This window comes from Aegilops tauschii, chromosome 2, assembly GCF_002575655.3.
Source record: "Aegilops tauschii subsp. strangulata cultivar AL8/78 chromosome 2, Aet v6.0, whole genome shotgun sequence".
Taxonomy (NCBI): domain Eukaryota; kingdom Viridiplantae; phylum Streptophyta; class Magnoliopsida; order Poales; family Poaceae; genus Aegilops; species Aegilops tauschii.
Window position 1 is genome coordinate 199,351,203 of NC_053036.3, and position 72,089 is coordinate 199,423,291.

At 46.7% G+C, this 72,089-nt stretch overlaps 2 protein-coding genes and 1 long non-coding RNA gene across 6 annotated transcripts; 1 reads left to right on the forward strand and 2 right to left on the reverse strand.

Annotated features, from left to right (window-relative positions):
• Window positions 1-17,490: 17,490 nt before the first annotated feature.
• Window positions 17,491-17,811, forward strand: LOC141040882 (uncharacterized). Its single transcript, XM_073506998.1, has one exon. It carries the CDS (start codon window positions 17,491-17,493, stop codon window positions 17,809-17,811), a length of 321 nt encoding a protein of 106 aa, XP_073363099.1.
• A 575-nt stretch (window positions 17,812-18,386) lies between these two features.
• LOC109759961 (uncharacterized) lies at window positions 18,387-21,253 on the reverse strand. Of its 4 annotated transcripts, none has more exons than XM_020318789.4 (2): window positions 20,977-21,253; window positions 18,387-19,182 (listed from the first exon to the last, which is right to left on the reverse strand). In XM_020318789.4, the coding sequence occupies exon 2, from the start codon at window positions 19,177-19,179 to the stop codon at window positions 18,700-18,702; it is 480 nt and encodes a 159-aa protein (XP_020174378.1). In that variant the 5' UTR covers window positions 19,180-19,182; window positions 20,977-21,253; the 3' UTR covers window positions 18,387-18,699. The 4 variants fall into 4 exon arrangements, with proteins under 4 accessions (XP_020174378.1, XP_020174377.1, XP_020174380.1 ...); XM_020318788.4 differs by having other exon boundaries at window positions 20,973-21,224; XM_020318791.4 differs by having other exon boundaries at window positions 18,387-19,199; window positions 20,977-21,173.
• A 3,499-nt stretch (window positions 21,254-24,752) lies between these two features.
• On the reverse strand, window positions 24,753-26,869 carry LOC120974514 (uncharacterized). The gene is made up of 3 exons (XR_005769894.3): window positions 26,724-26,869; window positions 26,181-26,655; window positions 24,753-26,084 (listed from the first exon to the last, which is right to left on the reverse strand). It is a non-coding gene; the product is annotated as an uncharacterized lncRNA (long non-coding RNA).
• Window positions 26,870-72,089: the final 45,220 nt, after the last annotated feature.

The following is a 72,089-nucleotide window of genomic DNA, read 5'->3' on the forward strand; positions in this document are numbered from 1 at the left end:
TCGAAAGAAAAGGTATTTTTATTCCCCATATGCGTTGCCTCACCAGAGTCAACCAACAAAGGGGTGTGGTATGAGATTCCGCGCAATAACGCTTGGACTGTTACTAGAGGAAATTTCTGCTCCCAGTCGACGCTCGCGAGGACTCGATCGAGCTTCTCAAATGTCGGGTTTGGCAAAGTATTAGCCCAGGTGAATTTTCTACCCGAAAGCTCTATCTCTCTCAGATCCAAGCTTTCAATAATGGTATTAAACATAAACAACCACCTGCTGTCAAAGTTATCATTGTTCTTTTCCTCTCTCCTTCTAATAATGTTAAAGTCACCCCAACCAATATTGGAAGCTGCTCAGATCCGCAAATACGGAAAAGATCCGCCAAAAAGTCTGGTTTGAGTTCTGCCTGTGCGGCACCATATACCGCCACCAGTGCCCAATTAAACCCATCGACCTTCGATCTAACCCGAAACTTGACGGCAAAATCTCCCATGACCACGCTTCGGACTTCCAACGTGTCGCATCTAACCCCAAGTAAGATCCCACCTGATCTTCCTCTTGAGGGAAGGCAATGCCAATGTCACCAAATCACATAACTCATATAATACAAAATCGTCATCGAACATTAAGCATGCGGACCCTACGGGTTCGAGAACTATGTAGACATGACCGAGACACCTCTCCGGTCAATAAACAATAGCGGAACCTGGATGCTCACATTTGCTCCTACATATTCTATGAAGATCTTTATCGGTCGAACTGTTATGACAACATACGTTATTCCCTTTGTCGTCGGTATGTTACTTGCCCGAGATTCGATCGTTGGTATCTTCATACCTAGTTCAATCTTGTTACTGGAAAGTCTCTTTACTCGTTCCGTAATACATCATCCCGCAACTAACTCATTAGTCACATTGCTTGTAGGGCTTCTTATAATGTGCATTACCGAGAGGGCCCAGAGATACCTCTCCGATACTCGGAGTGACAAATCCTAATCTCGATCTATGCCAACCCAACAAACACCTTTGGAGATACCTGTAGAGCATCTTTATAATCACCCAGTTATGTTGTGACGTTTGATAGCACACAAGGTATTCCTCCGGTGTCCGGGAGTTGCATAATCTCATAGTCAAAGGAATATGTATATGACATGAAGAAAGCAATAGCAATAAAACTGAACGATCAATATGCTAAGCTAACGGGTGGGTCTTGTCCATCACATCGTTCTCCTAATGATGTGATCCCGTTCATCAAATAACAACACATGTCTATGGTTAGGAAACTTAACCATCTTTGATTAACGAGCTAGTCTAGTAGAGGCTTACTAGGGATAGGTGTTTTGTCTATGTATCCACACATGTATCAAGTTTCCGGTTAATACAATTCTAGCATGAATAATAAACATTTATCATGATATAAGGAAATATAAAATAACAACTTTATTATTGCCTCCAGGGCATATTTCCTCCAGTTTTCCACTTGCACTAGAGTCAGTAATCTAGATTACATTGTATTGATTCTAACACCCATGGAGTCTTGGTGCTGATCATGTTTTGCTCATGGAAGAGGCTTAGTCAACGGGTCTGCCATATTCAGATCCGTATGTATTTTGCAAATCTCTATGTCTCCCTCCTCGACTTGATCACGGATGGAGTTGAAGTGTCTTTTGATGTGTTTGATTCTTTTGTGAAATCTGGATTCCTTCGCCAAGGCAATTGCTCCAGTATTGTCACAAAAGATTTTCATTGGACCCAATGCACTAGGTATTACACCTAGATCGGATATGAACTCCCTCATCCAGACTCCTTCATTAGCTGCTTCCTAAGCAGCTATGTACTCCGCTTCACATGTAGATCCCGCCACGACGCTCTGCTTGGAACTGCACCAACTGACAGCTCCACCATTCAATATAAATACGTATCTGGTTTGTGACTTAGAGTCATCCGGATCAGTGTCAAAGCTAGCATTGACGTAACCATTTATCTTTGTCACCTCCATAAACGAGAAACATATCCTTAGTCCTTTTCAGGTACTTCTGGATGTTCTTGACCGCTGTCCAGTGATCCACTCCAGGATTACTTTGGTACCTCCCTGCTAGACTTATAGCAAGGCACACATCAGATCTGGTACACAACATAGCATACATGATAGAACCTATGGCTGAGGTATAGGGAATGACTTTCATTTTCACTCTATCTTCTGCAGTGGTCGGGCATTGAGTCTGACTGAACTTCACACCTTGTAACACAGGCAATAACCCTTTCTTTGACTCATCCATTTTGAACTTCTTCAAAACTTTATCAAGGTATGTGCTTTGTGAAAGTCCAATTAAGCGTCTTGATCTATCTCTATAGATCTTGATGCCCAATATATAAGCAGCTTCACTGAGGTCTTTCACTGAAAAACTTTTATTCAAGTATCCTTTTATGCTATCCAGAAATTCTATATCATTTCCAATCAACAATATGTCATCCACATATAATATTAGAAATGCTATAGAGCTCCCACTCACTTTTTTGTAAATACAGGCTTCACCGTAAGTCTGTATAAAACCATATGCTTTGATCACACTATCAAAGCGTATATTCCAACTTCGAGATGCTTGCACCAGTCCATAAATGGATCGCTGGAGCTTGCACACTTTGTTAGCACCTTTAGGATCGACAAAACCTTCTGGTTGCATCATATACAACTCTTCTTTAAGATATCCATTAAGGAATGCAGTTTTGACATCCATTTGCCAAATTTCATAATCATAAAATGTGGCAATTGCTAACATGATTCGGACAGACTTAAGCATCGCTATGGGTGAGAAGGTCTCATCGTAGTCAACTCCTTGAACTTGTCGGAAACACTTTTGTGACAAGTCGAGCTTTGTAGATAGTGACATTACCATCAGTGTCAGTCTTCTTCTTGAAGATCCACTTATTCTCAATGGCTTACCGATCATCGGGCAAGTCCACCAAAGTCCATACTTTGTTCTCATACATGGATCCTATCTTAGATTTCATGGCCTTAAGCCATCTGTCGAAATCTAGGCTCATCATAGTTTCTTTCATAGTTCGTAGGTTTGTCATGGTCTAGTAACATGACTTCCAGAATAGGATTACCGTACCACTCTTATGCAGAACGTGCTCTGTTCGACCTACGATGTCCAGTAGTAACTTGATCTGAAGTTTCATGATCATCATCATTAGCTTCCTCTCTAGTTATTGTAGGCATCACGGGAACAGATTTCTCTAATGTGCTACTTTACAATTCGAGAGAAGGTATAATTACCTCATCAAGTTCTACTTTCCTCCCACTCACTTCTTTCGAGAAAAACTCCTTCTCTAGAAATGTTTCATTCTTGGCAACAAAGATCTTGCCTTCGGATCTGTGGTAGAAGGTGTACCCAATTGTTTCCTTAGGGTATCCTATGAAGACGCACTTCTCCGATTTGGGTTCGAGCTTATCGGGCTGAAGCCTTTTGACATAAGTGTTGCAACCCCAAACTTCAAGAAACGACGGCTTAGGTTTCTTGCCAAACCATAGTTCATACGGTGTCATCTCAACGGATTTAGACGGTGCCCTATTTAACGTGAATGCAGCTGTCTCTAATGCATAACCCCAAAACGATAGTGGTAAATCGGTAAGAGACATCATAGATCGCACCATATCTAATAAAGTACGGTTACGACGTTCAGACACACCATTACGTTGTGGTGTTCCAGGTGGCGTGAGTTGTGAAACTATTCCACATTGTTTTAAATGAAGGCAAAACTCGTAACTCAAATATTCGCCTCCGCGATCAGATCATAGAAACTTTATTTTCTTGTTACGATGATTCTCCACTTCACTCTGAAATTCTTTAAACTTTTCAAATGTTTCAGACTTGTGTTTCATCAAGTAGATATACCCATACCTGCTCAAATCATCTGTGAAGGTTAGAAAATAACGATACCCGCCGCGAGCCTCAACACTCATCGGACGGCATACATCGGTATGTATTATTTCTAATAAGTCATTAGCTCGCTCCATTGTTCTGAAGAACAGAGTTTTAGTCATCTTGCCCACGAGGCATGGTTCGCAAGTATTTAATGATTCATAATCAAGTGATTCCAAAAGTCCATCTGTATGGAGTTTCTTCATGCGCTTTACATCAATATGACCTAAACGGTAGTGCCACAAATATGTTGCACTATCATTATCAACTTCGCAGTAGAAGCACTCAGTCTCAGGCTTAGGTCCAGACTGGGGCTTCTTCACTTGAGCAGCAACTTGCTTGTCGTTCTTCTTGAAGTTCCCCTTTTTCCCTTTGCCCTTATTCTTGAAACTAGTGGTCTTGTTGACCATCAACACTTGATGCTCCTTCTTGATTTCTACCTCCACGGCTTTGAGCATTGCGAAGAGCTCGGGAATTGTATTATCCATCCCTTGCATATTATAGTTCATCACAAAGCCTTTGTAGCTTGGTGGCGGTGATTGGAGAACTCTGTCAATAACACTATCATCTGGAAGATTAACTCCAAGCTGAGTCAAGTGATTATGATACCCAGACATTTTGAGTATGTGTTCACTGACAGAACTGTTCTCCTCCATCTTGCAGCTATAGAACTTGTTGGAGACTTCATATCTCTCAACTCGGGCATTTGCTTGAAATATTAACTTCAACTCCTGGAACATCTCATATGGTCCATGACGTTCAAAATGTCTTTGAAGTCCCGATTCTAAGCCGTAAAGCATGGCACACTGAACTATCGAGTAGTCATCAGATCGAGCTTGCCAGACGTTCATAACATCAGCATCTGCTCCTGCAGTAGGCCTTTCACCTAGCGGTGCATCAAGGACATAATTCTTCTGTGCAGCAACGAGGATAATCCTCAAGTTACGGACCCAGTCCGTGTAGTTGCTACCATTATCTTTCAACTTAGCTTTCTCTAGGAACGCATTAAAATTCAAGGGAATGGTAGCACGGGCCATTGATCTACAACATAGATATGCAAAAACTATCAGGACTAAGTTCATGATAAATTAAGTTCAATTAATCATATTACTTAAGAACTCCCACTTAGATAGACATCCCTCAAGTCATATAAATGATACGTGATCCAAATCAACTAAACCATGTCTAATCATCACGTGAGATGGAGTAGTCATCAATGGTGAACATCTCTATGTTGATCATATCTACTATATGATTCACATTCGACCTTTCGGTCTCCAGTGTTCCGAGGCCATGTCTATACATGCTAGGCTCGTCAAGTTTAACCCGAGTATTCCGCATGTGTAAAACTGTCTTGCACCCATTTTATGTGAACGTAGAGCTTATCACACCCGATCATCACGTGGTGTCTCAGCACGACGAACTGTCGCAACGGTGCATACTCAGGGAGAACGCTTATACCTTGAAATTTTAGTTAAGGGATCATCTTATATTGCTACCGCCGTACTAAGCAAAAGAAGATGCATAAAAGATAAACATCACATGCAATCAAAATATGTGACATGATATGGCCATCATCATCTTGTGCTTTTGATCTCCATCTCCAAAGCATCGTCATGATCTCCATCATCACTGGCTTGACACCTTGATCTCCATCGTAGCGTCGTGGTTGTCTCGCCAACTATTGCTTCTACAACTATCGCTAACGCATAGTGATAAAGTAAATCAATTACATGGCGTTTGCATTTCATACAATAAAGAGACAACCATAAGGCTCCTGCCGGTTGCTAGTAACTTTTACAAAACATGAGCATCTCATACAATAACGTATATCACATCATGTCTTGACCATATCACATCACAACATGCCCTACAAAAACAAGTTAGACGTCCTCTACTTTGTTGTTGCAAGTTTTACGTGGCTGCTACGGGCTTCTAGCAAGAACCGTTCTTACCTACGCATCAAAGCCACGACGGTGATTTATCAAGTTTGTTCTTTTAACCTTCAACAAGGACCGGCCACAGTCAAATCCGATTCAACTAAAGTTGGAGAAACAGACAGCCGCCAGCCACCTTTATGCAAAACTAGTTGCATGTCTGTCGGTGGAACTGGTCTCATGAACGTGGTCATGTAATGTTAGTCCGGACCTCTTCTTCCAACAATACCGCCGAATCAAAATAAGACATTGGTGGTAAGCAGTATGACGATCACCGCCCGCAACTCTTTGTGTTCTACTCGTGCATATCACCTACGCATAAACCTGGCTCTGATACCACTATTGGGAAACGTAGCATGCAATTTCAAAAAAATTCCTACGCTCACGCAAGATCTATCTAGGAGATGCATAGCAATGAGAGGGGGAGAGTGTGTCTACGTACCCTCGTAGACTGAAAGCGGAAGCGTTTGACAACGCGGTTGATGTAGTCGAACTTCTTCTTGTTCCAACCGATCAAGCACCGAACGTACGGCACCTACGAGTTCTGCACACGTTTAGCTCGATGACGTCCCTCGTCCTCTTGATCCAGCAAAGGTGTCGAGGAAGAAGATGAGTTCTGTCAGCACAACGGTGTGGTGACGGTGATGGTGAAGTGATCCATGCAGGGATCCGCCTAAGCACTACGAAGATATGACCGGAGGCGTAAACTGTGGAGGGGGGCGCCGCTCACGGCTAACAATTGTTGGTGTGTGTTCTAGGTGCCCCATCCCCACGTATATATAGGTGGGAGGGGAGGGGGCAGCTTTGGGGCGCCCCAAGTAGGAGGAATCCTACTTGGGGCCCTAGTCCAATTCGCCCCCTTACCATGTTTACCGGAGGGGAAAGGAAGGAGGAGGGAGGAAGGAAGGAAGGGGGGGGGGGCGAATCCCTCCCCTTCCTTCTCTCTTCCCCTCTTTCCTTCCCCTCAGGTGCGGCCCATATGGGGGGTGCGGTAGCCCCTGCTGGCTGCTGCGTTTTCCCCTCTTGGCCCATTAGGCCCATATATTTGCCGCGTGAGCCCGGAACCCCTTCCGGTGACCCGATATGTACTCGGTACTCTCCAGAACACTTCCGGTGTCCGAATACTATCGTCCTATATATCAATCTTTACCTCTCGACCATTTCGAGAATCCTCGTCATGTCCGTAATCTTATCCAGGACTCCGAACAACATTCAGTCACCAAATTACATAACTCATATAATACAAAATCGTCATCGAATGTTAAGCGTGCGGACCCTACGGGTTTGAGAACTACGTAGACATATTGGCTCCTACATATTCTACAAAATCGTCATCGAATGTTAAGCGTGCGGACCCTCCGGTCAATAACCAATAACGAAACCTGGATGCTCGTATTGGCTCCTACATATTCTACGAAGATCTTTATCGGTCGAACCGTTATGACAACATACGTTATTCCCTTTGTCGTCGGTATGTTACTTGCCCGAGATTAGATCGTCGGTATCTTCATACCTAGTTCAATCTCGTTAACGGCAAGTCTCTTTACTCGTTCCGTAATACATCATCCTGCAACTAACTCATTAGTCACATTGCTTACAAGGCTTCTTATGATGTGCATTACCAAGAGGGCCCAGAGATACCTCTCCGATACTCGGAGTGACAAATCCTAATCTCGATCTATGCCAACCCAACAAACACCTTCGGAGATAATACGTTGTGACGTTTGATAGCACACAAGGTATTCCTCCGGTGTCCGGGAGTTGCATAATCTCATAGTCAAAGGAATATGTATATGACATGAAGAAAGCAATAGCAATAAAACTGAACGACCAATATGCTAAGCTAACGGCTGGGTCTTGTCCATCACATCATTCTCCTAATGATGTGATCCTGTTCATCAAATGACAACACATGTCTATGGTTAGGAAACTTAACCATCTTTGATTAACGAGCTAGTCTAGTAGAGGCTTACTAGGGACACGGTGTTTTGTCTATGTATCCACACATGTATCAAGTTTCCGGTTAATAAAATTCTAGCATGAATAATAAACATTTATCATGACATAAGGAAATATAAAGTAACAACTTCATTATTGTCTCTAGGGCATATTTCTTTCAAAAGCATGCAAGTGCAAGAATGTAAACGGGATGGAGTTTGGGAAGAGCAAACACAATGGAGACATGGAGATTTTTGGCGTGGTTCCAATAGGTGGTTCTATCATACGTCCACTTTGATGGAGACTTCAACCCATAGAGGGTAACAGTTGCGCGAGTCCACGGAGGGCTCCACCCATGAAAGTTCCACGAAGAAGCAACCTTGTCCATTCCACCATGGCTTCCGTCCACGAAGGACTAGCCGCACTCGAGTAGATCTTCACGAAGTAGGCGATCTCCTTACCCTTACAAACTCCTTGGTTCAACTCCACATGATCTTGGAGGCTCCCAAGTGACACCTAACCAATCTACAAGACACCACTCTCCAAAAGCTAATAGATGTTGTGTTGGTGATAAACCCCTTGCTCTTGTGCTTCAAATGAGTCTCCTCAATACTCAGTCTCTCTCACAAAGATATGGATTTGGTAGGAGGAGGATTGGAGTGGAAAGAAACTTGAAGAGGCTAGAAATCAAGGTTCAAATGGTAGGAATGAAATCTCTTGATCTCAATACATGACTAGGTGGTTCGCTCTCAGAAAATGAATGATGGAAGTTGTATTTTGTTCTGATGGCTCTCTTGGAGAGTAAGTGGTGGTGGAGGGGTATAAATAGGCAGCACCAAAAATCCAACCATTACAAGCTTTTGACCCAACTCGGTGGCACCGATATGGTAATATAATCTCGATGAGACCGACTGGTGCAAAATACTTGACCATTAGGCTTTTTGGTGAGACTGGTTATACCTACTCGGTGGGACCGAAGTGCAATGGCTTAGGCAAGACTCTTTTTGGTAATTCCGATTGGTTCATCTCGGTGATTCCGAAATGAAGCAACTTCATTACAGAAAGTCGGCAAGGCCGTCTTGGTGGGACCGAGAACCATTTCGGTCAGACTAAATTGCTAGGGTTTGGGTTGTGGCAACGGAATGATCATCTTGGTGGGTCCGGAGTAGGTGATATTGGTGGGACCGAAATGAAGTTTTTAGGGTTTTTGACAGATGTGTTAGAGAAAGTGATTGAGGGTTTTTGGAGCAATACCACTAAGCACTTGAGCAACAACCTCATCAACATTACCTCATCCCCTTTTAATAACATTGGGTTTCCTAAGGAACTCAGTGTGATCTTGGATCAGTGAACCACTAGAGTACTCTTGGGGTAGCCAATTCTTGTCCTTGACATTTTAAAGGGGTCCACATCCTCATGTCCTTGCCATGACGCTGTTGAACATGTCTTAAATATTCTAAGTAAAATAGTCCAACAATATGTATGTTGACATTAATTACCAAAACCACAAAGGGCAAATGTGCTTTCAATCTCCCCATTTTTGGTACTCCCTCCGTCCCGGTGTATAAGTCATTCGCGTAGTTCTAGGCCATCGATTTGAGGAATTAAATATGTGTTATATGTCATGAAAAGTATATCACTAGATTTCTACACAGATGTAGTTTCTAAATATATATTTTTGTCACATATAATACATATTTAAATAGTTAAATTGCCGACCTAGAACTACGTGAATGACTTATACACCGAGACGGAGGTAGTAATTGATGACAACATACATCAAAGTTTCAAATAAGAATAGAGTAGGTAGTACATTAAAGCTTTGAAAGAACATGTAACATGCATAAGCCCCCCCTACAAGTGTGCAATCATGCTTATGATGGAAGCTAAAGATATGTGAATGCATAACAGGAAGGAATGAGTAATGAGTTACATGTATCTTGGCTATATGCATCAAAGCCACATGATGAGAGAAATAACATTCATTTCCATGATTATTTCTTGCAAACAATATGTGCAAAAAGCAAGAGATCATCATGCACATGAGTTAGATTCATATACTTACCTTGAGGTTCTTAAACTAGTTCTTGAAGAAATAAGCTTAAGAAAACAAGGTTAGATAACACAAGAAATTTTGAACCAAAAACAATAGTCACAATATCCACAAGGGTACCAAGACTGGGATGGCATGTATTTGATGAGTATCACCGGGTCAATACTTCTTTAGATATAGACACGTCCCCAATGGATTTAATAGGATTTGAAATATACTTTCAAGGATTTTGCTCCGATAAACTTAAACTTCCTCTCCCCTGAACCTATTATTGGGTAATGGGAGTAGGTAGGGTGAGACAAAATTAGAGAAAAAACTACTCATCAAGTTGAGAAGCAAAGACTCAACTTGAAATAACAACATGTCTCTCCCCTCTTAGAAACATGTAGAATCTCTCCTCTGTTAGAAATGCATCTGTCTTCCTTAGGAGGTGCCTTTTGATATGGAAGAGACTTGAAGATAAGCTTTGATGGTGCATCTCTCCCCCCTTTGACATCAATTTTCAAGAAGGGCTGGCTTCAAGTTATGAGTCAAGTGAGTGTGGTCTTGGAGAAGCACAACTAGACAATATGCAGTTTGTGGTGTAGATAGAGGGAAAGAATCATTGAGTGGAGCTGGAAAGAAAGAATAAATAGGTTTGGCAAGACATTCTTTCAGTAGTGAAGCGGTGACTCCGATTGATTCAATTGGTGACTCCAGGATGGAGAAATCACAGATAGAGCACACCGGGGGATCCGAATTAGTCCTTTTCGGTGGCACCGATGAACTATGTGCAAGGTTTATTTGCACTTAGTGTGACCTATGGGCTTCAGATTGGAGATACGATTTCAACACAGAGAGAAAATTTTGTCAACTCAACTCACTTGCAATAGAGATCTCACAAATATTTTCAAGGAATTCAAATAATATTTGCAATGAATTGATCAAAAACTAACGAAAGGAGAAAGAACACAGAAAAGAAAGAAATCTAGATGAAGTTTTTTTTAAAGAAGTAAACACTCTAGCGAAAGAAAGGCAAAAGAAGTGCAAGAACACTGGAGAACTTCATCTAGAGGTGGTTGGCGACTAAGTCACCTATGTTAAAGTATATTGAATTAGGAGTCAAGTGAGTTCACTTGATCATAGGTCATACTCATCGTTAATCTCAAAATGGGGTTGCCATTTCTCATTTAACCATTTTAATGTATTCACGTCTTATTGAGTGGCTTTGACTCATGTCTTTGAGTAAAGCTTCTCTAACATGTGAGAACTTACATTGGGTTTGATGTGGATGTACTTCATGTAGTTGAACTTGAGGTGGATGCTCATAGAGTGGAAGTTGGAGCAATCCTCTCATTTGTAGCTCATCTTCCTACATGGGTTAATTTTGCAAGGAACAACATATGTATCCGTTTTGACAAGAGTGAAACATAGAGTCATATGGTGTCGAATGATGTATTTGAGTTGTCTCATTCCTTGAACACATCAAAGGTATAGATACTTGGTTCAATCTCCTTTGCTCTAGTTATGGATGTTGAGAGCAAGCTTTATGAATTAGTACATATCCAAGTACCTAAAAGGGTTAGATGCAACACAAGGGAGCAAAATGTCCAAGATATGAAATGATCATCATAAGAGAGATATGAAGGACTAGTCATCATAGCTCTTGCCCTTGCATGCATCTAAGTGAGTGTCTAGTTCACATTGGAAGCATCAATGATATTCAACTCACTTCTAAAGTGACAAAATATTTTTTTCATCAAGAGGCTTAGTGAAGATATCCGCCAATTGTTTGTTGGTACGAACATGCTTAATATCAATGTCACCTTTAGCAACATGATCATGAATGAAATGGTGATGAACCTCAATATGCTTAGTTCGAGAATGTTGCACGATTGTGTGCAATCTTAACAGCACTCTCATTGTCACATAGTAATGTCACATGTTTCACATGTATCCCATAATCTTTGAGAGTTTGTGTCATCCATAGTAATTGAGCACAACATGATCCTGCGGCAATGTATTCCACTTTGGCGGTGGATCGAGATACCGAATTTTATTTCTTGGAAGACCAAGACACGAGAGATCTACCAAGGAATTGACATGTATCCGAAGTAGATTTTCTGTCAACCTTGTCTCCGGCATAATCCAAATCGGAATAGCCAACAAGTTTGAAAGGAATACCAAATGCCAAAGTTTGGTGTATGTATAAGGTATCTCGCAATCCTCTTCACGGCCTTAAGATGACACTCTTTGGGTGCCGCTTGATAGCATGCACACATGCACACACTTAGCATAATGTCAGGACGGGACATAGATATAGCAATGAACCAATCACGGATCGATAAACCTTTTGATCAACTGGTTCACCATCCTTTTTCAAGTCAATATGTCTGGTGGTAGGCATGGGTGTTTTCATACCTTTGCTTTCTTGCATGTTGAACTTTTTGAATAGATCATTGGTATACTTTTTTTGAGAGACAAAGGTACCATCCCGAGTTTGCTTGATTTGTAGACCAAGGAAGAATTTTAGTTCACACATCATAGACATCTCGTACTTTTCCGACATCAACCTTCCAAACTTTTCACCGAAGAGAGGGTTAGTAGGAGCGGAAGATAATATCATCAACATATATTTGGCACACAAATAATTCATCATTCACTCTCTTAGTAAACAAAGTTGAATCAATTTTACCAATTTCAAAGTATGTTTCTATAAGAAATTTTGTCAAGCATTTGTACCAAGCTCTTGGGGCTTGTTTAAGACCATAGAGAGCTTTGTGAAGTTTGTAAACATGGTTTGGTTTCTTTTGATTAACAAAACCAGGAGGTTGTTTTACATAAACTTCTTCCTCTTTCACCATTTAAAAAAGTTGTTTTAATATCCATTTGATATAGAGTTATATCATGGTGACTTGCATAAGTAAGTAAAATGTGAATGGACTCAAGTCTAGAAACAGGGGCATAGGTCTCACCATAGTCCATAACTTCGACTTGAGTGTAGCTTGGGAAATGAGACAAGCCTTGTTGTGTATGACTTGTCCATCCTCATTTTGCTTGTTTCAGAACACCCATTTGGTTCCGATGACATTTTGTTCATCCTTGGGCTTTTCAACCAATGTCCACACTTGATTCCTCTCAAAGTAATGTAGTTCTTCGTGCATAGCATTCACCCAATCGGGGTCTTCGAGGGCTTCATCAACCTTCATAGACTCAATACTAGAGAGAATGGGTAATGTTCACAAAAGTTAGCCAAACGAGATTTAGAGCGAGTAATTCTCCCGGAGTTGATGTCGTCGAGAATTTGTTCGACGGGATGATGCTTGTCAATTCTTTATGATGTGTTTCTCCCTGCCCATGTGTGTCCTCAAGGAGATAGACAAGCGTAGGAGGATTTTTTTCTGGCCTAACGATGACTCCTTCTCTGGGGCTAAGTGTCTGGCCGTGTGGAACCGAGTCTGTATGCCCAAACTTGCTGGTGGTCTTGGGATCAAAAACTTGCGAGCACAAAACTTTTGCCTTATGTTGAAATTTGCATTCAAATTCTTGCATTCCCCTCTTTTTCCTTGGAAGGATTGGCTCCTCAACCATTCTCCGATGCATATAGGGCTAGGCAAAAATGTCTCCTTCCTTGGCTGTGCTATTTTCAGACACCTTAATTCTCTTCGTGAGATATCATGTGTGACCATTGGGGCCGGCTTATCCACCTTCTTCTGGTTATATCGTTGGGTTCTCCCTGAACCCCTGTGCATTGCTTTCCCATCACTGTTTACACACCATACAAAGCCTAATGCATTTGTAGCCACTATAATGATGGATGGGATTGATCTAGGCTTGCGTAGCCGGCTAACCTTAACTGCTTCCAATGAACTTGCTTCCTTGAGATTACTATTGCAGGATGTTAGTCTGTCGGGTGCCCCCGATGTCAGGTCCCTACTTAATAGCGTCACCTTCACCACCAAGAGTGCCTATGACGCGATGGCTTCTCAGCTGGCCGACCCTACTCTTGCTCATATATGGGACTCGTGTGTCCCTAGCCGGGTGAGGGTGTTCGGCTGGCTCTTCTACCTTGACCGGCTCAACACCCGGGCAAACCTGCACCGCAAGTCCATCATCGACTCTGCCGCCTGCCCTTGATGCGTGGCCACGTCCGAAGACCGGGCACACCTTTTCTTCCACTGTTCGACAGCTCGTGCCATTTGGGATGCCATTGATCTACACCCTTGCTCGGCCCCCTTTGCAGATCTTTGGGTCTCCCATGGGCACCCAGGTCTCCCTGAGTCAGTGTGGCCTTTCATTCTTCTTCTTATCATTTGGAAAATTTGGACACTCGTAATGCTAAAACCTTTAGGGATTTAGATGTCTCACCCCATGATGTCACCAGGGGTATTATTGCGGATCTCACATTGTGGTCTCATCGCCTTAAGAAGGTGGAGGACAAAGTTCACACCGGCCTGTGGCGGGACTATTTTACTTCTCGCCTTGTCTAGTTTGTAGCAAAATACTTTTGTAACAAAAAAACATGCTTGTGAAGGTTACAACCTTATAAATCTATTGTAAACCTTATGGAGGGTCTTTCCCCCCTTTTTTTCATAATATATGAGATGCACACTCATGCATATTCTAGAAAAAAAGTACCTCATGGCGACAGTCGGGGCAAGGCACGAGGGGAAGCGATTTGGGGAACGCACAAAGAAGAGCTGGTAGCAGACATGGCGAGAGGAGATGACAGAAGCAAAGGCCAGCATACACGACACGGGATGACGAGGGGGATTTGGAGATTTCGGGAAGTGACGAGAAAAAAATGTGTGCGCATTGTGTTCCCGCTTGCACAAGGTCCTAAACAGATAGGGAGCGACGAGTAAGAGGACAAGATCGCAAAATGAAAACGAGGGGGGCTAAGTAGCGCGAGTTCATTTTGGTAGACGGGTTGATGAGAGCGCAAGCGACGTGGCCTTTTCGTATGTCCAAGTTTGAGACCTTAGCACAACATTTTTGAAGTTCTTGTATGTCCATGTTCGTGACCTGCACGGCTATATAACTGTTAATCAAATTCCATCGGGTCTCTCTCTCCTCCGTGGGACTCACCTCTCCGCTGGCGCACAAAACACGACACTGACCACCAATCATGCTTGTTCAGTAAGGGCGTGTTTGGTTGCAGTAGTGAACGGTAGCTACATTGTATACACATTTTAACCCAGCCTGGCTCTGAAAAAACAGTCTCATATGCGATATCTGCAAGTTGTTTGGTTGCCTGCATATGTACTTCCTGCATTAGGGGATCAACTTTGGCACATTGTTTGATTGCCTGCATTGTCTCGGCGCATACAACTAGACGCTATTTGGTTGCCCGCATGGGGTATGATTAAGAGCTAGCACTTGCACTTAGCACACAGGGTTAAGAGCTAGCAAAGGAAGGGGGAGAAGAAATGCAGTGTGCGCCGGACAATGGCGACTGCGGTGGACAGTGACCGTGGCGCCGTGTCCGACATGACGGGCACGAAGTCATGGGCGAGCGACCCCGTTGGCGAACTAGATGGAGTGCTCGCGCAAAGATAGTGGACAGAGGAGGAGAAATGCAGTGCTCACGCCATGGCATCTGTCAGTGTAGTAGGACGAGAGAGAGGAGCTGAGATGATTGACGCCGAAAATGACTCTAGTGTAGTAGGACGAGAAAGAGGAGGCCGGGAGGAGGCCAAGATGATCGACCCCATCGGTGGCAGAGAACAGAGGAGAAGAACCCCGTGAGTCTGCGCGCCATGGCGGCTTAACTATAGTAGGATCATGGAGAGAAGGCCGAGATGAACGACGACGACGATGATGCTATCACAGCAAGACGCGAGAGAGGAGATCGAGAGAAACCCCGCCGGCCAGAGGAATAATTAAGCAGTGTCTTAAATCACAACACACATATCCATATGTACAACCATGAGAAATATATAGATCTTCTCGTCTACGATCGTCAAAACAGGAAACTTGCAACACGAATGTTGTGCAGAACTGCGAGATTAGGCTGTTGATCAAAGGAAATTTCAAACAATCGATTGTGCGCGACGAATCTGACAAAATTCGTCCAAAACAGCTCCGAACGGGAATAAGAAATTGAGCATGTACGGTCGACGAAACTACAAACCGATCGCCTGAATGGAACCGTAGCATCGATGTGCATCTTTTTCGTGTAGAGCTTATCTCGAATCAAAGCACCGTTGTGTAGATTAGAAGGATATGGAAGAGAGGAGATTAGAGAGGAGCTTAGTGGAGGTTGAAGACATCATGTAAACACCTCGCATCCCTCCCATCTCCACTAGTGCAAGGGCCCGCTCGCTTGCGCTCGCCTCGGCCTGGCTCGCAAGAAACTGCCGATCTGAGCGTTTTCAGCAAGCCAGGCCCAGAGATGCTTTAAGTTTCATGCTATGCAGGCCCAACAATATATGCGGGCTACTCAACAGGCTGAATCGTTCCCGCGCGGGCCTGGTCGAGGTGTATGCAGGCAACCAAATACGTCCTAAAGTAGAGCTGCTATTTAGGCAGAGTACTTGCAAGTTCTTCCACTGCGAGTTGCAGCAGTAAAGGGTATATTCGTTCTAGTCTCCATCACATGGAATCTAACGGTGACAGAAACTGCATTGTTCACTTAAGGCCAACTCCAATACACGACCCCGAATCGTCCGCCCGCGTCCGTTTGAAGTTAAACAGACACAAACCGCAGCCCAACGCGTGGGAGCAAGCGAACAAATCTCTGTTTTTGTCTGCTTTTGACCCACTCCCGGCCCATGTTTGGGCCGCGTTTGCGGTCGAACGGACACGCGCGACGCGTGCCCTTGTCCGCCCCTGGCCCGCCCGTCGGTGACACAACCCATTTTTTTCTCCCCTTTCCTCGCTCCGCCCTCGGCCCCTCGCCATCGCTGCCGCCACGCCCGTCGTTCACCTTGCTTTGCCAGTAGATGGAACAACCCCTTTTCTTCCTCCCCTGTCGTCGCTCCGCCCTCCGTCCGTGGTCGTCCACCTTGCTGCCTACCAATGGGTTCGACATGCCCTTTCCAGCCGCGTCTCCACCACGACCGCAAGGTGTTCGACGCTTTGCTCGCAAGGTACCATGGATAGCAGAGATGAGTACTTCTTTCACAATTTCATTTGTTCATCGCATGATTCGTCCTCGGACGATGAGGACATAGTGGTGGCAGCATTGGTCGTCCATGACTACATCAGTAGGATGCGGCCTCGGTTTAGGGGATCAATCCCCGGCCATGCTCCGGCCTTGAGCCGCAATAGGGAGAAAGGGCACGACCTCCTCAATTTCGATTACTTTGAGAGAACCGCACTCTACAAACCGCATCAATTTCGTCGCCGCTTCCAAATGAGGAGGCATGTGTTCAATCGTATTCAGGAAGGAGTGCTTCCAGATGACCCGTACTTTGAATGCAAAAAGGATGCCCTTGGCAAGCTTGGCTTCTCTTCTTACCAAAAATCACCGTGGCTATTCGCATGCTTGTCTATGGAATTCCCGGTGATCTTGTGGATGAGTATGTGCGTATGAGTGAGTCCACATGCCTCCTCTCAATGTATAGTTTCTACAAGGCCGTGGTGGCAGTGTTCAGTCCTGAATACGCGAGAGAACCAAATGTCGTTGATACAGAGACCTGTGGATATGGCATTCTTTCTTTGGCATGGCTGGTTCTCACGATGATATTAGCTTTCTTCAGCATTCTCCAGTGTTTGCAAGGCTTGCAGAAGGCCACTGCCCGGAGGTCAACTTTGAGATCAATGGCCACGACTACAACAAGGGATATTACCTACCTGATGGTATCTATCCCCAGTGGTCCACTCTTGTGAATACCATACCCAATTCGCAAGGAGAGAAGAGACAGAGGTTTGCCCAAATGCAGGAGAGTGCTAGGAAAGATGTGGAGCGTGCATTAGGTGTGCTTCAGTCTCGATGGGGTATTGTTCGAAACCCTGCATTGACATGGAGCACTCAGAAGCTTTAGGAGGTGATGACTGCTTGTGTGATCATGCACAACATGATCGTTGAGGATGAGCATGATGGCAGCATCTACGACCAAGGGTTTGATTTCTAGGGTGAGAATGTTTAGCCTGAGCACCCACCTCCTGCAACCTTTGAACAGTTTGTCCAATTTCATCTTGAGATATGTGATCGGAATACAGCAGCTGCAAGATGACTTGGTTGAGCACATGTGGGATCACATTGACAATCAGTAGATCTATCGATTTAATCTCTTTTTCGTGTGCACAAACTTTAAGTGGTTTTTTAAGACTATTTAATATTTTTAAAATTTTAATTGGATTGTAATAAAAGATTATTTTGAACATGTTGTTATGTTTGATTTAAACTATTTTTGTTATGCTTGATTTTATTGTACTTGGCCTTCGACGGACGAGATAGGGCAGAAGATGCGGCCACGCGTTCGACGCCCCGCCGGCACAAACACAAACCCAGACACGGTCCCATTGCCACTGTCAAACGGACGAAATCCAAACAAAACGGGCGGCCTTTTGAGATGGTGCGTTGAAGTTGGCCTAAGAGCATCAACTCAATTCAAGAGTATGAATCTTATCTGCTACTCCAGAAGGCGAGGTTTTCCGAGAACTACATTATATCATCCATTGACAATTTGACATCTAGCTTCTGATGGGAAATGCTTTTCATAGACTACCTTTCCACGCATCATCACATGAGCAGGAAAGCTGACCTAAACCGGATCGCGACACACAGGAATGCGGTCAGGTGGATGGAATGATTGTCTCACCAAAGATGGCATCGTACTGCCCTCCAAAGGCTTGCACAAAGAAACCCAAGATGCCTTCCAGGAAAGGGCAGCAGCAGCAGCTTTGATTTCAGTCATCTTCCGTTAGGGCTAGGCAAAGGTCTCCGACAGCTTGGAGAAACCCAGCTTCCTGAGGCGGCTGCTCATCGGATTACCGCACCTGACATCCACCACCTCGACGCCATGCACATTTCCTTTCTTCTTGGCCTTCTCGAAGTTGGGGCTCCTGTCAACCAGCGCGCCATCCGAGTGCAGCATTGGGGAGCTCGACTTGTTCCGCTGAGAGCTCCTCCTCGTCTTGCAGGCTTCTTCAGCGCTCACACGGTCAGCTCTGCCATTGCTGCTGCTGGAGACACTGGACGAGCTCTTCCTTGGGATGATCTTCCGGGGGCTAGCGCCGCAGGGCACCGAAACCGGACTGCTTTGGCGTCTCAGGCGCGGGGTGGCAGCTCCTTGCGGCGCGACTTTGATGGCCTCCAGTTCTCTCGTCATGAGCGAGCCGATGGTGCCGGTTGTGCCCACCTTGATAGCGCCCCCCTCACCGTTGACAAGCTCGGCGGCGCACGGCATGATCTGTTTATGAGAAGAGACTGGTAACTTGTTAGGTTTTGTCACAAATGAGGAAGGTGGTGAAGCAAGATTTATTGACAAGAGAGGAGACAGGGGCAAAGGTGAAAAACCAGGGAGAAAGTTGCATGACAACTAGGATGAAAATCATGGTGTTTCCTCCATGCAAGATAAGAGGTGTATAATAGCAGACACTTGCCTCCATGATTGTCACTTGAGAAAACATGGAGAATGATAGGGCTGTCATGATTATACCACTAGCGGAGTAACATGCATGGCATGGCATGGCAGTCAACCCCTTTCTGTTCCGAGATGAGGACTAGTGGTATCCACACAACAAATCGGCCTAGTTTGTTTTCCCAATTCAATTCATTCTCCTAATGCAAGAGTTACGACAAATTTAACCGAGTCATTGCAGAAATGACACCTTTGTTCCGATAGAATCTGATGGGCAGTCACATCATGTACCAATACGATTTTCGCAATAAAAACACTGTAGATATGCTTAAGAACGACACCACTTTCCCCAGAAAAACTGATATACTTTTTGTTCACAACGTTGAGTTGAATTACTTGATGCGACCGAGCACCGACAGTCTGAAACTAGTAGTAGGAGTATAATACAGTACATTCCACTAGTACCAGAAGGAGGAAGCAAATGGACAGCCAACCTGTTGCTACAACCAATGCAGTGTTGACAAACAATTACAAAGATTAAAAAAAATCTCAGCGTGCTTTCAAAAGTTTTGTTCATGTTATCTAAGCCTCTGATTGAGGGCCTTTTCAGGACAATTTGACCAGCATCTGAGGTGTAAAGATGCACTAGACACACAAACATTTTTATCCCCTTTTCTCAAATGCTTTCTGCTCCTTCTTTTCTGCCTTAATTTCCTCGGTGCATCTACTGATGCCTACCTTTAGACCATACTGTATATCATGTAGGCCTACTTCTCAGACAAAAACGTTTTAGCTTACAAAAAACTACTCCCTCTGTCCTAAAATATAAGGACGTTTTTGACACTACACGTTCTTATGTTCTTATGTTATGGGACGGAGGGAGTAATAAGTAGGCCACATTGGTATGTTATCCCCTTTCAGAGAAGTAGCACTACTACTAATAAGTATAATGATTTTTGGCACCAACAGCAGCAACAAGAAACAAATGGCATCAAGCATCACTTGATGGGATGCCAACTGGGTCAAAGCAAAGAACCTACTACTTCCTTCCTCCTGCCGCATTCTTTTTCTGCATATCTATTCTTGGATACCTTGGGCTACTGGTCTAGTGATTGATTAATAATCTAATGCGGCGCCAAATCATGTGGCAGCGCCGGCCAAACTCATTAATCTAAGGAACACTGAAACGGACGAACACAGGAACTGGAACAGAAGATTTCGTTGAGAAGAAGCACCGGACGAGCGGCTCTGGTCAAGAGCTCTCCATAACACAATCTTGCTAGTTAAGGAGAAAATGAAGATATAATGGACTAGTCTACACACAAGTGACAATTTGGGAGAAGAAAAAACATTTGGAACCACAGACAATTAGCAATCGGGGACAGATTCGAGAGAAATGGCACCAAGCCAGACCATTGCATTCCTCCTTCTGCCTTTTCTCCAAACCATCGCAGGAAGAAATGGCGAGAGGGGAAATAGCAGGGGCATGGGCCTCTGGATTGGATCCCCAAAGGAGCTCCCACCAACAATTTCGCGTAAAATCTTTCTTTCATCCCCCAGAGCACAGCCGTTGGAGATACCACAGAAAGCAACGAGATAAAAGGGATGCTGCGGCGTACCTACCAGCCTGCTGAATCTTGAAGCGCTTCAAGATCTTTGCGCACCAGGAGGGGTGTGGGATAGAAGGGAGAAGGGAGGAGGAGAAGGGGGGCAGCTTCTGGCCAGAATTGAATTGAAGAACACAAGGGAAGGGTGAGGACTGAGGAGAGGAGGTATCGACGATGGGGTCACACCAAACGCCCTGTGTGTTTTGAAGACCGCAACCTATATTATAATTACGTTGCCCCCATTTATTGCCCGCCTCGTTCTTCTTCCCTCTCCTCTCTTCTCTGTCATTTTGTCATGTGCGCCAGAACAATGCTTGTCTTTTCTAGGGCAGCTTATCGGCGAAAGATGAGTGGTGTGTGGTCAGGGGTTAGAGCATCTGCCGTCGTTCGGTCCCGGCGTCGAAAAAGAGCGGTCTCGGGACGAACCGGCGCTAGTTTGTCCTTTGGGAGCGACCATCCTAGTCGTCGGCCCACAGGTCGTCCCGGGTTCGGCGATTTTCCGTACAAAATGTATGCAAACTCGGCGATTTTTACACAAACTCGGAAAAACTTCATTGAAATTTGTACAAAAACACGAACACATGCAAACTACGCCTGATCTACGCCTAAACTACACCAAACTACGCCTAGCCCCACCGCTGTCCCCGTCGCCGTCGTCTACATACCGAGAAGCCTGTAGAAGCGGGTGTAGTCGCCGCCGTCGCCATCATCGTCGTCGTCGTCGTCGCGCGGCTGCCTTGGGCCGGCACCATCCCTGCTGCAGCCCTGGCCCGGGTCGCCGAGGCGCGGTGGCGTGCTGGACGGCCCGGCCTCGTCCTCCTCGTCACTGTCGAGGACGATGACGCCGCCCTCCTCGCGACCGCGGCGCCTGGCCTTGAGCTCCGCGTACGCCCGGTGCTGCCGACGCACCTGCTCCTGGACGTAGTCCTCCTTCGCCCACTTGAGGGCGGACTCGTCGTCGGGGGCTGCCATCTCGACGTGCTCCGGCTTCACCAGGAGCAGCCCCGGCTTCAGCCGGACTAGGCGGAGAGAGCGCCTTCCTGCAGCCGGAGCAGGCGGGGAGGGCCGGGCACCCTCGTTGATGACGAGGGCGCCACTGTGGGTGTGGCGCCCGAGCGGCGTCTCCTCCGGCTCGGGTTTGACGGGGCGGAGCGCGGCGGGCGAGCCGGAGCCCGATGACGAGGACGATCCCGGCTCCATCCGCCGCGGCGTCCAGGAGCTGCCACGGCGGCGAGAAAACGGCCGCGGCGGGTACCCGAGGCGCGGCACGTTGCCGCACTCGATGTGGTCGAGGACGGCCTCGAGGGTGCGGCCTGGGACGCCCCACCACTCGCGCCGCCCGTCGACGTTGAGGCGGCCCCGCGGGATGACGTCGTTGGTGGAGGCGATCTGCTCCTCGCGGCGGCGCTGGAAGTACATGGTCCAGAGGGTGTGGCTGTCGGCGGCGTAGCGCGGCTCGTTCCGCTGCTCCTCCGTCAGGGACGAGCGGATGCGGGCGATCTCGGCCCGCCGCGCCGCCCCTTCGGGCACCGGTGGCACCGGGACGCCGCCGGCGCTCAGCCTCCACGTCCCCGGCACCCGCATGTCCAGGGGCGCCGGGTACTCCGCCTCGTACAGCAGCCGCGCCTCCGCCTCTTGAAGGTGGCGGCGGCCGAAGCCGTTCGCCGCCGCGCCGTCGCCTGGGTACCTCTCGGCCATCTTTCTCGTCGGCGGGAAGGGGGGAGAGAGCTGCTTTCTACGACGGGGAGGACGGAAATAAAAGCTGCGGCGTCCACCGGCGGGGAGGTCGCCCTTTTATAGCCGTGGCTGGGCGGTGACGGGCGACGCGTGGCTGGACGCGCGTCGCGGCGCATTCACTGCGCCGCCCGTGAGGCATCAATGAAGGCTGACCGGCGCAGCAGCGCGGCAGCCTTCGCATTGGTTCCCGCGGGAACCGAAGTGATGAGGGTGACAAAGCGGCGTGTCGCTGACTCGGCGGGCCCATCCGCTTTCGCGCCAAAACGCCTCGCCCCGGCGCCCCCGGGTGCCCCCCAGTGCACCGGGTTCGGCTTGGGTCCGCCGGCGCCAGTTTCGCCCCAAACCGGCGAAAGCGGGCTCCTGGGGCGCGACTGGGCCGATTTTTGGGCGCCAGTGCGGCAAAAACGCCTGTGGAGGGCCAGTTGGGGGCGCGGCTGGAGTTGCTCTTAGCCAACTCTAGCGCACGACCCCATAAAGTCCGGCTCCGTTCGTTGGAGACAAAACGAACAAACCCACGGCCCAGCGCGCGACCGCTTGAACCCATCTTGTCTGTTTTATGTCTCATCCGACTCATTTTGAGCGCAAACATGCGCCCTGTTTGGGTCCAGGCGGACAGCGAGCGGACGCGCCTCTCGTCCGCATGGTGCCGCGTGGCAGGCGGCCACCTACCTCCCACTGCCCAAATTAACTGCGCACGCGTGGTCGGCCCCACCCGTCATCCGCCCAGGCGAGCGGTCGCCGTCCTTCTTAAATGGGAAGGCGTGGACCGGTCACAGTTCACGCTCCCACTGCAGTCCTGCTGCCTCATCAAAACCCAACCGCAAACCCTACTTCTCCCCTCCCCTTCCTCGAGCTCGCCGGCCGGCGGCAGCCATGGTGTGGTGGAGCACCGGCCGCAAGGGGGCGCACGACCACGAGGCTGGTTCGTCCTCCAGCCGCCGCGCGCGCCGCCAGATCTGAGCCCGCACCACCCCCACGGATGGCCCCCGCGCCGCCCGCATTCGCCATCGCCCCTCAGGCCACCGGTGAGCGTGACCGCACTACATCCACGCGGATGTTTGCCGGCGTTATTGGGAGACTAGGACGCTCCCCTGGAGCGACGTCCACCTGCTCAATAACTGGCAGCTGTCCACAGATCGGGTGCCGATCCCGCCGGTCCCGATGAGCGGCCGTGCCCGCCATGAGGAGATAAAACGCCGCCGCGGCCTCCTACCTGACGACTTGTACTACGACCCCAGGTATGCTGCCGACTCCGCTCTATGGGACACCTGATTTCGGGACAAGCACGACACCAGGCGCGCGTCTTACTTTGCTGGTAGCTCATCGGGGCCGTGGCGGCCACGTACAGAGCGCCGAGCGTGTGCTCCGAGCCCTCCCCAGGTGCGCGGGCGTACGCGGGTGCGCGGCATCACGCCGATACCGTCGCCTTCACCCTCTCCGTCGCCACCACCACCCCTTGCATGACAGAGGAGGAGGAGGCCCGGCTCATTCAACGTGTCATGAAAGACTCCATGAACACGCATGATGAGCGCCAATGGGAGGGCCTAGACACCATGTTGGCCCTCTCTGCAGCCGGCAACGTGGCCGTACCAGAGATGGAGATGATGAACGTAAAGGAGGAGGTCAAGGAGGAGGTGTTGGAGGAGCTGCCCCGTCGCCACGTTCCACCCGCATCTGGTGGGCCAGCGGTGGAGTGGTCGTGCACGGCCACAGACATGGCTGATGCCGTGGGGGCCGTGAACTGGTGCCCCACGCCGCCGTGGTCACCAGAGCGCGAGACGTCGCCACGGGGGGAGCTGGTGCAGGCGCCTCCCACCTTCCAGGGACCATCGTCCCACCTCTGGACGCCGCCGCCCTATATCGACCTCACTGGCGACGAGGACGACAACGACGGCGCGTGAGACAGCGACGGGCACGGCGGCAACGCGCGGATGGCGCTTTTCTTTTGTTTTAGTTTATGTTAATTATTTTTATGGTGTAAGCACTATGGAATGCGGGCATCGATGGGCCGTGAAGACTGTTTAATTATGTTTTAATCATTATGTTTGTGTTTATTTGATTTTTTGGGCATTTCTTTGAATTTTGTGATTTTTTTTTATCTTGTCCACCCCAGACATGATATGGGGTGCGGCTACGCGTTGGGCGCACCGACACGGCAACGGCCCGATCCGGACATGGGCGACCTCATTACCGCCCCAAAATGACGAAAGCAGGGTAAAACGGACGTCCATTTGAGGTCGTGCGCTAGAGTTGGCCTTATTTGCATGTTGCGTATTTTTGAAAATTTCTAATCGAAACTGCTGTACACACGATTTGTTGATGCACGATTTGTGCACATCATGATTGGAAGCCACGCAGATTAGAAAAAGAAGAAATCTAATGGTCTAGATGACTTGTCGTTTGTGAATCGTGCATGAATCTGTCGTCCGTAAAACACTGCTCTTTCTAATTGAGAACTCCTCGGTGAAAACGTTATTTGTTGAAAAGGGTACAAGCGCAATTTACGTGCTCTTAGAGCAATATACAACACCAAACGAATGGGGTGCCATCGGGTCTAGATGCGCTCGTCATGCGCCCAACGCGCAGACACATCTGGTCCGGCCGCCTGAATAATTTTACAAATGCATTTTTGTCCATCACGGTCGTAGTTCAAGCCAACGGGCATAGTTCATGCCGCCAACAAAGCCAGCGGCCGGCAAACATATGCCAACCTACAAAATGGTCAACCCTCAAGTTTTCACGCCGGCAACAAAGGCAATGGACAACACACTAGCCAGCCTTCAAAATGAACAAATTTTCTCGCTGGCAATAAAGTCACCGGCATGCACACTTGTCAACCTTCAAAAAGAACAGCCATAGTCCACGGCCGAGGCCTCCCTAGTTCAGGATGTCTTGGTCGAACATCTCCTTTTGCCGGTTCGCTGACCAAATTCTTCTCTTCGGGGACGTGTTGGTCAAGTTCACGCTCATGATTGCTAGCACCGCCTCTTTTGCTTTGGTGTCGGCATTGGTGGCCTCGATCGCGAGCTTCCTCCTCTTGGCGGCCTCCTCCATGTCAAGCTTCTTCATTTGGAGCTCCAACTTTATCTTCATTTCCTTCGCGCTTCCTCTCCCCCCTCACTTCCTTTTGAGTCGTCCTGCCGTGCAAAGTTTCTTGCAAGGCAATAGATGTCGCATCACGCTTCTCGTCAAGCAACGAGTTGGTCTTGCCCTCGGCCTCTTGAGCACGTCTCCATTCCCAGCCACGGTCGCCGGCCCTTCTTTCTTCTTTAGAGTGGCATATTGATCTTTGAACTTGTGACAATCTTTGATGAGCGACCAACAATGGGTGAGAGTGAATGGCTTGTTCTTATGCCAGGCCTTGAAGGCTTCCAAATATTGGAATGCCTACACAATCAAAGAGATGGCCACAGATGTAATAGCGAAGGACACAAGATGCAACAAACATGAACATGGCTAGCAACGAAATAGAAGAGGTCATACCAAGTCACCCACGCCTAGGCCACTCACAGGACGGGCTTCGACGCTCTCAAGCGCAGCGCAATACTTGTTGCATTCTTGTTGAACGAACCCTCATCTCTTTTGGATTGATTTGATGCCATGGTTGCTTGCAAACTTGCAGGGCGCAAACTTCCTCCGTTCATGAAAGGTTGTATGAAATCTCATCCAAAAGACGGATCCCTTTTGTTTCACCGGTCTTGGGATCTTGGCCTATCTCCATCCAACTCTCGCAAATCAAAGTGTCCACTTCTTTGTTGTATGATCCTGTGTGAATGCTTTGCTTCCTCCTTTGTGCCTCGGCTCTTTGGGTGAGATCATCGATAAACAATGGCTCACTCCCCAACAACACAGTCGTTCGAGATATCACACAATATCGGTATTTTACCGGATTCCATACATAAATCGTATTCCCTTTTTATTTCAGACCTCTTTCCCCCATCTCACCTTAACCATCTTCCTGAGAAAAGTAGACAGTAAAAGTCAAAATAGAAGCAACGAGATAAGAGGATGTTGCGGCATACCTACCAGCCTTCTGAATCTTGAAGCGCTTGAAGATCTTTGTGCACCAGACGGAGTGTGGGATAGAAGAAGTGAGGAGGAGAAGGGGGCAGCTTCTGGCCAGAACTGAATTGAAGAACGCAAGGGAAGGGTGAGGTAAGGAGAGGAGAGGAGATATCGATAATGGGGTCACACCAAATGCCCTATGTGTTTTGAAGACCGCAACCTATATTATTATTACCTCACCCCCATTTATTGCCTGCCTAGTTCTTCCTTCTCCTCTCCTCTCCTCTCCTCTCTGTCATTTTGTTATGCACATGTGTACATTTTTTTCTCAAATACGCACGAGTATGCGTATCATTCATTAAATAAGAAAAGGAAAGACTCCCCAAATCCATGGTTACAACATTATTTACATGTCGGAATTATCCGACACCATGTAATGAGTCATAAACGAACTACGCCTCGTTGTCCCACATGCCATCCTCCACCTCAAAACCTTTGATATTGCCTTTGATTAGGCCCGCACTCTGCGTGCATGTACATGCTTGTCTTGTCGACTTATCGACCAAAGATGAGCGGTGTGTGCTCACGGTTTTATTTGCATGTTTCACATTCTTGGAAATTTCTACTTTATCTGTTTCTAAATATAAGTCAAAAAGATTTCAATAGAGACTACATACAAAGCAAAATAAGTGAATCTACACTTTAAAATATGTCTATATACATCCGTATGTAGTCCGTATTGAAATCTCTAAAAAAATATTTAGAAATGACAGGATTAATCGAGAACTCCTCAGTGAAGACGTTATTTGTTGAAAAGGGTACATGCACAATTTACGTGCTCTCTAACAACATCTGCAGCCGGCCGTCCCCAACACCCACCCTGGCGGACGGCCCGGTCACTGGCCGATAAAAAAATCGACCCAGACGGATCCCTCATACCGGCATCCCTCATATTTAGCCCAAATCTAGGGCGGATATGGGGTGGCCCGGGCGCGTCCGCTGATGGTGTCCTGGACTAGGGGTGCCAACCTACGTGACCCACACACAGTCCATGGGCCGAGTTTACGGCCCGCCGATCTCCACAAGGAAGGACTCCAGAAGCAATGAATCCTGGCGTGATCAAGACGGACACCGCCGAAGACTTGGCGTATACTTCAAGGAGAACTCTAAACTGTCGGCTGGTTATTCCTAGTTGTAACCGACCATATGTAACCCTAGATACCACCAGTGCCTATATAAGCTAAGGGGTTTCGTCCGCCATGTCGAAAGGCCCACGCTGGGCCAACCCAACCCCATATTTTTTACCATCCGCTCCCCGAGTGAAACCCTAGCCACTTAACTCCGTTTCGCTCCCAAGCTCTTTTCTGGCGATCTCCAGCCTTCTTCGGCATGGCGGGCTGTGGATACGACTCCAACCACTCCCGATCCGTCGATTCGAGTGTCGTCCCATGCAGGGAGTAGGAGGCTATCACCCTCCGTTGCTCCCGGTAGGAGTGCGCCCGACCCAGCTCGGATTTGATCCGGTGGGAATCCATTGTGTCGGCGCAACTAGTGCTCGGATCCGCCGAGGCTAGAAGCTCAAGGTCCGCCAATTGCCCCTTCTTCGGTCCATAGGAGTATGAGGGTTACAGGGACCGGTGTGCCTGCCAAAACAAGCAGAGGAGGTGGGAGCGTGAGGCCCACCTTGCTGTCAATGTGGCTGAGGTGGAGGTGCTGCCATGGAAGAGGAAGCATTTCACGACAAAGACGCTAAGGGTGCCGGTAAGGGCAAGCGTGGATGATCTTTGTCCATAGCATAGTATGTATGTAGAACCTGCTAAATTTTGGTAGTCCGGTAACATGTATTGATGTAGTAGTTGGACGTCCGGCTGTATCGGAAGTTTATGATGCATGTGTAGTTTGCTAATTGAGGTACCCGAATGTAGGAACGAAAATTTAAGGTGTGACCGGCCATTGTCCGCATATGCGCACGGTCGTGTCGTTTATGTATGAGGGGTCGATTTAGCTGTATGTGCTAGTCACTTAAATCAACAACATTTTTTGCGAAGATACAACAACAAAACCAAAAAACTAATACTTAAACATGCATATTGGACAACATGTCGATGCCTAAGACATCAATCATAGCGAGTATGCTATATAGAAATGATACTAAATGTGGCGTCCTATAACCGAATGCAGATCTAGCATACCTTGCTAGCATCCACGTAATATCGATCCCAAGACTTCACTTTCACATAATGTACATGTGAAAAACATACATGCTACGTGGTGTAGTGTAACAACGTCCATCATCATACCTGTAAGTGTTTGTTGTAGCAAGGCGAGTACATGGTGTGCTACGCAAGTCACATAATGAAAGGTACTCGCACTAACAATACATTAGGTATGGAAGGGATAATTGGTGAAGCTGCAAGCACCTAAGCATCGTACTACAACTTACATCTAATTACTCCTATAAAGGATGCTGAAGTACTCGCTTCCTGGGAGGATTCGAGGACAAAGAGGGTCTCTGTGCCATCTGTTTCGCGGAGGCCTTTCGAGGGCTCTCCGCGTCGTTTGATCTTCTCGTACGACGCACACCAGGCGACCCGCTCGGGGGTCCATGCCGACTGGACCGCGGACTGATACGTCTCAAACACATCTATAATTTCTGATTGTTAAATGCTATTATATTATCATTCATACATACTTTGGCCATCATTTTATATTAGTTTTCTGGACCAACATATTAATCTAGTGCTCAGTGCGAGTTTCTATTTTTTGCTTCTTTTTTGTTTTGTAGAAGATCGATATATACGAAGGGGCAAACACGACGAAACTTTTTGACATTTTTTTCTAGAACATAAGAGACCCTAGAAGTTTCGGGGAGAGACCAAAAGACCCACTAGGGGGCCACAAGCCAAGGGGCGCGCCCTGGGGGTAGGGTGCGCCAGGCAGGTTTGTGGGTCCCCTAATGCTCCATTTGCCAAAAGCATATGTTCCGACGTGATCCCATCTAGAGCCCTGTTCTGGCACTCTGCCAGAGAGGGGGTCATTTGGGAGGCCATCTGCATCAACCTTGCTACCTCCATGATGATGTGCGAGTAGTTCTTTCTGTACCTATGGGTCCACAGTAGTAGCTAGATGGATCTCTCTCTCTCTCTCTCTCTCTCTCTCTCGATCTTCAATACAATAAAATCTTCGGAGATCCATCCGATGTAATTCTTGTGTTGTGTTTGTTGGGATCCAATGAATTATGAATTTATGATTAGATTGTTCATTGAATTTAATTGAATCTCTTGAAGTTTCTTTGTTGCGTAGTTTTATAGCTATATATGCCTTCTGATCTATGAGTCTTCTTTGGCCAAGATAGATGAGTAGTTCTTCAGAGGGAGTGGTGCATAGTTGTAGGTTCAATCTTGCGGTGATCTTGTCTAGTGATAAAAAGGATGAAGACACCTATTGTGTTGTTGCCACTAAGGATAAATGGTGGGGTCAATCTTATTGCTAGGTTTTTTTGTCTACATTATGTCATATTGCTTATTGCGTTACTCTGTTACTTACAAACTTAATACTTTGAGATTCATGCTGGAGAGCGGTCTTGGGGTGGAGTACTAGTAGTAGACGTCAGTAAGTTTAATGGTCTACTTATCACGAACGTAATGCATATGTGAGATTATGCATCAATGATCATAGTTATAATTTGCGCTATTTTGTCAATTGTCCAACAGTAATTTGTCTACCATACCACTGCATGCTTTCGAGAGAGATGTCACTAGTGAACCTATGACCCCCGGTTCTATTTTCCATCAATACAAAAACTCCTACAACAATTGCTTTTTGCTTTCTTGCCGCTTTGCCCTATCACTATTTGCTTTTAATCTTGTAGCTAGCAAGAACAAGGAGACTGACAACCTCCTTGTCTTTGTTGGGTGGAAGCAAATTATTTGTTTGTGTGCAAGTACTGCCAAAATGTTAGCTTCATGACTCCTACTGGTTCGATAAACCTTGGTTTTTAACTGAGGGAAATACTCCCTCCATTTTTATTTAGTCCGTGTATTAGCTTTGGTCAAAGTCAAGCTTTGTAAACTTCGACAAAGTTTATAAAAAATATTAACATATACAATAACAAATCAATACCATTAGATTTATTATTGGATGTACTTTCACATCATATAGATTTGTTATGGTAAATGTTCATATTGTTTTCTATAAACTTGGTCAAACATTACGAAGTTTGACTTCAGTCAACTCTAATATGCAGAGTAAATAGAAACGAACGGAGTACTTTTTGCTGTTATGCTACATCATCCTTCCTCTTCGTATAAATCCAACAACTCCATCGTGAGTAGCACGGACACGTGCGGGGCCACCTTCATGCAGCGGTCTTGGACGCGCCCGTGATGGCCCTGTCGTGCGCGAGGGGCCACCTGGATCCGCCTGTTGGCGTCCTCACCCTGCATCAAGTTGGTCCGGTGACGACGGGCGGGAACTGCACCGACTCACGCGTGGGGGCATGCTCGCACCCGTGTGAGCTGGCACACGCGTGGAGCCAGCCGGTCAGGTTTTGTTGCTCCCACATGGGTGTTCGCGAGCAGCGTGCATGGTGCGACTGACGGTGCAAAATACCATCAGATCCCTTGGTAGGGTTCATGATGAGGTTGGAAGTATCGGGACGGAGCCCACACGCACAAGCTACCCAGGTTCGGCCCCCCATAGAGCAATACCCTACATCCTGCTCCTTCTTGTTATTCATAGTGGTGGGATACCTCGTGCAAGGGATTACAATGATGTTTGAGATTGCTACCAAGAGTTTGTCTATGTGAGATTAGATGCCCTAGGGGGTTCCCTGACCTCCCTTATATAGATGAAGAGGTATAGGGTTTATACAGAAGTAGATGTGATCTAGGCCACCGCCTTCCTTGTCTTGGGGAATAGGTCACATCAAGGTCCAATTCGCCTGCTTGGCCATGGGCGTAAGCCCATCTCTATACTTGATCCGTCTTGGTTATCCACCCCAGGCCATGGCCCCGTCAGTAGCACCTGAGTGTGGCGGAGGTCGTAGATGAAGTGTCTTGAGATCTCCATCGGGCTCTTTTATTTCATAGACATGACATATATCGCTCCATGTGGATCCTTTGCTTCGATGCTCCGGTCTCCTTTAAGCGAGATCTACGTGGGTTTCTTGCGCCCTCTTCCAGCACCGATTCACCTGGTGGGGTTGGTTACAAGGCCGTCTGAGCTTTACTCCCCCTTTGCACGGCCTAGAATCATCGCAGGCCGGCCCGCCACCGGCGGGGTGGTTGCCGTTGATACGTCTCTATCGTATCTATAAATTTTTATTATTTCATGCCATTATTTTACAACTTTCATATACTTTTGAAAACAATTTATATTATTATTGGGACTAACATATTGACCTAGTGCCCAGTACCAGTTCCTGTTTTTTTGTGCATATTTTTGGTATTTCGCAGCAAATCCATATCAAACAAAGTCCAAACATGATAAAATTTACGGTGATTTTTTATGAAATATATGGGATTTACGGCGCAAGAAATCAACAAAAGGGGTGGCCCATAGGCCCCACAAGCTCACACGGTGTGCCCCTACCCTGGGGCGCACTAGGCATGCTTGTGGCCACCTGAAAGGTTGGTTGGGGGTGTCCTTCGGCCGCAAGGAAGCTAATATCCGAATAAAATTCCCCTCAAAATTCTAGCCAATTGGAGTTATGGATCACCGGGAATATAAGAAACGGTGAAGGGATAGAAAACAGGAACACGAAATAGAAGAGAAACACACACACACACACACACACACACACACACACACACACACACACACACAGAGATCCAATCTCGGAGGGGCTCCTGCCCTCCGGGAGCCATGGCGGCCAAGGACCGGAGGGGAAACCCTCCTCCCATCTATGGGGGAGGCCAAGGTAAAAGAAGGAGGGGGGCTCTCTCCCCTCTCTCCCGGTGATGCCGGAGCGCCGCCGGGGGAACCATCATGATGACGATCTACACCAACAACTTTTCCGCCGTCATCACCAAGTTTCTCCCCCTCTATGCAGCGGTGTAACCTATCTTTTCCCGTTGAAATCTCTACATGAACATTGTGCTTTATGCCACATATTATTATCCAATGATGTGTTGCCATTCCATGATGTTTGAGTAGATTCCTTTTGTCCTACGGGTCAATGGTGGTATGGTGTGATCCATATGAGTTGTAAGTTAATATGCTGTTGTGCTATGGTGCCCACCGTATCGCGCACACATCTGGGAATTCCCATTGTAGGGCGTTGCAATACGTTCATGATTCTCTTATAGTGGGTTGCGAGAGTGACAGAAGCTTAAACCCGAGTAAGGAGGTTGTTACGTATGGGAGTAAAGGGGACTTGTTACTTAATCATGTGCTTGGGTTTACCTTAATGATCTTTATTAGTTGCAGATGCTTGCTAGAGTTACAATCATAAGAACATGTGATCCAAGTATAGAAAGTATGTTAGTGTATGCCTCTCCCTCATTGCATATGATAAGTATCTATCATGTTATATTCAATTACCTAGGGAAAATCTTCCTCGTCGCTCTCCAAAATGTTTTCTACTAAACAACAAACTATTTATTATCTCACAAAGTACTTCTATTTTTATTCCCGCAAAGTATTTGTTTTCTTGTTCTAGGTAAAGTGAACGTTAAGTGTGCATAGAGTTGTATCGGTGGTCGATGGAACTTGAAGAGAATATAAATTCTACCTTCGGGTCCTTGTTGGGTTCGACACTCTTACTTATCATAAAAGGCTACAAACGATCCCCTATACTTGTGGGTTTTCAAGGCCTTTTTCTGGCGCCACTGCCAGGGAGCAATAGCGTGGGGTGAATATTCTCGTGTGCGCCGTGTTGGCTTTATCTCTAAGTAGATTTATTTTTTGTTATAAGTTTTTTTATATCTTTAGTTATGGATATGGAACATGAAACACCAAAAAAAAATAAGTTGTACCTGTTACTCGTGGAATGGGGAACCTCCTAAAACTCTCGATGTTGGTTATGTGGAAAACATTAAATACTACTTTGGTAATCCTGATAAATACTCATTCAACTTGATAATGGGAGATAGTTTGGATCACCAGGAATACTTTAGTGATTATCACTTGTCTCAAAACAGGAAACACTTATGGGATCAAATTAAAATATTGTGTTGGTATGCTTAGAATATGTGCTCTATGTATGATTATACTTGTTGCTCTAAGATGGAGGCTCCACACCTTCCCTTTCAATGTGAATTTAGTGATAATGAAACCTTGGATTCTTATGCCAATAATGTATATGATTATTATGATGTGGAACAAATAGAAGAATTTGTTGCTTTTAAGTGTGCTTATGAAATTGAATCTTTGTTTGAAAAGTATGAAAATTGTGATGATGCTCTTTACAGATCTAAAAATGATGCTATACTTAAATATTGCTATGAGAATTATAAATACAATGTCGATATTAATGAATTTATTGAGAAAGTATCTATTGTCCAAGAAGAGACTAATATTTTGCAGGAATCTGTGGAAGAAGAAATTGCTGAAACTGTGAGCTCATTAGATAAAAAAGATGAGGAGGAGAGCGAAGAACAAAAGAAGGAAGAGCAGACTAGCTACCCGTGCCCACCTTCTGACGAGAGTAACTCTTCAACTCATACATTGTTTATTTTCCCTTTGTGCTTACCGAATGATGAATGCTACGATCCCTTGGATTCGTTTGAAATATCCCTTTTTGATAACTTGATGCTTGCTTTGCTTGTGGCCATGATGTTGATATGAATGATGCTTATGGAGATGAACTTATTAGATTTCCTTATGTTAAACATGAAATTGTTGCTATCACGCCCACACATGGTAGTCCTATTATCTTTTTGAATTCTCCCAACTACGCTATATCGGAAAAGTTTGCACTTATTAAGGATTATATTGATGGGTTGCGTCTTACAGTTACACATGATGATTTTGATGGATATAATATGCATGTGCTTGCTACTCCTACTTGCAACTATTATAAGAGAGGAACTACATCTCCACCTCTCTATGTCTCTAGTATGATAAAATTGCAAGAAACTATTTATACTATGCATTAGCCTTTACTTGGTGTGCATGAATTGTTCTTCTATGACATGCCGATGCATAGGAAGAGAGTTAGACTCTGTTGTTCTATTATATATGTTTCTTTGTGCTCACCACTAAATTATAAATCATTGTTAATTAAAATTGGCTTTGATATACCTTGGGATCCGGGTGGATCAATTACTTGAGCACTTTATGCCTATCTTAATGGTTTTAAAGAAATCGATGCCTGGAAAGTTTTTGAGAGTTGTTTTATTCTATTTTTTCTTCTAATTTTTTTAAAAAGTATATATAGAGGGGAACCTAAAACTTTTTCAAAAATAAAAGTGAAAGTGAGATAGATTATGTGTTTGAATTTTCATATTTTACTGGATCATGGAAGTTTTTTACATTTTACATAGTACTGTTATACCAATTGTTTATTACGTCCTAATTTTTCATAATTTTTGGAGTTATATAAGTATATGTACCATCTGCATCTTTACAAACTGTCCTGTTTTCACAGATTGCTGTTATAGTTTCTTTGTTTGCTTGTGTTTGCAATTTTGCCAAGCCCCATTGATGTGGGAGCATTATATTTGTGTTAGCATACAGTAGTTAATGTTTGGAATATAATTATGCGATATTTTTACAGCAAGACATGATGGGATTTGATGTTATATGTACTAACCCCTCTAATAAATGTTCGATTAAGTTTTGTGTGGATGAAGTGTCCAAAGACCGAGGAGGCATTGATATGAGACGGATAAGGAGAGGTAAGAGTTCAAGCTTGCGGGTGCCCAGGGCACCCCGAGTAAATATTTAAGGAGACTCAAGCATCTAAGCTTGGGGTTGCCCCGGAAGGCATCCCATCTTTCTTCCTCGACAATTATCAGTATGTCTCGGTTTTTATTTTGTTCACATGCATGATATGCTTAAATTGTTGGAGCATATTTTGTGTTTGTTTTTACCTTTTCTTTGATGAACCAGGCTGGTATGAGATAGTCCTTAGTTGATTTGTAGAATTCTCTTTGCTCTTCACTTATATCTTTTGAGTACAGCCTTATAGAATGCTTCACGTGCTTCACTTATATCTTTTGAAGTTTGGATGCTCGTTTCTCTACATTGGGAACACCGTTATTTGTAGAATGCTCTTTTGCATCACTTATATTTGTTAGAGCTTTGCTGAGTCTTTTGTATGAAGAGTTAAGCTCTCGTGCTTCACTTATATCTATTTAGAGAGTTAACAGGAATTGGTCAATCACATGGTTAGTCATAAAATTCCACATAAAACTCGTAGATCACTGAATATGATATGTTTGATTGCCTGCAATAGTTTTGCAATGTTAAGATGGTAATATGTGGGTGCATTAGTTGATAATCATGCTTTAGTAAACATATCAATGATAAAATTTGTGATTCCCGAAGCATGCACGCATAGCCTCTAGTTTTGCGATGAAGTTGGAGCATAATTTATAATTGATTGAAATCATTTGTGTTGCTCGGATGGGGGAGGGGCGCGATGGTTAACTCCTCCCAATCTCCCCCCTAGGGGCATGCGAGTAGTACTTTGCTTCGAGGGCTTAGAAATTTTTTCACAATAAGTATATGAGTTCTTTATGACGATATGAGTTTGTGGACTTAAGCACTCCCACCTATCCTTATTTTTCTAGCCTCTCCGGTACTGTGCATTGCCTGTTCTCACCTTGAGACTTGGTGCAAACTTCACTGGTGCATCCAAATCCTGTGATATGATATGCTCTATCACACATAGGCCTCATTATATCCTTCCTCAAAACATCCACCATACTACCTATCATGGCAATTGCATAGCCATTCCGAGATATATTGCCATGCAACTTCCATTGTTACTATTCACATGACTTGAGTGTTCATTGTCATATTGCTTTGCATGATCATATAGAGCTGACATGATATTTGTGCCTCAGCCACCGTTGATCATTGTTATACATGTACGCTACATCTTTGCACATCCTGGTACACCGCTAGGGGCATTCATATGCATGTAGTCATCTTTTTTAGTTTATCGAGTTGTAAGTAGATAAAAGTGTGATGGTCATCATTATTAGAGCATTGCCCTAGTGAGGAAAACAATGGTGGAGACCAATGAGTCCTCGAAAAAGTGGGGATGAGGTCCATGAGACTGTTCTAAAAAGAGAGGCCAAAAGAGCCCGTAAAAGGGAAAACAAGAGAAAAACAAAAATGAGAGAAAAAGAGAGAAGGGGCATGCTACTATCCTTTTACCACACTTGTGCTTGGAATTAGCACCATATTCATATAGAGAGTCTCCATGAGTTGTCACTTTCATTTACTAGGGGGGATTTTACATTATAGACCTTGGCTTGTATATTCCGATGAGAAGCTTCCTCAAATGCTCGAGGTCTTCATGAGCAAGCAAGTTGGATGCACACCTACATAGTTTCATAGGGAGCTTTCATACACTTATAGCTCTAGTGCATCCGTTGCATGGCAATCCCTACTTCTCACATTAACATCGATTGTAAGGTTGCTCCATTGCCTAACGATCAGCCGCATTGATGTGAGACTTTCTTATATTTTTGTATTCCCCTACAAACCCCAATCATCACTCTATTTTCCATCCAAAGTGCTAAGTCCATGGCTCACGCTCATGTATTGAGTGAAGTTGAAAAAGCTGAAGCGAGAAAAAGATGATACAATTGCTTGTTTTGGCACCGGGGTGCTCATGATTTATACTTTACGCTATGAAGACTAAGCATGCCAAGCTATATGCTTGTGTATGGATAGCGTTGTTTATTTTGAAGGGCACGATTGTTTGTTAAGTACCTGACTATTGATGTCTTAATGTCAAATGATAGACTTGAATCACTTGCATCCTAATATTCATGTATGATTAGACTATTTGATCAAGATTATGTTAGGTAGCATTCCACATCAAAAAGTATCTTGTTTTATCATTTACCTACTCGAGAACGAGCAGGAATTAAGCTTGGGGATACTGATATGTCTCCGTTGTATTTATAATTTTTGATTGTTTCATGTCATTATTTTACAATTTTCATATACTTTTGGCAAAAATTATATTATTTTTGGGACAAACATATTGATCTAGTGCCGAGTGTCAGTTCCTGTTTTTTTGCATGTTTTTGTATTTTGCAGAGAATCAATATCAAACGAAGTCCAAATGCTAGAAAGTTACGGTAATTTTTTATGAAATATATGGGATTTTTTGGTGCAGGAATCAACACAAGAGGTGGCCACAGGCCTCACAAGCTCACACGGCAAGCCCCTACCCTAGGGCGGGTCGGGCATGCTTGTGTTCACCTCGAAGGTCGGTTTGGGGTGTCCTTCGGATGCAAGGAAGCTAATATCTGGATAAAAATCCCCTCAAAATTTTAGTCAATCGAAGTTACGAATCTCCGGGAATATAAGAAACAGTGAAGGGCCAGAAAACAGGAACGTGAAACAGAAGAAACACACACACACACACACACAAAGAGAGAGAGAGAGCGAGATCCAATCTCGGAGGGCCCCCTGCCCTCCCGGAGCCATGGTGGCCAAGGACCAGAGGGGAAACCCCCTCCCATCTAGGGGGGGGGGCAAGGAAGAATAAGAAGGAGGGGGATCTCTCCCCCTCTCTCCCGGTGACGCCGAAGCGCCGCCATGAAAACCATCGTGACGACGATCTACACCAACAATGCAGTGGTGTAACCTCTCTTTTCCCGTTGTAATCTCTACTTGAGCTTGGTGCTTTATGCCACATATTATTATCTGGATCCGGCAAATAAAGTAGAGGGCCCGCCCGTGTCACCACCAGTCCACCGAACTACGAATAGGAAGATCCTGGGTTTTGTAAGAAATCCGGGTCCGCGACCTTACAAGGATACACAAGCTGTTGCCATCCTATGATGTTTGAGTAGATTCCTTTTGTCCTACGGGTTAATTGTGGTATGGTGTGATTGATATGAATTGTATGTTAATATGGTGTTGTCCTATGGTGCCCTCTGTGCCGCGCACACGTGTGGGAATTCTCGATGTAGGATGTTGCAATACGTTCATGATTCGCTTATAGTGGGTTGTGAGAGTGACAGAAGCTTAAACCTAAGTAAGGGGGTTGTTGCGTATGGGAGTAAAGGCAAATTGCTACTTAATGCTATGCTTGGGTTTACCTTCACTACTGCAGGATGGTCCAAGCGCGACACTACAATCAGAGACCCTTCGACAAAACTGTGTGCGATGCCATAATCGCAAATGGTGGTGTAAAAAACCATCAAAAAAGGTGCAAAACGTTTGCGATGACAGATGCATCAAACACGGTTCAGAATTTAGTTGCGTGTGCGATGCAGGGCATACGGTTCAGCTCAATGAACTGTTTGTGATGAAGACGCACAAAAGAAACGGGCAGCCAGATGAAGGCGTGTGCGATATACAACATACGGTTCACTGGGATGAACTGTGTGTGATTAGGCAACACAATGGAAATGGTTCAACTGAACAAGATGTATGTGATACGCGGCAAACAGGTCTGTAATCTGAAATGTGTGCGAAGACCAATAATAACACATACGATTGCTGCTAATAAGCTGTGTGAATTGCTCTGTCTATAGTAGAATAACATGTATATATATAACTGAAATAAACATCCAATTACATAAGTGACTATACAGATCATTCGCACACACCTCAATAAACAATTGCATGCATTCTAAAGTAGGAGAAATGATCGTCTAGTCATCTACTTCTTGTGATGCTCCCGCCACTGCTATGTGGCTTGATCCCTCGTCTGTGTCAGGAAGAAGACAGTTACTCATGTCAACGATCCGCCTGTACATCTCGTAGCTTGTGTACGCGTCCATGGTCGCGTACTTGACATGTTGTTCATCCAGTCTCTTATGCCACACACTGTGCCAGGCGTTCTTGTCCTTATTGCTCTCTTGCTTCATCTTTGCATAGTAGGGGTCGATGATGGCCGAGGCGAGGTCAACCAGGGAGTTCAGTTTGCTTTTGTCGGTGCCCCAGACCTTGTAGTGGTGCTGGAAGTTGACAAGATTCGGGCATTTCAAGTCCGAAACCTTGAGCGCTTTTAGATCGTTGGTGGTGTTCACCGTAGCGAAACTGTACTCGGAGCTCTTGATAAACCTGGAGAAACGCTCGCAAGGCCTTGTGGCAAGGTCGAAGTGGTAGACGAGGACGTCATGTCGCACGCACAACTGGGCGACGGCAACCTTCTGATCGTGCCCGGTACGATCGATGGTGTACTCGAGGTCGAAGCCGACCACTCGGTACTTGTCCTCGGCAAGGAACTGCTCCATAGTTTGGATGGAGCTCTCCACCGAGACCGGATCATTCATGTACACCACCGAGAGGGCCTTCCCCCTCACATGGGTGTCCACTACGTGATGCGTGGTGAACTGCCCGTTGTTGTCGTCGTCGGCTGCTGGGAGCGCCATTGGAGCCACGGGGAGCGCCATTGGAACCGCTGGATGTCCTCTGTGTATGTGTCCTCGTGGGTGTGCTTATTGTGACGTGTGAGACGAGAGATGAAGGTAAATGGCCGTAGGAATAAAAGGGGGCCGGGCGGCGTGGATTCTCGGCGCGTCCGCATGGCAGTTTTTGCAGCGGGTAACTACATCGTCGCGCCGTGCCCGGCGCAACCGCTTGCACACGAACGTGCGTGATCGTGCGCCAGCCCAAAACACTGGCAGCGCGCGTGGAGGGACGAGGGAAGAGCACCCGGAGGGACGCGAGAGTAGAGCGCGCGCGGTGGGACGCGAGCAGAGCGCCGCGGCCGCCTGAACTGCAAGCAACCACATGCATGGAGCAGTTGAACACGCAGCAAATGGTCGCCTACAAGCCGGCCGACAGTTGCCTCGCTGCATAGAGAGCGGCCGTGTGGTACCACCTCCGTCTAGTCTATAGTCTCCTTTATATTCCGTGCCATACTTTGCCCTCAAATTTAACCAACAAAATGTTAATGCATGTTTTAAAAATTATATAATTGGAAACTATGTTCAAATACAAATCCAACTATATAATCTTTGGCGACATGCATTCGTATTTTATTAGTTAAATCATACTTAGAAACCAGGACGGTGGTATAGTAGGTAATTAAATCGCAAACGTTTTTTTATTGACCGTATGTGTACATGGCCTTTTGTCCTCCTCTCGCATGTCTTGTCACCCCGCTGCCGCAGACGGCTTACATCGCAAGCTTGCGCAGCGCACGGGGGCATTCTTTTTTGCCAAACGGTGGCCCCAATGAATCGTCGGTGAGCCCGTTCCCGCGTAACCTCGCAGGTTCCCGCGCAAGCTTCCCGCCCGACTCGGTGAAATCCCCTAAAATCCCAATGCTTACCGGCCTGCTATAAAACCCTCACGGCCGGCGAGTCCTGCGTCGCATTTCCCCTCCATCCCTGTAGCTTATCTCGTCTGCTTCTCCCACATTCGCCAATGGCACCGGTCCATCGTCGTCGCTCGGCCACTCCGCCGTCATCAGAGGACAACTCCAGCTGGGAGGCTACACCGCGGCGGCGGCGCAGTCCCTGGCGTAGTGTAGTGCGCGTGGCGTCCCTGTTGGGTGTGCGCGGAGCACCCACCACACGCTCCGCCGCCGGTGCCCGTCAGCAGCTATTGCCGGCCGTCGTTGCCGCCACACCACCGTCGAAAGCCAGGGCCATCACCTGCTCTGTCGCCGCTGCCCGAAGGCGGGAGATGGCCGTCGTGGCCGCCACCCCACTGCCGGCCACTGTGGCCATCACCCGCTCCGCCACTGTGGCTCGAAGGCGGGAGGCGGTGGTCGTGGCCGCCACCCCGTCATCGGCCGCCTTGGCCGCCAGCCCACCGTCGACCGCCGGGGTCATCACCCGCTCCGCCACCGCCACCCAAAGGCGGGAGGTGGAGGTGGATGCCCGCACGTGCGACAATGACCTTGCGTGCTACACCGAGTTCTTGCGAGAGGAGGAGGAGCGCCTCGTCGAGCACGCAAAGAGCCTTACCGCCACAGTGGCAGCGGCACACGCCGTCTCAGAGGCGAGGGATCAAGAGATCTACGAGGAGAACCACCGCTTCGAGAGGGGTCGTGTGGAGCGGCTGAGGGCGTTCGAGGCGAGCGTCGCTGAAGCTGCATTAGCAGCAGGCACCGCATTGCGGTTGCCCAGCTCGTCGGTAGGCTCCTCCTGCTCCGCCTCTTACTGAGCACGCTCGGCAGAGGAGAGGCAGCCGGAAGTAGTACAAAGCCCCTCCGCAGTAGTTGTAGTATTTAGGGGATATTTTGTTCAGTTAATCTGATTATAGATGTGGTGGAACTGTACAACGTACTTAAAATTAGCTAGTATATATAGTTGAACTAGCTATTTCAGTACGTGGTTGACAACAATTGGGGAAAAGTTTGGTCGGTTCAGCTGTCGAGTCGAACTGTTTGTATAAATTAAGAACGACGGCTTAATCTATGAATGAAATCTATGCTTAATTATTGAATTTTAGTTGCAAAAATTAGTTACTGCTAGTGATTTTCAGCTTCATATTTTGACAAATCACAGTGTTACAAGGATTGACAAATCTTACCAAATTGTTTGTACGTGGTTCCACACGGGTCATCCAAAACAACCGTTTGCATTGAGGGGATGCACAAATCCTGCACTGCTCTCACTTTGCATACATGTGTTCTATCTAAAACGTTTGCGATCAAGAGCTGCAGAAATCCTGCTCGGCACATTTTCTCTTGGCTTCCTGGGGAAGCTGTCGGTTTGCATACGGGTGTTCTAACTAAAACGTTTGCGATGAGTGTTTTATATTTAAAAAGTGAATTAAACTGCGGCTTGGGCGCCATTAATGGAGAGGATGCGAGCAAGGCGGGCGGCCATGGAAGTCAAAGGGCTCGCTTCCTAGTGAGCCTGCGCAGCATACAACTCGCATGCTTCCCGGTGAGCCTGCGCACTCAAGGACACCTTGCACACCTCTCGGTCAGCCTGCGCACCGGACGACGCCCGCACGCCTCCCGTTCAGTCAAGGTCAAGCAGCTGTCCACACGGCACCTCCTACAGCCATTAAAACCAAGACATGTGGTGTCACGTGAATGGTTAACAGAATTTTGGATTTACTAGAATTTAAAAACCAGGCATCTCGATGTTTTGCCGGCAATCAACGGTGCCCTGGTGTTTGAAATTCATTCCCATTTCTTGCATGGGACCTAAGCATGCACCCATGGACACATATTTGATTTTTCAACCAATTTATATGCACTGGAGCATGTGCATGTAGTTCAAATTTGAATTATGCACATAAATGCATTGAAAACTCAGTTAATGCATAAAAATGTCCAAACGAACCCCGAAAATCACAAAAAATCACACAACACTCCTGTTGTTCTATGTTGACACGAGAATTTTTTTGAAAGCAATAAGAGGCAATGGCTATCGTTTCATCCACAAAGGTGGGACGTTCCCTACCGAAAACCATCATGCTTGTTGTGTGAAGCTCCGGTTTGTGAGAAGCATATACCCAAACCTACCCCAAATGGGACAAAATTTGTACCACGGCATGTTGATGCCGCTCCATGATAGCATGCCAAGTTTCATGAATTTCATACAAGTTTTGGATTTACTAGAATTTAAAAACCAGGCATCTCAATGTTTTGCCGACAATCAACGGTGCCCCGCTGTTTGAAATTCATTCCCATTTCTTGCATGGGACCTAAGCATGCGCCCAAGGACACAGATTTGATTTTTCAACCAATTTATATGCACTGGAGCATGTGCCTGTAGTTCAAATTTGAATTATGCACATAAAATGCATTGAAAACTCAATGAATGCATAAAAATGTCCAAACGAACCCCGAAAAATCACAAAAAATCACACAACACTCCTGTTGTTCTATGTTGACACGAGAAAAAAATTTGAAAGCAATAAGAGGCAATGGATATCGTTTCGTCCCCAAAGGTGGGACGTTCCCTACCGAAAACCATCATGCTTGTTGTGAGAAGCTCCGGTTTGTGAGAAGCATATACCCAAACATGCCCCAAACGGGACAAAATTTGTACCACGGCATGTTGATGCCGCTCCATGATAGCATGCCAAGTTTCATGAATTTCAGACGAGTTTTGGATTTACTAGAATTTAAAAACCAGGCATCTCAATGTTTTGCCGACAATCAACGGTGCCCCGCTGTTTGAAATTCATTCCCATTTCTTGCATGGGACCTAAGCATGCGCCCAAGGACACAGATTTGATTTTTCAACCAATTTATATGCACTGGAGCATGTGCCTGTAGTTCAAATTTGAATTATGCACATAAAATGCATTGAAAACTCAATGAATGCATAAAAATGTCCAAACGAACCCCGAAAAATCACAAAAAATCACACAACACTCCTGTTGTTCTATGTTGACACGAGAAAAAAATTTGAAAGCAATAAGAGGCAATGGATATCGTTTCGTCCCCAAAGGTGGGACGTTCCCTACCGAAAACCATCATGCTTGTTGTGAGAAGCTCCGGTTTGTGAGAAGCATATACCCAAACATGCCCCAAACGGGACAAAATTTGTACCACGGCATGTTGATGCCGCTCCATGATAGCATGCCAAGTTTCATGAATTTCAGATGAGTTTTGGATTTACTAGAATTTAAAAACCAGGCATCTCAATGTTTTGCCGGCAATCAACGGTGCCCCGGTGTTTGAAATTCATTCCCATTTCTTGCATGGGACCTGAGCATGCACCCAAGGACACATATTTGATTTTTCAACCAATTTATATGCACTGGAGCATGTGCCTGTAGTTCAAATTTGAATTATGCACATAAAATGCATTAAAAACACAGTGAATGCATAAAAATGTCCAAATGAACCCCGAAAAATCACAAAAAATCACACAACACTTCTGTTGTTCTATGTTGACACGAGAAAAAAATTTGAAAGCAATAAGAGGCAATGGTTATCGTTTCGGCCCCAAAGGTGGGACGTTCCCTACCGAAAACCATCATTCTTGTTGTGAGAAGCTCCGGTTTGTGAGAAGCATATACCCAAACCTGCCCCAAATGGGACAAAATTTGTACTATGACATGTTGATGCCGCTCCATGATAGCATGCCAAGTTTCATGAATTTCAAACGAGTTTTGGATTTACTAGAATTTAAAAACCAGACATCTGAATGTTTTACCGGCAATCAACGGTGCCCCGGTGTTTGAAATTCATTCCAATTTCTTGCATGGGACCTGAGCATGCACCAAAGGACACATATTTGATTTTTCAACCAATTTATATGCACTGGAGCATGTGTTCAAATTTGAATTATGCACATAAAATGCATTGAAAACCAAACCTGCCCCAAATGGGACAAAATTTGTACCACGGCATGTTGATGCCGCTCCATGATAGCATGCCAAGTTTCATGAATTTCAGACGAGTTTTGGATTTACTAGAATTTAAAAACCAGGCATCTCAATGTTTTGCCGGCAATCAACGGTGCGGTGTTTGAAATTCATTCCCATTTCTTGCATGGGACCTAAGCATGCACCCAAGGACACATATTTGATTTTTCAACCAATTTATATGCACTGGAGCATGTGCCTGTAGTTCAAATTTGAATTATGCACATAAAATGCATTGAAAACTCAGTGAATGCATAAAAATGTCCAAACGAACCCCGAAAAATCACAAAAAATCACACAACACTCCTGTTGTTCTATGTTGACATGAGAAAAAAATTTGAAAGCAATAAGAGGCAATGGTTATCGTTTCGGCCCCAAAGGTGGGACGTTCCCTACCGAAAACCATCATGCTTGTTGTGAGAAGCTCCGGTTTGTGAGAAGCATATACCCAAACCTGCCCCAAATGGGACAAAATTTGTACTACGGCATGTTGATGTCGCTCCATGATAGCATGCCAAGTTTCATGAATTTCAAACGAGTTTTGGATTTACTAGAATTTAAAAACCAGACATCTCAATGTTTTACCGACAATCAACGGTGCCCCGGTGTTTGAAATTCATTCCAATTTCTTGCATGGGACCTGAGCATGCACCAAAGGACACAGATTTGATTTTTCAACCAATTTATATGCACTGGAGCATGTGCATGTAGTTCAAATTTGAATTATGCACATAAAATGCATTGAAAACCAAACCTGCCCCAAATGGGACAAAATTTGTACCACGGCATGTTGATGCCGCTCCATGATAGCATGCCAAGTTTCATGAATTTCAGACGAGTTTTGGATTTACTAGAATTTAAAAACCAGGCATCTCAATGTTTTGCCGGCAATCAACGATGCGGTGTTTGAAATTCATTCCCATTTCTTGCATGGGACCTAAGCATGCACCCAAGGACACTGATTTGATTTTTCAACCAATTTATATGCACTGGAGCTTGTGCATGTAGTTCAAATTTGAATTGTTCACCTGAAATGGCTAGAAAACCAATTTAATGCATAAAAATGTTCAAACGAACCCTGAAAGATCACAAAAAATCACACAACACTCCTGTTGTTCTATGTTGACACGAGAAAAAAATTTGAAAGCAATAAGAGGCAATGGATATCGTTTCGTCCACAAAGGTGGGACGTTCCCTACTGAAAACCATCATGCTTGTTGTGAGAAGCTCCAGTTTGTGAGAAGCAGATACCCAAACCTGCCCCAAACGGGACAAAATTTGTACCACGGCATGTTGATGCCGCTCCATGATAGCATGCCAAGTTTCATGAATTTCAAACGAGTTTTGGATTTACTAGAATTTAAAAAGCAGGCATCTCAATGTTTTGCCGGCAATCAACGATGCCCCGGTGTTTGAAATTCATTCCCATTTCTTGCATGGGACCTAAGCATGCACCCAAGGACACATATTTGATTTTTCAACCAATTTATATGCACTGGAGCATGTGCATGTAGTTCAAATTTGAATTGTTCACCTGAAATGGCTAGAAAACCAATTTAATGCATAAAATGTTCAAACAAACCCTGAAAAAACACAAAAAATCACACAACACTCCTATTGTTCTATGTTGACATGAGAAAAAAAATTGAAAGCAATAAGAGGCAATGGATATCGTTTCGTTCCCAAAGGTGGGATGTTCCCTACCGAAAACCATCATGTTTGTTGTGAGAAGCTCCGGTTTGTGAGAAGCATATACCCAAACCCGCCCCAAATGGGACAAAACTTGTACCACGACATGTTGATGCTGCTCCATGATATCATGCCAAGTTTCATGAATTTCAGACGATTTTTTGATTTACTAGAATTTAAAAACCAGGCATCTCAATGTTTTGCCGGCAATCAACGGTGCCCCGGTGTTTGAAATTCATTCCCATTTCTTGCATGGGACCTAAGCATGCACCCAAGGACACAGATTTGATTTTTTAAACCAATTTATATGCACTAGAGCATGTGCGTGTAGTTCAAATTTGAATTGTTCACCTGAAATGGCTAGAAAACCAATTTAATGTATAAAATGTTCAAACGAACCCTGAATAATTCCAATCTTTTACGACACACATATAGGTGCATGTTCACTCCAGATAAAAGGTCTAGCAATTCAAACACCGTCCATTACCGTTGTGACCCCATTATGTAATTCAAATCAATATGAAAAATCAAGTAGATCGCACACAGTTTATTATCAGCAACCGTGTGAGATGTAGTACAAAATATCTTGGAGCACCGTCGGTGTATAGTACGCCTGTGGCTTACGCGAGAAGGTGCATCAGCTACAGTCCACAGCCGGTGTCTCAAACACACTAGCTCGCTCTCAAACACACTAGTTCACTGTTCAATCGTTGCCGGTGAAAGATGGGCACGTGGACCCGCGTCGTGAGGGCATCTTCGGTGGCCCACTCTGGTGAGAGCGCGGCCGCAGCCACCATGCACGTGCTAACAAGGTGCCTGAGTGCGGCAGCAATTTGCGACCGGGCGGCAAAGGCAGCCCAAACGGCCGCTGTTGCTTCTCAGGTGGCGGCAGCAACATCTGCCTCGGGGATAGCAACTGGCGAGAGCGGCACAACAGCTGTCCGTTGCGCAGCGGCGGCCTTAGCCCTGATGGAGGCCGCCCACGACCATGTCGAGGCCGCCCATGCCCAGCTCCTAGCGTTCACCTCACAAATCGAACGAAGCTTCTCCGACAACGGTCGGCAACCCATGGCCAAAGAGCTAGCAATCACCGAGAGCGTTCGAGCAGCCGTCCGTTCCTCCGCCGCATACCTTGCGACTACGGAGCCCGTCCAAGCCCAGATCGCGTCCGCCCACGCCCAGCTCGTGGCGGCCTTTTCCAAAGAGATGGCGGACGCGGATGGCAAGATGCTTGCCAAGTATGGTGCGATGGATGCCATGGAGCCCCTTCCCCAGGAGACCGTCGGGCGTGAGCTGGACATGGAGGCGGCGGCGGAGATCGACGAGCACCAGACGTAGTAGTACTCTATGTTTTGTTTAATTAAGAGCGTCTGTCTTTAATTTGTAAGAGTAATGTTTAGGTCGGCTAGCTCTGTTTAATTGCTGAACTTGCTCGATTAAGAAGTGTGGGTGTCCTGTAGTCTCCTTTGTGTACCCAAATTATGCAATGACGTGGATGACCACTTTAACCATAGAAACTCGAACCAAAAATTTTGACGTTCAAACTCATCACACACGGGTTAAGCTATCTGAATCGTTTGTGATGTCCACATATCGTACACAGTTCTGAATAAGGGACCGTGTCTGATACTAGGATGACACTTTGCGCGCCAGTTTTTTGGCTGAAGCGATTCCAAATTTTCGGCTTCCACGGAAATATCTACCTCCCCGCCCCCTCCCCTTACCAAAAGCCACATTTCCCCTCTTTCCGCCTTCCTTCCCAAGTTGAAACCTTCACTCCTTGCTTGCAGCGCTGCCGCCTCCTCGCCGACGACCCTCCTTCACGCGGCTCGGCCTCCTCTATCCAGGCAGGTAATCCACACACGACCCCCATCCTCCTCCTCCTTCCACATCCCACATGCCCCGACCGCCGGCGCGAGCGCGACACCTTCCACCCAAATCACCAACCCCTCCACCAAATAAGCGTCGGCCTAAGCCATGGTGCAAGCAGTATAGCTAGGACCTCAAGGAGCATTTGGCAGCGGAGAAGCAAATCGCGGCCGCACGCGCGGATGAGGTCGCGATGGCTGCTATTCGTGCCGACCCCCAGATCTTGGAGGAGCACCTTGCCAATTGCTAGCTACGCCGGTTAAGCATGCTTGGTTTACCCGTTGCGTGTGCTGCTCCTGCCTTTCCTTCACAAAATCTAGTGAATTGTGCTATCTAATTTCACCATGCAATTTGTTGCTCTAGTGTATATGTTCTATATGTCGTGCAGTGTGGTGCTCACTTATTAACTGTTTTGTTAATTAGTTGTCGTCTTCAGTTAACTGTTTGGTTCAATTCTGCAAATGTGATATTCAATTCTTCAGGCTGCAATTTTGTATTGTCTTCCATGTGAGAAATAAATCGAATTTATCTTTACAAAATTGTGGGTGCATTCTGTTATTGTATACCATGTGAGGAATAATTGATTTTGACTGTAGTAAATACATGAGAAACAAATACAATTGCTACAATTGGCTGTAGTTAAGTGTTTGGTTAACTCTCTGATCTTCTATTAGGAGTATGTTATATTGTGCAATGTGGTGCTCAGTTGATATTTGGTTCATTTGTTGTGGTGCTTAGTTAACTGCTTGGTTCAATGTCATATTGTGCAATGTGGTGCTCAGTTAATGTTTGGTTCATTTGTTGCAGTGTTTTGTTAACTGCTTGGTTCAATTCTGCAATGCGATGTCCAATTGTCGTGGGTAGAATTTTGTATTGTTGTGCATGTGAGGATGCTACCTCTTGAGCACTGCGTTGGTTTTCCCTTGAGGAGGAAAGGGTGATGCAGTAAAGCAGCGTAAGTATTTCCCTCAGTTTTTAGAATCAAGGTATCAATCCAGTAGGAGGCCACGCACGAGTCCCTCGCACCTACACAAACAAATAAAATCCTCGCAACCAACACAATAAAGGGGTTGTCAATCCCTTCACGGTCACTTACGAAAGTGAGATCTGGTAGATATGATAAGATAATATTTTTGGTACTTTTATGATAAAGATGCAACGTAAAGAAAGCAAAATAAAAAACGGCGCAATTGACATCAATAGAATTTATAGTAAAATCATTGCAATCATGCCTTTTATTCAAAGATCTATCGTGATGTTGGGGAACGTAGTAATTTCAAAAAAATTCCTACGCACACGCAAGATCATGGTGATGCATAGCAACGAGAGAGGAGAGTGTTGTCTACGTACCCTTGTAGACCGTAAGCGGAAGCGTTATATCAATGCGGTTGATGTAGTCGTACGTCTTCATGATCCGACCGATCCAAGTACCGAAAGCACGTCACCTCCGAGTTCTGCACACGTTCAGCTCGATGACGACCCCGCCTTCTCGATCCAGCAAGAGGGGCGAAGTAGTAGATGAGTTCCGGCAGCACGACTGCGTGGTGACGGTGTTGGTGAAGAACAATCTCCGTAGGGCTTCGCCTAAGCACTACGAAAACTATGACGGAGGATAAACTAGAGGGGACGGGGTTGCCGGCACACGGCTTGGTGTTTCTTGATGTGTCTTGGGTGCTAGCCCTACCCCTCTATTTATATGTTGAGCCTTGGGGTCGAAACTTGGAGTAAAAGCCTCCACAAAGTCGGTTTCACCCGAAAGGCAAGAGTCCTTCTCGGACTCCAGGGCCAGACGCCAGGGTTCCCGGCGTCTGGACCCAAACGCCAGGGACCCTGGCGTCTGGCCCCTGGACTCCGCAAAACTTCCTTTTGCGCTTGCCAAAAACCTTGTGGGCTTTCCCCTTTGGCCCAGATAAAGAGTTCTCGTGCCCAAACATTTCGGGAAACATTCGGAACCCCTTCCGATGGATTCCGAAACCTTTCCAGAGATCAAACACTAATATCCACATATCAATCTTTACTTCCGTACCATTTCGGAGTTCCTCGTCATATCCATTATCTCATCCAAAACTCTGAACAACATTCGGTCACCAACAAACATAACTCATAGTACTATATCATGAACGAACGTTAAGCGTGCGGACCCTATGGGTTCGAGAACTATGTAGACATGACCGAGACACCTCTCTGGTCAATAACCAATAGCGGGACCTGGATGCCCATATTGGTTCCTACATATTCTACGAAGATCTTTATCGGTCAGACCGCTAACAACATACGTTGTTCCCTTTGTCATCCGTATGTTACTTGCCCGAGATTCGATCGTCGGTATCTCAATACCTAGTTCAATCTCGTTAGCGGCAAGTCTCTTTACTCATTCCGTAATACATCATCCCGCAACTAACTCATTAGTTACAATGCTTGCAAGGCTTATAGTGATGTGCATTACTGAGTGGGCCCAGAGATACCTCTCTGACAATCGGAGTGACAAATCCTAATCTCGAAATACGCTAACCCAACAAGTACCTTCGGAGACACCTGTAGAGCACCTTTATAATCACCCAATTACGTTGTGACGTTTGGTAGCACACAAAGTGTTCCTCCGGTAAACGGGAGTTGCATAATCTCATAGTCATAGGAACATGTATAAGTCATGAAGAAAGCAATAGCAACATACTAAACGATCAAGTGCTAAGCTAACGGAATGGGTCAAGTCAATCACATCATTCTCCTAATGATGTGATCCCGTTAATCAAATGACAACTCATGTCTATGGCTAGGAAACTCAACCATCTTTGATTAACGAGCTAGTCAAGTAGAGGCATACTAGTTACACTATGTTTGTCTATGTATTCACACATGTATCAAGTTTCCGGTTAATACAATTCTAGCATGAATAATAAAAATTTATCATGAAATAAGGAAATAAATAATAACTTTATTATTGCCTCTAGGGCATATTTCCTTATCACTTCATAAAGCTCTTCATAACAATTTTCAGATTCACGAATTTCGAGCAAAACCTCATAAAGATAATCTAGTGCACTCAACTCACTAGCAATAGGTTCATCATAATTGGATCTCTTAAAGAGATTAGCAAGTGGATGAGGATCCATAAACTTTTATCAAGCGAAGATGCAAGCAAAAATAAGGTACATGGTAACATAAGATCGAACGGAAGAGGGGCGAATAAAACGGCAAGGGTGAAGTGGGGGAGAGGAAAACGAGAGGCAAATGGCAAATAATGTAATGCGGGAGATAAGAGTTTGTGATGGGGACTTGGTATGTTGACTTTTGCGTAGACTCCCCTGCAACGGCGCCAGAAATCCTTCTTGCTACCTCTTGAGCACTGCGTTGGTTTTCCCTTGAAGAGGAAAGGGTGATGCAGTAAAGCAGCGTAAGTATTTCCCTCAGTTTTTGAGAACCAAGGTATCAATCCAGTAGGAGGCCACGCACGAGTCCCTCGCACCTACACAAACAAATAAAATCCTCGCAACCAACGCAATAAAGGGGTTGTCAATCCCTTCACGGTCACTTACGAAAGTGAGATATGATAGATATGATAAGATAATATTTTTGGTATTTTTATGATAAAGATGCAACGTAAAGAAAGCAAAATAAAAAACGGCGCCAGAAATAGCTTGTTGTCGGGAGATTAAATATGATGGAAAATAGACCCGGGGGCCATAGGTTTCACTAGTGGCTTCTCTCGAGAGCATAAGTATTACGGTGGGTAAACAAATTACTGTTGAGCAATTACAGAATTGAGCATAGTTATGAGAATATCTAGGTATGATCATGTATATAGGCATCACGTCCGCGACAAGTAGACCGACTCCTGCCTGCATCTACTACTATTACTCCACATCGACCGCTATCCAACATGCATATAGAGTATTAAGTTCAAAAGAACAGAATAACGCTTTAAGTAAGATGACATGATGTAGAGGGATAAACTCATGCAATATGATATAAACCCCATCTTGTTATCCTCTATGGCAACAATACAATACGTGCCTTGCTGCCCCTACTATCACTGGGAAAGGACACCGCAAGATTGAACCCAAAGTTAAGCACTTCTCCCATTGCAAGAAATACCAATCTAGTAGGCCAAACCAAACTGATAATTCGAAGAGACTTGCAAAGATAACCAATCATACATAAAGGAATTCAAAGAAGATTCAAATATTGTTCATAGATAAACTTGATCATAAACCCACAATTCATCGGTCTCAACAAACACACCGCAAAAGAAGATTACATCGAATAGATCTCCACGAGAATCGTGGAGAACTTTGTATTGAGATCCAAAGAGAGAGAAGAAGCCATCTAGCTAATAACTATGGACCCGAAGGTCTGAGGTAAACTACTCACACATCATCGGAGAGGCTATGGTGTTGATGTAGAAGCCCTCCATGATCAATGCCCCCTCTGGCGGAGCGCCGGAAAAGGCCCCAAGATGGGATCTCACGGGTACAGAAGGTTGCGGCGGTGGAATTAGGTTTTTGGCTCCGTATCTGGTAGTTTGGGGGTACGTAGGTATATATAGGAGGAAGAAGTACGTCGGTGGAGCAACATGGGCCCCACGAGGGTGGAGGGCGCGCCCAGGGGGTAGGCGCGCCCCTACATCGTGCCCTCCTGGTTGCTTTCTTGACGTAGGGTCCAAGTCCTCTGGATCACGTTCGTTCCAAAAATCACGTTCCCGAAGGTTTCATTCCGTTTGGACTCCGTTTGATGTTCTTTTTCTGCGAAACTCTGAAATAGGCAAAAAACAGCAATTCTGGGCTGGGCCTCCGGTTAATAGGTTAGTCCCAAAAATAATATTAAAGTGTATAATAAAGCCCATTAATGTCCAAAACAGAATATAATATAGCATGGAACAATAAAAAATTATAGATACGTTGGAGACGTATCAGAGGAATAAATCGAATTTGGCTGCACTTACTACATGAGAAACATACACAAGTGCTATATTTGCTAGTTCTTAATCATGCTTGGTTTGTGTAAATGGGTTTTCCATGTGGCTTCAATTAATCAGATGAATCTGCAATGTGCTTATTTTTCATCAACATATTTTATTGATAGCATGCGAACCCTTACTTAACCTGATGACTAACTACCTTATATGTGTTGCAGGGAAACAATGGGAAGCACTGAGGTTTACAATCGAGGTTAGCAAGTGCATGGTCCGTTGTCTAATAGCACATTATTGTGCAATTGCAGGAACCATTCTAATATTTTGCTTTTTAACAATTTGGTCTTGCACATGTAGGTCCTGCTGTCAGAGGTTTTGACCCACTGTTCGACCCTTTTTGCATATGGGGAAATGAGTTGTCCATGAATATCAATCAAATCAAGAAACTCAGAAAGATTGTTAGGATGAAGAAATTAACAACAAAAAACAACAAGATCTTTGTCTGCACAATGAAGAAGACATCAGTTCACTACAAGAAGGTACTAACTATTATACGTTGCCTTTTTTATTCCTTTGCCCCATTTCCAATATAGAGAAGATATTTATGCACATCCTTGTTTTCAGGCCTTTCCAAAGCAGTTCACTGATGATTACCTCTCAAACCACCTCTATGGTCAGGAGGCGAGGAAGGTTTTCATACAACACCCACGGTTCAATATTGAAGTGTTCCTGAAGAGGTCGAAGGACGGACGGCCAATCATCCACAGGCACTGGCCTAAAGTTGCAAAGACCTTCAACATGAATGAAGACTCAATATTCGCCTTCCGCTTCAGCAGTTTTCCAGATGAGATGCATCTGTCTATATACCGTCTATGATGCTAATTTCGAAAGGTTCTACATGTTGCATGTGGAACTTGCTGCTGGTGCAGTTGTGTAATGGGGTAGCTGAGTGCTGAAGCTATATCATGTTGTGGTTTGATGTATTTCAATTATGAAATTCTGCTTCCTTAATATGGAAATGAAATATATTGTGTGCTTAATATGAATGTCAATTAGATTAATAAATGGATTATTAATAATAGGGCAATTAGCCTGTTAATGGCGAATTAGCCAGCTAATTGGGTTTTGATATTGCATATGGTTGTTGAAAAAATACCGTGGGTGATGACCTCAGGCAACGCACACAGTTTCTTGGAATAAACCGTGTTGGATCAATGAACAATCACACACGACTTTGTCTTGAAAACTGTTTGCGTTAGGCCACCTTGCGCAAACGTTTACCACATAAAAACTGTGTGTCATGGACAGCCTTTGCCACACAGTTTCTTCTACGGACCATGTGCGCTACACTCAATAACGCAAACGATTTAACGGGAAAAATTGTGTGTGATGTACCTGTGAACGGAAACGTTTTCCTTGGAGCGACTATGTGGGATGTGCATACGAATGGAAACGTTTAGCAGGGACTGACTATGTGGGATGTACTTGCGACTGGAAACAATTTCACCGTATAATTGTATTTTTTAATCTGTACTATACATATTTCCGTATTTGAGCGCTCGCCGGTCGCACACGACCTCATTTTGCCGAACGTGTGTGCCAGGAGGGCATATCCCCAACAGTTTCTGGGTCGTGTGGGAAGGACCCCCCTATCGCCCACACTCACTTGGAGACAGTTCCAGATGCCATCGCGGAAAGGGGTTTTAAACCATTTGTTTAGGACCGAAGCGCACCAGTGCTTAATGATCTTTAGTAGTGAAAGATGCTTGCTCGAGTTCCAATCATAAGAACATGTGATCCAAGTACGAAAAGTATGTTAGTGTATGGAGAAAATTCCTTGTTTGACACTACCTTAAAATGTGGTTCCTTATTTGACCCTGAAGAAACTTTTCTTACCTATTTGACATGTAGTCTAAATTTCTTTCCTTACGTGACATCGTCGGTTTCGTTACACTGTTCCGTAAAAAAATTGGATGGACCAAAATACCCCTATGCTAGTTGATACGTCTCCCACGAATCTATAATTTATGAAGTATTCATGCCGTTATATTATCATTCTTGGATGTTTTACAATCATTATGTAGCAAATTTATATCATTTTTTCGGACTAACCTATTGACATAGTGCCCAGTGCCAGTTGCTTTTTTGTTTGTTTTTTACATCGCATAAAATCAATACCAAACGGAGTCCAAATGCAGCGAAACTTTTTGGAGATTTTTTCTAGACTAGAAGACACCCGGTGGGCCAAAGAAGTACCAGAGGGGAGCTCTGAGGAGAGCACAACCCACCAGGGCGCGCCTGGGGGCCCAGGCGCGCCCAGGTGGGTTGTGCCCACCTCGATGGCCTCCCGCGTCGCCTCTTTGCCCTATAAATTCCCAAATATTCCAAAAACCCTCGGGGTAACTCTAGATCAAAAGTTCCGCCGCCGCCATGAAAAACCAATCTAGACCCCGTTCCGGCACCCTGCCGGAGGGGGAAATCATCACCGGTGGCCATCTTCATCATCCCGGCGACCACCATGATGAGGAGGGAGTAGTCCACCCTCGGGGCTGAGGGTTTGTACCAGTAGCTATGTGTTTAATCTCTCTCTCTCTCTCGTCTTCTTGAGATGTCACGATCTTGATGTATCGCGGGCTTTGTTAATATAGTCGGATCTATATTGTTGCGAATTGAGTTCTCCCTTTGAGATTTCGTTTTATCGGATTGAATAGTTTTATGGATTTGAGAGCACTTGATATATGTCTTGCATATGAATACTCGTGGTGACAATGGGGTATTATATTGATTCATTTGAGATATGTTTTGGCACTCAACTCGCGGATTCTCGAGGTGACATTGGGGTAATCTATATAGGGGTTCATGCATGTTCTCGTCTTTTGTTTCTCCGATAGAAATCTTGGGGTAGTCTTTGAGGTTCTTTGTGACGGATTGAGTATTATGAATCTGAATTTTCTTTGGTGTTAGTTTAGTATGAAGTCTTGATAGATCGATCGGAAAGAATAACTTGGTGTTATTTTAGTACGAACTCTTGATAGATCGATCGGAAAGAATAACTTGGTGTTATTTTAATACGAACTCTCGGATAGATCGATCGGAAAGAATAGCTACAAACAATTTCTTCTTATGTTCTCCACTAGATAAGAACTTTGGAGTGATTCTTCTTTGCACGTGAGGGATGGTTATATGATCTAATTATATTAGCATTGTTGAGAGATTGCACTAGCGAAACTACGGACTCTAGGCCTCATTTTCAATTATTGCTATACCATTTGTGCTCCGTTTTATCAATTGCTACCTTGCTATTATTTTATTGTTCCTATTGCAAAAATCAATATCTACTATCCATATTACACTTGTATCACCATCTCTTCGCCGAACTAGTGCACCTATACAAATTACCATTGTATTTGGTGTGTTGGGGACACTAGAGACTTTTTATTATTTGGTTGCAGGGTTGTTTGAGAGAGACCATCTTCATCCTATGCCTCCCACGGATTGATAAACCTTAGGTCATCCACTTGAGGGAAAATTGCTACTGTCCTACAAAACTCCGCGCTTGGAGGCCCAACACGTGTATACAAGAATAAAGTTGCGTAGTAGACATCAAGCTCTTTTCTGGCGCCATTGCCGGGGAGGTGAGTGCATGAAGGTATATCTTTAGATCTTGCAATTGAATCTTTTAGTTTCTTGTTTTATCACTAATTTGGTTTTGTAATAGAAAACTACAAAAAATGGAGATTGGGTTACCTCATGTTGTTCTTTATCTTTATAATGTCTATCTTGAGAATAAGGATTCCGATAATTGTGCTCAATTGCTAAAAAATAATTCAACAAAATTTATGGCATAAAAATGTTGGATGATGGGCATGATTGCAGTATTTCTAGTATGAATTCTTTGAATATCCATGATGTTAATGATGATTGCATTAGTCATGATAATGATGTCTCCTATAAGAATGTCAATTTTTGCGGAGTGAATTGGGAGTGCAAATGCACACCAAAAAGGGTAGATAGATTTTGTAAAAAGCATAAATATTTAGAAATTAAAAAGTTGCAAGAGAGGCTAGATGATTGTGCTGAAAGATTTAATTTTTCTCGCCATCCTTGTGAACTTTGTAATGAACGTGGTCATTTAAATCTCCAATGCAAATTATTTCACGATCAAATCGTGTCCAAAAATTATGATAACTTGATTACCCTTGAGCATCATAAAGAGCTTAGTCTTCTTTTGGGGTATGAAGAAATGAAATGTATAACTGAGGGTATTCCAAATTTTAATCTCAAGAGATTTCTTGATTTTGATCTAGAGGAAGTTTATATGTTTTGTGCGGTAAATTGCATTCAGAATCCTTATATTGCCAACTATCTAAAGACAAGAAAACAAATAGAATATGAAGAGAGTACTAATGAAAGGGAAAATATTTCCCAATACCCTCCTAGTGTTTATTATGATGAATCAGGTAACGAGGAGGAGCTTTCTATCGAATCAATCTCTTCAACAAGAAGCTTGAAAAAATTAATTAAACCCACACATGATGTGGTGAAGAAGAAGAAAATAAGAAATAATAGAGGTAAAAAGGTATCTCTCCCAAATAATGTTGCTCCTATTATTGTTGTGCCTCATGAAAATGAATCAAAAATAATTGTGGAAGATGATGCAATTGATGATGATTTTGTTATGCCTATTGCTTGTTGTGATAATTATGATTGGGAAGATAATGACACTTCTTATAATCTTGGAAATCTTTTTGGCACCAACTTGGGAAATTATGATGATAGCAATTGTTATACCGTTGGTGCTATTCATACTATTAATGATGAGAGTGATTATGCTTATGATATGCCAGGCCACAAGCTTGGGGATGATATGTTTAATGAGAATGACATGTTTGAGAATTTGTTTGCTGCAATTAATGTTTGTCCCAAGCTTGGGGATGCTATGTTTAATGAAGATGATCTTTTTAGTCCCCCTACTTTGAATGATCAAATTTTCTATGATGACTGCATGCCTCCTATCTATGATGAGAACAAAGTTGCTACTTATGATGATTATTGTGATGATACTTATGTTACAAAAAGTAGTGATGATTATATTTATAGAACTTGTCATAGTTATGATTACCCTTTTCCTGAACATTGCTCTTTTAATGTGGAAACAATTTGTAGTACTCGAGTTTCATATGATACTCCAACTATTATGAATGCAGATAAAATTGCTTATGTGGAGAGTAATAAAAATACTATGCTTGTGGATCATGAAAGGGATGCTTTGTGTGATAGTTATATAGATGAATCCATTCATGATGCTACTGGAAATTTTTATGGGAGAGAAACTTGTGATTCATGATGCTATGTTTACGTTTCAATTCTTATCTTTTATGTGAGCATCATTGAAATCATCATGCCTAGCTAAAAGGCATAAATGAAAAGCGCTTGTTGGGAGACAACCCAACACTTTTACCTACTGTTTTTGTGTGTTCACACTATTATGCTACTGTAGTAATCATGTTTTATTGCTTTTGTTTCAATAAAGTGCCAAGTAAAGCCTTTGGGATAGTATGGATGATAGTTGACTTGAATCTGTGCAAAAACATGAACTTTTGCTTCCAGAAACAGAATTGTTTAAATTCACTCGAACGTGATAAAATTCTGATTTTTTTTACAGATGATTGATATACATGTTGGGGAATGTAGTATTTCAAAAAAATTCCTACAATCACGCAAGATCTATCTAGGAGAAGCATAGCAACGAGCGGGGAGACTGTGTCCATGTACCCTCGTAGACCAAAAGCAGAAGCGTTAAGTAACGCGGTTGATGTAGTCGAACGTCTTCGCGATCCAACCGATCAAGTACCGAACGCACGCACCTCCGCGATCTGCACACGTTCATCTCTGTCAGCGTTCTGGGAACGGGGGTCCCCAGACTTGCCTGCTTGCGGCCCACTGCGTGGCTGTGCTAGCAGGCCTGTACGGCCCACCTTCGTCAACAAGGCATTCAAGACCCTCGCGAGGGGCCAAGCCTCGTGAGGTGGACGACGCAAGACTTCCTCGGGACCCCTGTGAGGGGCGGACAAATCAAGGCAAGGCAAACCTCGCGAGGTTCTCGTGACGTGAGCCATGACGATCGAGACCAGGCGGGCGCCAGCGCGTGCAGCGTCATCGTTTCCTCTTTGGTGCTAAAGGAGGCAAGCACAGGCGCAGAGTACCGAGGCCTCAAGCAAAGGTTTCCATATCGGTGCAACGAGACCAAGACCGGCGGGACGGGAAGCCGGAGGTCACCGTGGAGCCCAAGGCGGCGTCACCACGAGAGCCTTTTGCATGCGAAGACTACTTTTGTCAGGATAAGCTGTACTAGCTGTCCCCTTTCGAATTGGCCGTTGTTGGCTCCCTTCCCGCTCAATATTTAGGGAGAGGACCAGGGCCTCTATAAATAGCACTTAGCCACCACAGTAGGAGGCATCTGATCGGATCTGATCTAATCCGGTCTTGGGCCAATCCTTAGCCACACACCGAGCACAAGAACACCTCAACCTCAGGAGGCTGTTCTTCCCCTTGTAGTATTCATTATCAGCCCAAGAGGCAATCCACCACCACCACACTGGAGTAGGGTATTACACCACAACGGTGGCCCGAACCAGTATAAATCTTGTGTCTTTTGTGTTGTGAGTTCGTCGAGTTCGTCTGCGAGATCTTAGCAAACCTAGGGCGCGGATCGGTAGGAGGGAAGAACTTCGCGCGCACCCCAGAGTTCGAACCTTAAGGGTTTTGCCGGAACCCGTGATCCGACATTTGGCGCACCAGGTAGGGGTGCGCCGTAGCCTCCCTTCCGTCAATCTGCGCTCTGTTGCTCCGTCGTCTCCATGGCGGACGCTCGTCGTGCTCGCGCTGAGCGCCGGGCTGCCCTCGCCACCCGCGTCGCTCAGACGGCTCCCGTCGGCGGGCCACCTCGTCGTTCTCCGTCGCCTACCGCCAACGCCGCCACCAGCCCGGCGGGGAACGAGCAGCAAGCATCTTCGCTGCACCCCTCAGTGCGGCGAGACGGCCGCACCGCCACTCCGTCTCTGACCCCGGTCGATTCGTCGTCCCACGCTCGTCGCGCTCCCGTGGACCCGCAGGCTGCGCTGGGCCTGGCACGTGAGCTCCTTCGCTACCGCCCCGTCGACGCCCTCTACGAGGACTGGCTCGACCGCATCGCCAAGCTTGTCAGCGCCGCAGGGGGCTCCCCTGTGCCGTCCCTTTCACTGCCCCGTCCTCCACCAGCCGCGAGCGGCGTGGCTCATGGAGCGCCTCCACCACCTTTGCCCCAAGACGGCGCCCTGGCGCTAAGGCGTGCAGCTCCGCGGCGCGACCCACAGCGTCCGGAGCCCGCGCAAGAAGAGAGAAGCTGCCAAGAAGTCCCTCGCCCACGAGAAGCTGCTCCTGCGCTCCTCGCGCCGCCACGGCAAGACCGCGCGCCACCGGCGGTGGTGGCGCGCGGACCCCATCAAGACCAAGCTCCACCTCCAAGACGGGCCCCGGTGACCACAGCCGGCTGCCGCGCCTTCACCCCCGAGCTGCGTAGCGTCGCCTGGCCGGGCAAGTTCAAGCCAGATCTGCCTCCTCGCTACGACGGCACCCCCGACCCCGCGGAGTTCTTGCAGCTCTACGAGTTGAGCATCGAGGCAGCCAATGGCGACGAGAAGGTCATGGAGAATTGGTTTCCCATGGCTCTCAAGGATGGTGCCCACTCCTGGCTCCTGAACCTGCCACCGGGCTCGATCTCCTCCTAGGACGAGATGCGCGACCGCTTCGTCGCCAACTTCCAGGGCACTCGCGACCGACCACCGGCCGCGGGTGACCTGCGCCGCGTAAAGTAACAACCAGGAGAGACCCCCCCAGAAGTACATCCAGCGCTTCAACAACGTCCGCCTCAAGATCCCCAAGGTGACGGATGAGGCCATCATCTCCGCGTTCTCCGATGGCGTCCGCGACGTCAAGATGAAGGAGGAGCTCGCTATCCACGAGGAGCTGTGCACATCCCTGGAGTTGTTTAACCTGGCGACCAAGTGCGCAAGAGCTGAGGAGGGACGCCTCTCCCTCCTCGAGCTCCCAGCTGCTGACCCGGAGGAGAAGAAAGCCAAGGCCAAGGACGTGAAGCGCAAGGGAGCGACCGTGCTCGCAGCGGAGCCGGACACCAAGCGCGGCAGAGACCAGCCCGAGTCATCCAAGAGCAGCCGACTGTTCTGCGCCTTCCACAACGTGCATACCCACAACACCAGCGACTGTCAAGAGCTCAGAGCCATCCGAGAAGGACGCTTCGGGCAACGCCCCGAGCGCAACGGCCGGGGCTACGGCGGAGGAGGAGGACGTGGTGGCGGACGCTTGGACGACCGTGGCCCGCGCCAGGATGGCGCGACCGGCCTCATGAGGACCGCTGGAAGGATCAGCCTCGCGAGGGCGCCTGGAGGGACCAGCCTCGTGAGGATCGTCCTCAAGGCAACGCCGGTCTTCCTCCGCTGCCGCCACCACCAAGAAGGAACGACGACAACCACCAAGACGAGGGGGCTAGGGGCTTCCAGGAGCCGCGCGCTATCGCTTGCATCTTGGGCGGAGCTCAAGCCCCAGCTTCACAGCGTATCTTCAAACAGTTTGCTTGTGAAGTGAATGCAGTCCTCCCCAAGCTCGAGGCCACAAGCCCGCTCAGGTGGTCCAAGTGCGCCATCACCTTCAGTTCAGCAGACCAGCTCAAGTGTGCGGCTACCGCTGGCGCCCTCCCAATGCTTTGCTCACCAGTCATCAGCAATGTGCAAGTTACCAAGACCCTCATCGATGGCGGCGCAGGACTCAACGTCTTGTCCGTCGACACGTTCGACAACCTCCAAGTGCCATATGACCAGCTTCAGCCTACCAAGCGTTTCTCTGGATTGACCGACGGCTCCACTACACCGATAGGGTAGGTCCGCCTCCCTGTCACCTTCGGAGAACGCAAGAACTACCGCACCGTGCTCATCGACTTCGACATCGCGCACATCCGCCTGCCGTACAATGCCATCCTCGGGTATCCAGCCCTGGCCAAGTTCATGGCGGTGACCCATCATGGCTACAACGTCCTCAAGATGCCGGGAAGCGGTGGAATCATCACAGTCCCGTGCGAAGAAAGAGATGCGGTGTGCTCCCTTGAGCGTGCCTTTCAAGCTGCAGCAATCGACGACCTCGACAGCAAAAGCGAGTGCCCTTCTGAGGTCACCCCCAAGAAGAAGAAGCAGCTGCTCCATGCAGGACCTCAGGAGGGTGGCGTCGCAACTGGAACCTCGTCAGGATCAGCACCCGCGCCAGGGGCGCCTCCCTCCATCGCATAGGAAGGCGCGCCCAGCGCCCTCCTCGGGCAGGGCTCGGGGGCTCTCTTCTGGAGGGCCTCCGACCTTCCCAATGTCACGAGGGAGGCGCTCGGGCACCACTTGGAGGCGTGTTTTGCGGCACGTTTCCCTCAGGAGAACACAGGGCGAGGAGCGCCCACCGCTCAGGAGTTCATCACCAAGGCCACTCAGGAACTGCAAGACGCAAGGGCCATGCGCGGCGGCCGCCACTCAGCAGGCGCGGCTCCCCATCCAGGCGAGGATGCCGGGCTGCGCGTCTGCATCGATGTCCCAGGGCTCAACATGGCCGCCTCTCAGGAGCTTTTCTGGCCTTCGCGCGTGGGACGTTGCAAGGGCCCACCGCACAGCTACGTTCGCATGCCTTTCGTCCTGCCGAGCGTGTCGTCTGCCTACTAGCGCAACTTGCGGCGCGTCCTGGCGGCTCAGGAGGCTAGGCACCACGCATTGCTGACGGAGATGGAGACGGTCCTCAAGGAACTGCCTGGACCCCCAGAGTCTCTCGAGGCTCAGGACCCGGGTGGCTCGTGAGGAGCAATTCCTTCGCCGCGTACCTTCAGCTGCTCCAACTCTCCTTCGTCAACAGAACCAGGTGACATTTTCCAAGTTTGTTTAGCTGGGAGCGCCCCTCGGGATGCATCATTCCCAGGCTGCGTGGGTCCATCCCTGTGGCATGTATCCTTTTCCTTATGTCTTTAGCTTACCTTGCTGGGGGCGCCCCTCGGGCTGCATCTTCCCCAGGCCGCTCGGGCCGGACCCAGTGGCGTGTATCGTCCCTGCATTTACTTAAGCCAGTATGCTTCCCATGCTTAATCTATCTATGACTATCACCTTCCTGACTCTCGCCCCCCGCGGGGGCTACTCATGTTGGCACGGTGCTTGTGCATGGGTCCGTCCCTGCAACGTCGACAAACCTGAGCGGTCGAGCTCTGGCTCGCGGCACGCCCCGCGCACGTCACCTCACCAGGCCCTCAGTGCCTCCGTCTCCTCACGAAGCAACTGATAGCCGACCGGTGACGGCGGGCTGCATTTCTCCTTGTGCTGGCTTGCAGGAACCTCACGAGGATAACAGCTAACGGCACCGCAAGCCCCCACTTCTTCCATGTAATCCGCTCGCGCGTTAAAAGGGGGGCTCCCCAGCATCGCGACTCAGGAGCTCTTACTGGCTCTCCAGCCCTCACCCCCTGGCCTTGACCACGGCACGCGACCTGGCATACCAGCGGCGGCTGAGCTCGCTCGAGGGCCGGGACCTGAGGACGTAGAGCACGAAGGAGAGCGTGGGAGAGGGGAGACTCATACGGGCCCAACCCAGCTGCACTGCGGACGCCTGCGCACGAGCGTGGCGCATCGCAAGGAATCGACCCCAAACCGCCAAGATAAGTCTCGCGCTCAGATTGGCTAATCGTTGGTGCCTAGGGGTCACGCTCGCCGCAGCCCTGTTGCGGCCACGTCGCCTCCCTTTCTTGCCTTACCATGGCTGCTTGAGCGCTAAAGGGGACCTCCTGAGCATCGCGCCTCAGGGGCTCTTATTGGACCTCGGGCCGCGCACCTCCTGGCCTTGACCACAGCACGCGACCTGGCATACCAGCAACGGCTGTAGCTTGCCTGGGGATCGGGACCTGTCAGCATAGAGCAACGAGCCATCGCGAGGTTGGAAAGGGGAGACCGAGCCTAAACAGAGCAGGCACTCCCAAATTTTCATAATAAGGAAGATATACACAAAGATATTACAGACCCTTTACACGCCCCCACGGGGTACTACTCGATTCCTCGCCGGGAAAAAAAGACGATAACTTGAGGGAATCCTATCTACACGCTCCCCCGGCTGACGCCATCATCAACAGTGGGCCAGGGGAGACCGACGCCAACCCCATCCAGATCAGCGACGGCGGCGGCTGGACGCTGCAGCTTTGCTACGGGCTCGGCGAGAGCTCGGGGGCACGTAGCTGTCGTCGCTCGTCTCCGGAGTCTCGTAGAGCTCAGGAGAACCACTGGACTCCCAAGAGTCGCTGCTGATGGAGGAGCCGCGGGCCGGGCGCGCACCGTCCCGGCACACCCCTCCAGGGTAGCACTCTAGGCGGCGGCCCGCCGCATCGAAGACCTTGAAGAGCAGCATGGAAGCGCTGTCATACTCGAAGTGGATCGCGAGGGCGCTCTGTGCGCAGCAAATCCGTGCGACCTCGCCCCAGCCGCAGGTCATGAAGATCTTGCCGGAGGGGACTGCTTCGACCTCTGCTCCGGTCGCCGGAGCGTCGTAGTCAGCATGCTGCAGCCAGAGCGTGAGGGGTCCCCTCGGCGGCAGCACGTCAGAGAAGAACCGCAGGAAGCAGATCCAAGAGCTTGGAGGCATCGCCGCCCACAGCACAAGCTCGCGCAAGGAGTCCGCCGCGTGGACTCCGGGAGTGACGGCGCGCGTCACCGCGACACATCGACCTTGGCCACGGTGCGCGCGCTGATGCTCGTCGCCCCTTCCTCCTGAGCCCCCGGCTTGGGCGTACAAGGGCAGTAGATACCCTGGAGGAGGGCGCTCGTACCAAGGCCTCGTCACCACCTGCATCGCCGCTGCGTCGCGGCGGTGAACCGACCTCTTCTTAGGCGGAAGCGGCCCCGGCTCGTCTCGGGGAGCTTTTCCTTTCTCCTCGGAGGAGAACCTTCGGATCGGCGCCATCGAAGTTGCTACTAGCGGAGGAGCAAGGAGGAAGAAGCAAGCGAACTAGGAAGAGATGGGCGACGGGGGCTTCGCCCCCCTCCCCATTTATAGCAGGAGAAGGCCAACCAGCGCCCCCCATGATCACAGGTAATGATGGTTTTCCTTGCATGTCGCAGGGACTTGTCACATCGGGCAGTTGCCGAGGCAGCGTGGGTAAGCGGAGACGCCCACGTCCAATCAACCGCCACGCGTCGACCGAGCCCGCAGGCTTTTGGGGCCCGCGGCGCTCCGTACTTGACCTTTGGCTTCACCTCGAAGCCAAGCCTGAGCGCGCCTTGGGCCCGAGGGCTACTATCGGCGTTCTGGGAACGGGGGCCCCCAGACTTTCCTACCTGCGGCCCACGGCGTGGCTGTGCTAGCAGGCCTGTACGGCCCACCTTCATCAACAAGGCATTCAAGACCCTCGCGAGGGCCCAAGCCTCGTGAGGCGGACGACACAAGACCTCCTCAGGAGCAACCTCACCAGGCTGGCTCGTGAGGGGCGGGGAGATCAAGGCAAGGCAAACCTCGCGAGGTTCTCGTGACGTGAGCCATGACGATCGAGACCAGGCGGGCGCCAGGCAGGCGTCAGCACGCCTAGCATCCTCGTTTCCTCTTTGGTGCTAAAGGAGGCAAGCGCAGGCGCAGAGTACTGAGGCCTCAAGCAAAGGTTTCCATATCGGTGCAATGAGACCAAGACCGGCGGGACGGAAAGACGGAGGTCACCGTGGAGCCCAAGGCGGCGTCACCACCTGAGCCTTTTGCAGGCGAAGACTACTTTTGTCAGGATAAGCTGTACTAGCTGTCCCCTTTCGAATTGGCCGTTGTTGGCTCCCTTCCCGCTCAATATTTGGGGAGAGGACCAGGGCCTCTATAAATAGCACCTAGCCACCACAGTAGGAGGCATCTGATCGGATCTGATCTAATCCGATCTTGGGCCAATCCTTAGCCACACATCGAGCAAAAGAACACCTCAACCTCATGAGGCTGTTTTTCCCTTGTACTGTTCATTATCAGCCCAAGAGGAAATCCACCACCACCACACTAGAGTAGGGTATTACACCACAATGGTGGCCCGAACCAGTATAAATCTTGTGTCTTTTGTGTTGTGAATTCGCCGAGTTCGTCCGCGAGATCTTAGCAAACCTAGGGCGCGGATCGGTAGGAGGGAAGAACTTCGCGCGCACCCCAGAGTTCGAACCTTAAGGGTTTTGCCGGAACCCGTGATCCGACATGCTCGGTGACGTCCCTCGAACTTCTAGATCCAGCTGAGGTCGAGGGAGAGTTTTGTCGGCACGACGGCGTGTTGACGGTGATGATGAAGTTACCGACGTAGGGCTTCACCTAAGCACTAGGACAATATGACCGAGGTGGAAATATGTGGAGGTGGGCACCGCACACGGCTAAGAATCAACATGTGTTGTTGTACTTTGGGGTGCCCCCTTGGCCACGTATATAAAGGAGGGAGGAGGAGGTCAGCCTAGGAGGGGCACGCCTATAGGGGGAGTCTAACTAGGATTCCCAATCCTAGTTGGAGTCCCCTTCCTTTTCCAAGAGGGGAGAGAGGGAACGAGTAGGAGAGGGAGAAGGAAAGAGAGGGGGGCGCCGCCCCCTCCCTAGTCCAATTCGGACTTGCCATGGGGGGCGCGCAACCACCCCTTGAGGCCCTTCTCTCCTTTCCCGTATGGCCCATTAAGGCCCACTACTTCCCCCGGCGAATTCCCGTAACTCTCCGGTACTCCGAAAAATACCAGAATCACTCGGAACCTTTCCGATGTCCGAATATAGCCTTCCAATATATCGATCTTTACCTCTCGACCATTTCGAGACTCCTCGTCATGTCCGTGATCTCATTCGGGACTCCGAACGAACTTCGGTCATCAAATCACATAACTCATAATACAAATCGTCATCGAACGTTAAGCGTGCGGACCCTACGGGTTCGAGAACTATGTAGACATGACCGAGACACATCTCCGGTCAATAACCAATAGCGGAACCTGGATGCTCATATTGGCTCCTACATATTCTATGAAGATCTTTATCGGTCAATCCGCATAACAACATACGTTGTTCCCTTTGTCATTGGTATGTTACTTGCCCGAGATTCGATCGTCGGTATCATCATACCTAGTTCAATCTCGTTTCCGGCAAGTCTCTTTACTCGTTCCGTAATGCATCATCCTGCAACTAACTCATTAGTCACATTGCTTGCAAGGCTTATAGTGATGAGCATTACCGAGAGGCCCAGAGATACCTCTCCGATACACGGAGTGACAAATCCTAATCTCGATTTATGCCAACTCAAAAACACCATCGGAGACACCTATAGAGCATCTTTATAATCACCCAGTTACGTTGTGATGTTTGATAGCACACTAAGTGTTCCTCCGGTATTCGGGAGTTGCATAATCTCATAGTCAGAGGAACATGTATAAGTCATGAAGAAAGCAATCGCAATAAAACTAAACGATCATAGTGCTAAGCTAACGGGTGGGTCTTGTCCATGAAATCATTCTCTAATGATGTGATCCGTTCATCAAATGACAACACATGTCTATGGCTAGGAAACTTAACCATCTTTGATAACGAGCTAGTCTAGTAGAGGCATACTAGGGACACTCTGTTTGTCTATGTATTTACACATGTACTAAGTTTCCGGTTAACACAATTCTAGCATGAATAATAAACATTTATCATGATATAAGGAAATATAAATAACAACTTTATTATTGGCTCTAGGGCATATTTCCTTTTGTCCCCCACTTGCACTAGAGTCAATAATCTAGTTCATATTGCCATGTGATTTAACACCAATAGTTCACATCACCATATGATTAGTTCATATCGCCATGTGACTAATACCCAAAGGGTTTTACTAGAGTCAATAATCTAGTTCACATCGCTATGTGATTAACACCCAAAAAGTACTAAGGTGTGATCATATTTTGCTTGTGAGAGAAGCTTAGTCAATGGGTCTGTCACATTCAGAGCCGTATGTATTTTGCAAATTTTCTATGTCTACAATGCTCTGCATGGAGCTACTCTAGCTAATTGCTCCCACTTTCAATATGTATCCAGATTGAGACTCAGAGTCATCCGGATCGGTGTAAAAGCTTGCATCAGCGTAACTCTTTACGACGAACTCTTTATCACCTCCATAACCGAGAAATATCTCCTTAGTCTTCTAAGGATAATTTTGACTGCTGTCAAGTGATCCACTCTTGGATCAATATCGTACCCCCTTGCGAAACTCATGGCAAGGTACACAATAGGTTTGGTACACAGCATAACATACTTTATAGAACCTATGGCTGAGGCATAGGGAATGACTTTCATTCTCTTTCTATTTTCTGCCGTGGTCGTGTTTTGAGTCTTACTCAACTTTACACCTTGTAATACAGGCAAGAACTCCTTATTTGACTGTTCCATTTTGAACTACTTCAAAAATCTTGTCAAGGTATGTACTCATTGAAAAATCTTATCAAGCGTCTTGATCTATCTCTATAGATCTTGATGCCCAATATGTAAGCAGCTTCACCGAGGTATTTCTTTGAAAAACTCCTTTCAAACACTCCTTTATGCTTTCCAGAAAATTCTACATCATTTCCGATCAACAATATGTCATTCGCATATACTTATCAGAAAGGCTGTAGTGCTCCCACTCACTTTCTTGTAAATACAGGCTTCACCGCAAGTCTGTATAAAACTATATGCTTTGATCAACTCATCAAAGCGTATATTCCAACTCCGAGATGCTTGCACCAGTCCATAGATGGATTGCTGGAGCTTTGCACACTTTGTTAGCACCTTTAGGATTGACAAAACCTTCTTGTTGCATCATATACAACTCTTCTTTAAGAAATCCATTAAGGAATGCAGTTTTGACATCCATTTGCCAAATTTCATAAAATATGGCAATTGCTAATATGATTCGGACAGACTTAAGCATCGCTACGAGTGAGAAAATCTCATCGTAGTCAACACCTCAAACTTGTCGAATTTTTTTTGCGACAATTCGAGCTTTGTAGATAGTAACACTACTATCAGCGTCCGTATTCCTCTTGAAGATCCATTTATTCTCAATGGCTTGCCGATCATCGGGCAAGTCAACCAAAGTCCACACTTTGTTCTCATACATGGATCCCATCTCAGATTTCATGGCCTCAAGCCATTTCGCGGAATTTGGGCTCATCATCGCTTCCTCATAGTTCGTAGGTTCGTCAAGGTCAAGTAACATGACCTCCAGAACAGGATTACCGTACCACTCTGGTGCGGACCTTACTCTGGCTGACCTACGAGGTTCGGTAGTAGCTTGATCCGAAGTTTCATGATCATCATCATTAACTTCCTCACTAATTGGTGTTGGCATCACTAGAACTGATTTCTGTGATGAACTTCCTTCCAATTCAGGAGCAGGTACAATTACCTCATCAAGTTCTGCTTTCCTCCCACTCACTTCTTTCGAGAGAAACTCCTTCTCTAGAAAGGATACATTCTTAGCAACGAATGTCTTGCCTTCGGATCTGTTATAGAAGGTGTACCCAACATTTTATTTTGGGTATCCTATGAAGACGCACTTCTTCGATTTGGGTTTGAGCTTATCAGGTTGAAACTTTTTCACATAAGCATCACAACCCCAAACTTCAAGAAACGACAGCTTAGGTTTCTTGCCAAACCATAGTTCATACGGTGTCGTCTCAACGGATTTAGATGGTGCCCTATTTAACGTGAATGCAGCTGTCTCTAATGCATAACCCCAAAACAATAGTGGTAAATCGGTAAGAGACATCATAGATCGCACCATACACTAGTGCGCGTCGGTCCTAAACAAATGGTTTAAAACCCCTTTCCATGACGGCATTTGGAACCGTCGCCCAGTGAGTGTGGGCGATAGGGGGATCCATCCCACACGACCCAGAAACCGTCGGGGATAGGGCCCCTACAACACTCCTACTCGTTTCTGCTCGCATTGCCATCGCAGTCGGTATTCTGTGGTGCTACGTTTACGATGCGCGGCCCATCACAAATGGTTCACTATTATAGAACGTGTATGATGTGCGGCCCATCACAAACGGTTCACCATTAAGAAGATTAGCTAATCGTCGTACGAGTGTCGGACAAGATTACGAAATGTCAGACCGTCGTAACATCGTCGTACACGACAACTATCGCAGACGCTATTGATACGTCTCCGTCGTATCTACTTTTCCAAACACTTTTGCCCTTGTTTTGGACTCTAACTTGCATGATATGAATGGAACTAAACCGGACTGACGCTGTTTTCAGCAGAATTGCCATGATGTTATTTTTGTGCAGAAATAAAAGTTCTCGGAATGACCTGAAAATCAACGGAGATTATTTTTGGAATTAATGAAAAATACTGGCAAAAGAATCAAGGCCAGGGGGCCCACACCCTTTCCACGAGGGTGGGGGGCGCGCCTACCACCCTGGGCGCGCACCCTGCCTCGTGGGCCCCCTGGAGCTCCACCGACCTCAACTCCAACTCTATATATTCACGTTCGGGGAGAAAAAAATCAAGGAGAAGGATTCATCACGTTTTACGATACGGAGCCGCCGCCAAGCCCTAATCTCTCTTGGGAGGGCTGATCTGAAGTCCGTTCGGGGCTTCGGAGAGGGGAATCCATCGCCATCGTCATCATCAACCATCCTCCATCACCAATTTCATGATGCTCACCGCCGTGCGTGAGTAATTCCATCGTAGGCTTGCTGGACGGTGATGGGTTGCATGAGATTTACCATGTAATCGAGTTAGTTTTGTTAGGGTTTGATCCCTAGTACCACTATGTTCCGAGATTGATTTTGCTATGACTTTGCTATGCTTAATGCTTGTCACTAGGGCCCGAGTGCCATGATTTCAGATCTGAACCTATTATGTTTCCATGAATATATGTGAGTTCTTGATCCTATCTTGCAAGTGTATAGTCACCTATTATGTGTTATGATCCGTTAACCCCGAAGTGACAATAATCGGGACCACTACCGGTGATGACCGTAGTTTGAGGAGTTCATGTATTCACTAAGTGTTAATGCTTTGGTCCGGTACTCTATTAAAAGGAGGCCTTAATATCCCTTAGTTTCCAATAGGACCCCGCTGCCACGGGAGGGTAGGACAAAAGATGTCATGCAAGTTCTTTTGCATAAGCATGTATGACTATATTCGGAATACATGCCTACATTACATTGATGAATTGGAGCTAGTTCTGTGTCACCCTATGTTATAACTATTACATGAGGAATCGCATCCGGCATAATTCTCCGTCACTGATCCAATGCCTACGAGCTTTTCACATATTGTTCTTCACTTATTCACTTTTTCGTTGCCACTGTCTCAATTACTACAAAACTATCACTGTTACTTTTGCCACCGTTACCGTTACTTCCATACTACTTTGCTACTAAATACTTTGCTGCAGATACTAAGT

What these genes read in the sequence shown, in the direction of transcription:
- LOC141040882 (XM_073506998.1), top strand. Translation starts at nt 17,491, where the DNA reads ATGGCTGGTTCTCACGATGATATTAGCTTTCTTCAGCATTCTCCAGTG.
- LOC109759961 (XM_020318789.4), bottom strand. Translation starts at nt 19,179, where the DNA reads ATGCCGTGCGCCGCCGAGCTTGTCAACGGTGAGGGGGGCGCTATCAAG.